Consider the following 72,089-nt stretch of genomic DNA (forward strand, 5'->3'; position numbering starts at 1 on the left):
TTAGAAAAACAAAAAAAAGGCTAAAAATTGTTGCCCGGGTTGACGATTCGACCGCCCAGGTTAGCGGTTCGCTATACAAATAAACGGTTTTTGAAGAAAAAGCGGTTTTGAGGTGAAACGGTGTCCAATTCCCAATTTTTCAAGTCTAACCATCTGGTTTGATCCAGTTTTGAAAACATTGTCCCCGTCAACCCAATATTCAATTTGATGATAGAAATGATCAAAATGATATATTGAGTATTAACCACATGGTAAATTTCTAAGTGTACACTAAATTGTCTTTAATATTAAAAAATCTAACTTTACGAAAATTTTGCAAAATTTATTGTACTTGTGTAATTTTGAAATTTATTTAATTTTTTATTAAATAATGCATTTTCTTTTTATATGGTTTACTTATAGAATTATACTATTTTATCTTATAATTTCTAATATAATCTAACCAATAATTTCCTTTTTCCAATATTATACTAATTTATCATAAAAATTTGTGTAATTATTTGTTCATATTATAGTTTTCCACGTCACATAGTCATTTATCTTTAATAATTTTCAATAATTTGTAATGAAAATTACATAATTTTTTAATGGTTTTCCAAAATCTGTCATATGTAATAAATTTTCCTAAAATTTCCAAAATACTCTAATAAATTTCAATAATTATTTAATGCATTTTAATTAAACTTTCAAATACTTTATATCTTTTAATTTCAAATATGTTAGTTTACGAAAATGTAGTTTTATGAAAATTTTTGAAAAATTTATTACATTTGTGTAACTATAGGGATTTATCAAATTTTTTAAATTGTTATTAAATATATTTTTTATTTGGCAATTTACTAACAAAATTACACTAATTTATCTTTTATTTTTCAATCTAAATTAATGAATAATTTTATTTTCTAACATTATAATATTTTGTTCCCCCATTTGTATTTGGTTATTAATTATACCCACCGGGCTAAGTGATGTGGTTGATTAAGATTGGTGTGTTCATAGACGAATGAACCCACCGGTGCACAAAATGTGGACTCCATTCGCAGTTAAAAATGCTCGTAAGAACACTAAGTTTTTAAACGCAAATAACATTTGCACTAATACTTAAATAACATTTGCTTGCACAAATACCATCATTTCTTTCCCATCTTTATCTTCAATATTCTGTTTTTACAAATGCAATGTACCCCACCAGCATGTGAATTGCATCATCTCAAACGAGTCTTTTAATTACCCAAATAAAGAAGTGAGTTGTTTAGCTGACTATAGAGTAAAAAGTAGGGGGTGCTTATAAAAACCATAAGACTAAAGATTGAAGGTAACTGAACAGACCAAAACATGCAATTAGGTGTTATTTATCAAAATTCATAGATGGGTTTTGATTGGTCAAAACTCTTTGGAGCATGTCTTTTCTACATCATAGATTTTTTTATAAATATAAATATATATGCATTACGTATTTTTGTTCTTTTTATTATTTTTGAACAAAATTTTGATTAATTTTAAATAAATAAAAATAATTACAAAAATTAACATTTTTATTAATTCCACTAATAATTAACAATTATATAGGAATGACAACGGGGAGGGTTCAAGGCAGGGCACTCCATCCCTTTCCCTGCCCCATAGTCAAGACATTCTACCCCATCCCCACCCCATCCCCAGGTAACCACTCTTCAATGTCGGGCGAGTTCAAGGGCAATGCACCCGATTCCTCATCATGGATGGAGAATCCTTGAACTTCCCGACCTCGTTCCTAGTATTGGGCAGGTTCAAGTAGAGGTGTAAATTGGGTCATGCTAGGTCGGCACAACACGACCCTTATGTGGCTTGCACAAAGTGCGAGTCATACTGTGCTGATCCACGAGGCGTCCTGGGCCATGCTTCACTCCTCTAGGATAGTTTCGGGGGTCAGTTCGGCACGGCCCATGACTCAAGCCAGCACGGGCCATGCCGTGCCAAGGGTCGGGCTACTCCATGGGTCGGACCTTGGGCCTGGCCATGCCACACACCAAGCCAAGCTTAAGGAAAGGCACCCACTCCCTATCCAAGGTTTTTAATATTGGACCGGATAGGGAACCGTTTTGGGGTCAAACGGTCTATCTGTTCAGTTTAAATGGATGACCCACTTTGACAAAAAAAATAAAAAATTAGAAAAACAAAAAAAGGCTAAAAATTGTTGTTCGGGTTAACGGTTCGACCGCCCAGGTTAGCGGTTCGCTAAACAAATAAACGGTTTTTGAAGAAAAAGTGGTTTTGAGGTGAAACGGTGTCCAATTCTCAAATTTTCAAGTCTAACCATCTGGTTTGATCCAGTTTTGAAAATATTGTCCCCGTCAACCCAATATTCAATTTGATGATAGAAATGATCAAAATGATATATTGAGTATTAACCACATGGTAAATTTCTAAATTTACACTAAATTGTCTTTAATATTAAAAAATCTAACTTTATGAAAGTTTTGGAAAATTTATTGTACTTGTGTAATTTTGAAATTTATTTAATTTTTTATTAAATAATGTATTTTCTTTTTATATGGTTTACTTATAGAATTATACTAATTTATCATATAACTTCTAATATAAACTAACCAATAATTTCCTTTTTCTAATATTAAACTAATTTATCATAATAATTTGTGTAATTTATTGTTCATATTATAGTTTTCCACGTCACATAGTCATTTATCTTTAATAATTTTCAATAATTTGTAATAAAAATTACATAATTTTTTAAAGGCTTTCCAAAATCTGCCATATGTAATAAATTTTCCTAAAATTTCCAAAATACTCTAATAAATTTCAATAATTATTTTATGCATTTTAATTAAACTTTCAAATACTTTATATCTTTTAATTTCAAATATGTTAGTTTACGAAAATGTAGTTTTATGAAAATTTTTGAAAAATTTATTTTGTGTAACTATGGGGATTTATCGAATTTTTTAAATTGTTATTAAATATATTTTTTATTTGGCAGTTTACTAACCAAAATACACTAATTTATCTTTTATTTTTCAATATAAATTAATGATTAATTTCATTTTCTAACATTATAATATTTTGTTCCCCCATTTGTATTTGGTTATTAATTATAATAATAACAATAACTAAAATTTTGTCATGTTAAATATCTAAATTAGTTAATTTTGTCAAGTTAAATATTTTGTTATTTAAATAATTAAATAATATTTAAAATGTTTAAAAAATTTTGTTATTTGAATTTTATTTATTTTAATGTTATTATGTAATATTAAATATTTTGTTATATTATTTAGCTATTTTTAATATTTTTTATTTGAGATTTTTAGGTATTGAAATATTTAAATAATGTTTTATTTTTTAATGTTAAATTGTTATTATTTGAATAATATTTAAATTGAATAGTTCATAAAATTATTATTTATATTGTTACTACATAATTTCATGGTGAATTTTGTAAAAATATAGAATTATCAATAATATGAATATTATTTAAATAGTTCTGAATTTTTTTAAGTGAAACTTTCTTTAGATAGATATAGATAAACAGTGGGGGAGAGGATAAATCGAAATTAGAGATAGTTTAGGAGAGAACCTCTCTACTAAATTAGAGATAATTTATGAGATAAATAGGAGTTAGAGATAATTTAGGAGATAAATAGGAATTAGAGACAATTTAGGGGGAAGTGGTGCCAGTTAGCTAAACATTAGAAAAACAAATCCCTCTTTCTTTATGGTTATTAGAAATAGTTAAGCATATTTGATTTCCTTATTGGTTTAATGGATAATTATGTGGAACTAAAAAAATAAAAAATTCAAAAAAACATAAAACTAGAAAGGGGGGTTTGAAGCAATGAGAGGGCTCTTGACATGGAAGGACCAATTTATATATATAGATTGTACATATGAACGAGGAATCAGGGGTTTACATGTGGTCTGCCTGGCCATACCACAAATAGGTTGCAGTTCCATGGTTTGGATCCAAAGTCTCTGTATTTGGAGTGGTGTAAAATGATCAGAGAGAGATCTACTTCCTCCGTTTTCTTTTCACATATAACCCCCTAATTCATCTTATTCCTTCTATGCCCCCCTAAAGTTTATTTGCAAATTACACATACCTAGTGAATAATATATTAGGAAAAGAATGCTAATAGTCAACTTTAACCAACTAGAAATCCATTAGCTTGGATGTGCGAATTAATTGCTAAAAGATTATTCTTTTAAGAAACTATTCATATCTCAAATATATCAAGAGTAAAATATGGATCATACAACTAAGTGGTATAAAACACATCTATGGTGAAACAATAAGGACATATGGGTATAGATAAGTAGAGAGAGGACATACAACACAAATGCAATACTCTTTAGAATACAACAACTGAAGTTGAATATCTTTAATATCTATATCTTATTAAAGATGACTACAGGGATGGATTATGCAGTAGTGGTTGCTCATCAACTTGTGTTTTGAAACTGTTCTCCATACTCTTGCATCCTGTTGAAGTTGAACCTGTATCCCAAAGGCCTATTGGTTTATCTATGATGCATTCCACCTCATGAATTTTTCGTTCAACATGAGAATATCCTTCGGACCTCCTCAATCCCTCGAGCTCCAATGCAACTTCTTTCATTGTTGGCCTTTCCTTTCCATTTAAGCTCAAGCATCTTTCTGCAATGTTGGCAACCTTTTGGAGTTCATACTCTCTACCATCTTTTAAGACTTGAGCATCGAGAATTTCAAAAAGATGGTTCTCCATTATTGCAGAAATAAAATAAGTCACAATGTTTCTCCCTTCTAATGGTCTAGTAAAAGAAATTGGCTTCTCCCCTGTTAGGAGCTTCACAAGAACAACCCCAAAGCTATAAACATCACTTTTGTCCGTGAGTTGACTTGATTGAAAATATTCAGGATCCAAATATCCAAAGGTCCCTTGTACCATAGTGGTTAAGTGAGTCTTATCAATTGCAATTGATCTTGAAGTCCGAAAATCAGACACCTTAGCCTTACCTTTGTCATCTAAGAGGATGTTTGAAGATTTTATGTCTCTGTGGTAAATTGGTATTGAAACTGCTGAATGTAAGTAAGCAATTGCTCCTGAAACTTCTGTGGCAATTCTTAAGCGATTGTCCCATGTTAATAAGAAATCCTCATTTTGATAATGAATATTGTAGAAAAGAGTTCCACCAATGATGAATTCATAAACTAATAGAGGAATTTCTGTCTCTAAACAACAACCCAACAATTTAACCACATTCCTATGGTTGATTTGAGAAAGTATGACAACCTCATTGATGAATTGTTCAAGTTGACTTTCATCCTCCATCTTGGATTTCTTGATTGCCACAATTCCTCCATCTGATAGCATACCTTTATAAACTGTACCTTGTCCCCCTTGACCAAGAATTCGATTTTCATTATATTGATCAGTTGCCTTTGCTAATTCATCCGCTGTAAAAACTTTTATTTTCTCAACATTGCCTTCTTTTGATGAAATTTGTTGTTTCAATAGCAAACCACCATTTCTTTTATAAAAATTTTCTTTTCGTTTCTTTATTTGTTTTTTCTTCAAAACATGGTACAACCAATAACTGGATAGAAGTAACACCATACCTAAACATACACCTGCATGATCCATGGAAGATAATTGGTTAAGAATAACATAATAACTAAGAGGAAACCAACAAATAGAAGATTTTAATGCAGCAAATCCCATGTGTTAATTTTGTTTAAGTCTTTGATCAGGCACGCGTCATGTATGTGTGCAGATATAGAGTGGTGAGCTAAGAATCTTGTTTATTAATGCTTAAGTGGTTCTATAATTTATAAAGGCAATATCAAGAGGCAACTTTTTCTTGAAGACCCTTGCTACATAAAGCCTAAAAAGCAAATTTCATTCATAAATGCTTATATTACAATTAGATCATTAAAAAGAACTAGTAAGAAAAGTGCTGATACAACATCATAGATTAGAGTAGTTCTGCTAAGAAAAAGAGGTAATCAAGAGAATTGGGAGAAAACAACTTAAGAATCCTTTGTAAATGGTGCAAAAGTCATAAGATTCCAAAAGGAAGGCATCTACCTCCAACAAAAAGCATTTTAACAAGTGCAACACCCTCATTACACATCAACTATTTAAATAGGGATATTATTCACTAGATCAATCACAGAATATTTGTTGTTTATATTTCTATTGCATGTGGGTAGTTTATACTTTCTTCTTGTTTCATAAGAAAGGCATGTGAAAACAATTAATTATATTCTCTACATCCTAACACTCCTCACATTTAAAATAATAACAGAAAAGTATAGTGTTATCTACCTAGGGCATTTTTGGTTTTACTGACTAAATTTGTTTCCTACCTTTTTGTTGAATGAGATGAAATAAACTCAAAATGACTTTATTTAGCAGAGTGTTTGGAAGGAGGAAGGATTAACTGAATGTGATGGTTGTTCAATGAGCTATTGGTGATAATTTTCCATGCCAATAATAAAATGCATGAGTCCTGCACCTCTCACAGTGGGGCCTATGAATTTATTTATTAGCATATAATGTTATATTTTATGAGAATTAGGTCCTAAGTTACTTTGGAAGGGTGCCTATGTCATTCGCATTCACTTATTGAGATGGTCATTTACTTCACACCCTATAGTTACAATGTGATAGAGAGAATTAGGTCCTCGTAAATGAGGTTTATATCAACTGTAAGCCATTGAATCTTGCTTCCACTATGGTTAGAAAATGTGTTGGCATTACTATTTGGCAGAAATGGTTAGGCCATCCTAGCCATCATATGACATCTTTTGTGCTTTCTAAGAAATAGCTACTAGTTTCAAATAATTTCTCTATTTGTAGTTCAAGCCCTCTTGGCATGAGTCATAGCTTTCCATTCTCTTTTACTTGTCCACTTGGGATATTGTACTTCAATGTTTAGGGACCCTCTTCTTTATGTCAACATTGAAGGTTAGAGATATTACATTCTTTTTGTGGATTTTTTTTACTAAGGTTCAGTTTGGAAGGAGTACAAATACAAATATGTACAGTACAAATATATACAAAATAATTCAAAATACAAGGTTTGCACATATTTGTATTTGTACTCCTTCCAAACTGAGCCTAGGAGTATAAATGCAAATGTATAGAGTGCAAAACCTTATATTTTTATTATTTTTTATGTATTTGCATTGTACAAATATATATAGTACAAATCTATACAAAATAATACAAAATATAAGATTTTGCGCTCTACATATTTGCATTTGTACTCTTTCCAAATCGAGCCCAAGTTCATTTGGATTTTTCCCAATGAAAAGCAAATCTTAAATGCTTAATCTATTTATTCAATTTAAAAAGTCAAGTTGAAAATTTGTTAAACTAATGGTAGTACAAAGCGTCAACCTTTACTTGGGCCCTTTCATTCAGCTAGTATATTACTCATTGTAAATTCTATCTTCATACTAACCAACAAAATGGCTTTGCTGAATGAATTGAAACATTGTTGAGATAGGTTTGGCAATGATGGCTAGAGCATCTATTCTGCAAAACTGCTTGTATGATGCCTTTGAGTCTGTTGTTTTTACCCTCAATTGCTTGCCTAGCTAAACCTATTCTCAACATGAAACCTTCATGGCAACAACTTTTGAGTCACCAGTAGACTATTCTTTTCTTTGTGGGTTTGGTTGTGCATGTTATTTGCACTTATGACCCTGAATCACTCTCATCTTGAGTATTTTTTGTTCTACAAAATGTGTTCATATAGTTTTATTACTTGAAAAGCCATTTCCAAGGAATCAAGCAAACTGCAACGCTAAATAAAATATAAAATGGACCATCTTTTGTAGTGTTAAAGTTATATGCATCAACCTTGAAATTGGAAATTTCAAGTGGATGAGAGAATAGCTCAAATATTACTGCGCCTAGATGCATTTAAAAAGAAAGAAAAAATATACGAGCAATACAGAGGGGTATAGAAGTCCCAATAACCCACAAGGCCACAAACATAAACCAACATCAATAGAATGATTCAATCATTCAAGTGAAGTACGAAACCTCAAGATAGAATTTCTTTTCCTTCCCGACTACTTCCTATACAATAGAATAGATGCCCAAACAATGCAAAAAATGGTGGGTTTTCATTTTTATAGGTAAAATGCAGCTACAGATTAAAAAATGGTGGCTTCCTGTAATCTCCACCATTAAAAAATGGTGGCTTCCTGTACTTTTTATAAAAGTACTTTTATATTTGTAAAAGTACTTTTATAAATTATTTTTGTCAAAGTACTTTGGTAAAAGTACTTTCTGTAAAATATTTTTTGCAAAAATGCTTTCATAAAAATACTTTTATGCTTTCATAAAAGTTTTTCAAAAAAGTACTTCTATAAAAGTGCTTTCGTGTAAAACTATTTTCGTAAAAGTACTTTTATAAAAATGCTTTCATAAGTCTTTTTCATAAAATTGCTTTTGTGAAATTGCTTTTGTATAAAATTGCATGTGAACTCGAAAGTTAATAAAATCTATTTTATTTTATCTTCAATCTCAAAATGAAATGTGGCATAATGGTTTGGAAGTTTAATGAGATGTTGCTACTGTAGGAGGCATGAGTTTGAATCACTACAACTTCTTGTTTTTGAGATTTGGCGAGTATAGTTGACTTTGACCCAACCCATCTTGACCCTAATGGGTACTCTCGACCCAACCCACCCTAACCTTTTTGTACTGGCCCTAATGGGTTACTCGACCCATATTGACCCACCAATAGATTGGGTGGGTTCCAAGGTGGGTGGGTCAAATGGGTTAGGGCCAAGATTGTCAGCCCTAGTCTCACCATCCACTCCCGACCCATTACAGCACAATGTTTTCCTCTCTCTTTCTTACCTCCCTTACTAGTATAAGTTCCTCTCTTGCTCAAGTAAAGCCCAACCAAATCCAATCTTTTTGAAACACCACCACCTAATCTTATATTATTCTTGTTTTCTCTATTTTTCTTAGGATATTAGTGGTATTAATGTGGTGTTTGATCCTTCTCCCTTTTTCTGTGAATGGGCTCCATCTAAAATTGGTTTTTATTTTATTTTTCAATTTATCTATAACGACAGATACATTTCTTTTCTGATGCAGATAATTTGAATAGACTTGTAGAAATTGGACACATTTTTTTTTATATTCTCTTTTCCAAATTAGGTTTCACTTTAAAAATCACATCAGCTAAATAGGTTCAGCGAGGTATATTTGTTTTAGGGGTTCGTGTTTGATTTTACTAAACTATCAACTAATTAAATGCAAGCAATGCCTGGGATTTCGTAAAAATTTGGTTAGGTTCTGATTTTAGGACAGGGGTGATCACTTTTTACTCCAATCGGGATTAGGCTCTGATTTCAAGAATGTGGTATTCAGGGACCATTGAAAATTTATCAAATTCCCAACCCAAGTTGCACCCCTATTTGGGTTTTGTACTTTGACATCGCGTTGAATCTTGGCTAAGGTCTATTTTAGGTTTGGTTTTGTTTTGGCCTTTAACTTAATTCAATCAATCAATTTCAAATCCCTACTTTATTAGAGAAAGCCTAAGGCTCAGTTTGGAAGGAGTATAAATATAAATTTTTAGAGTGTAAATACATACAAAATAAAAAAAAAATATAAGGTTTTACACTCTACAAATTTGTATTTGTACTCCTTCCAAACTGAAAATAAAGGATAAGAGAGTCAAAGAAATTTAATAGAAAATTAGGATAATAGTGAAGGGAAAATGTTACAAGCATTGACTATTGGGGGGGACGAATATATATGTAAATATATAGAGAGAGAGAGTAATAATGGATTTTATTAGAAACAACTATGACATGAAAAGTAATAATGAATTTTATTAGAAACAATTAATGCTTGAGAGGGCTTTATTTGAGTAATGATGGATTTTATTAAGGGATAATTAAAACCTGAGATGGTTTTAATTTGGGTAAAAGATTTAAACATACCCTAAGTTTTCCTAAATTAACTTAAACATAACCCTGTGTTTATTAAATAGACTTAAACAAATATACTTGTGGCTATAAAAAGGGCATTTTTACTCTTCATCATACTTTAAATTTTCAACAAAAAAAAACCAAACAAACCCACATATTATTTCTCGCATTGTCTCTCATTTCTCGTACATAGAGTTTATAAGACTGGCTAGGTGAAGGAAACATGTAGAGTTTATGAATTGTACCACTGCACAATTAATAATAGGAGATTAACAAATGAAACTGAAGGTATTCTAGTGTGGCACTGTGGCGAGGTATTGGATTCTTGATGATTTCTTCTTTTCTCTCTCTATCTCTCTTTCTCCCGCTATTTCTCTCCCCTTCTCTTCTTCTCCTTTTTCCTTTTCCCTCCTTTTGCTTCTCTTTTGTTTACAACCTACAATCCACAACCATCACTTAACTTCATTTTTATTGATACCCTCAAACACCGGTCCCCTATTTTAATCCACCTCCCCCTCTCTACTAGCTTATCCATCCGCTAGCTTATTTTAATCTAAATTTATCCGCCTTTTATTCCCCTGTTACACCATGGATCAATCATTGACAACCAGCCACTTAGATTCAGCTTGAGCATGTTAGGTCCTGTTTGGTTTGTAGGAATAGGAATTTGAATGGACGATTCCGATTACAACTACTTGATTAGACAGAATTGGAATCTTATTCCCATTCCTACTAGAGGAATGCTGATGAAAAATTATTTTATAGTGAATAAGGGATGGAACCAGGAAACCATAGAATGACAAATGTTAGTACAAAGTGGGGCACGCTTTGGATTCCTCGACCTTCCACGCTACTGTTAGTAGAGAAGGCCAATCAATAAACCAACCCATTATCGACCCATCCCTCAGACATAGTGGGATCTTACTGTAAAATTATTCAAAATTGTTATTGGTTATGGAAGCTGAAAGTGAAAGCTTGAAATTGGTGATGAATATGCTCCCTCTCAACTACTAATAAATGGTAGGAGCTTCATAAGCTGAAGCTTCTTCACATTATACAATACTGCTATCAAAGCTTTAGATCTGAGAGCAGAGATTATGGTGGAGGCTCTTGTCAGATTTTGTCTCAATAAGGTCGATTCTCTCCTCAGAGAACAAGTGAAACAACCCAAAGGAGTGAAAGAAGATATTAGAGAACTCAGGAATGAATTAGACATTATACGTGCCTTTCTAAAGGAAGCTGATTCAAGGCAAGAGAGTGACAAAGGAGTGAAGGCCTGGATGGAACAAGTGCGTGACGTAGCTTTTGACATTGAAGACATTCTTGATGAATTTGTGCTTGAAGTAAAATAATCTATGAAAATTCAGGATATATTTAAATAATTTATGAAAACTCAGGGCATGTTTAAGTCTTTACCCTTTTAAATTTTGAAAAATTAAAGGTCTTGTAAGCTCTGTGGTGAGAGGATCCCTCAGCTCTCCTCTTTCCTCTTTGTATCATAGATATATAAAGGTTAGCGTTTGGTTAATTCATATAAAGCACATAAGCATATCACTTGTTCACTGATTATAGATGTGTGTTTGGTTTTTTTCTCATTGTTTGGAAAGGTTTTCTAGGTTTTCTATGTACAATCTGTGTTCAAAGAACAAAAGCCCTATTTGTGAAAGAAAAAGAAGAAGATAGCTGGTTGTCGATCTAAGGGAACCAACATTAAGAGGCAATCTCAGCTAATTTGAGGCCCATTTGGCGCGTTATTTTGGGAAGATCTTCTATTAGCTCTCACATGCAAAAGATGCATTGAGTTTTTGCATGAAGATCTAAGCAGCCCGAAGCACGTTTGGCAGACCTGCATCTTTCTGTGTGTCTTTTCGTGCAAAATTAAAATGCGAAAGATGCGAGAAGCTTCATTTGGAGCTTCCCGAAATCAGTTCAAAATGGGCTTCTCGCTTCTTTTCGGCATCTCATCTTTTGGCGGTTAGATCTTCCGCATGCCAAATGGAAATAGACCAAAAATCAGTCTTCCTGACTTATAAACAACCGAAAGACTGCACGGAAAGACATGCCAAACAGACCCTTGGTCTTCAAGCTTCTTAAACTGACATGGCTAGACGGGATTGGAGGGTCCACACTTGTTGTGGACCAAGGGGTTCATAGGACTCGTGGCAACGGGATTGGGGTTGCAGAGTAGTTGAAAACCTTCTCTATAACAGCAAGAACAGGAGTAGGAGCTGATGAAACAGCAGCATAACCCCAGCTACAACCATTATGGTTAAGTTTCTATACTTCACCGAGGGATGTACCTTTGCCCCTCCTTTACTCGTTTATTCATATTTGTAGCCTCTCTTTTATTCCTTGTTTGGAGTGACGTTAAAAATAAGGAAATGTTTGCATGACTTTGTTGTCTATTATTTATAAAAGTACCAGCGGGGGACCATGGGACCTATGGGATTTATTAAAGCTTAAAAACATACAAAATAATGTAAAATATAAAGTTTTCACTCTGCATATTTGCATTTGTATTCCTTTCAAACTCAGCCTAAGTGAAAGTTAAATAATAGAAGCATGTAAGAATAGATAAATGTTTTATATTTTTTATTTTTTAAATAATTAATAATTATTTATATACAACTTTTAATAATTCTTTTTGAAAAATTTTAAAAAAATTTGACATAATCCTCCCTTCCATCACCTTCCTAGATGGAAATGCACAAATTTTTTCAAATACCCATTCTACCCTTTTATAAACTATTTTACATACAAAATTACTTAAATAACCCTATTTTCACTCAACAAAAACTTTAGAAGATAATCATTAGAGGAGGTTTTGTCAAATTAAAACAGAGTAATTTCAATAACTTTATATATAAAATAATTTTAAATGGTATAATGGGTATTTGGAAAAAATGGTGCATTAGTCTAATGTTTCGTGTTTGGGAAGGTGATGAAAGGGGGCTATTACCAAATTACTCAAAAGTCAAAGGGAGGTATTTATTAAAAAGAAACTATAGGGGAGCTTTTATGATTGTTAGAAACTTTAGGGGAGGTTTTTGTATTTTACCCTTGTTTGTTATACAAACTGTGTTCATATGGGCTATATATAGCATATAATGTTATATTTTATGAGAATTAATGATTTTCCCTCTGCAACTTTTTAGACATCACTCCAACTTTTTAGAACCCCCAGGTCAAATTTTTGAAAACACCTTTATAAAGGCACCTTTACAAAAACATTTTTATAAGATTCAACTGGATAATTTTATAAGTGGTATTTTAAAATTCAACTAGGAACAATTTTGAAAGAAAAAAATTGAGTAAATGGTTATTGTATAAACACCTAAAAAAACTAGAAATTTGGGCTCAAAACATAGACCCTTATTTTTAAATTAAGCACTTATTTTGAACTTATTTCCCAAACACCAATAAATGCTTGATGAAAAGATTCCAACCCAAATAAACACTTAAGTACTCCCAAACATCTCTTAAATTCATTCAAAAAATGTGACGCTTTTGAATTCCAAAAATGCGGCCGACACTTGTATTCTAAAAATACCCCTCACAAATTCTCTTGTCAAGCCATATCGCTTGGGTTTTGACAAATAATGGAACTGACTACGGAGTTTGCGGAGAAATCCTGATGCTGATGAATGAATAAATAGAAATTATATGTTGTCGTGGATTTAAATTATATTACCTATGGAGAGTAGAATTACCCAATATTTTGTCTTTGAAGGTGGAAGAGGGATGCAACCACGCCTATTTCTTCTTCCGTCACTCTCTGTGCCAAGTGGGCAAGAGCAGTTATAACCTCCAGGCATGTTTGTGCAAATCGCCGATGATAAACAGTCATTCATGGTTGAATTCAAGCACTCATTTATATCTGCGAACCATTTATTAGAAATTATTGGACTAGAATCAAAATTTTGTGAAGACTCGGTTTTTTAGGTAGAATTTTGATAGAGGAAAATTTGATGAAGAAGAATGAAATTAAATTATCGATATTATTATGTACCTTGGCATCCATGTTGGAGATAAGGGTTGCCTCGGTAGCCTTTCAAACATTCGCAGAGATACCCGAGACCGTTGGGGGACTTGTAACAGTCCGTGTTGTTGCCACATGCATAAGTAGTGGAGTTTCTCATGGTAATGTTTTCGCAGGAGTGATTCTCTATTGCCCAGTTGAGTATGGTTGGAACCATTCCTCCGTTTCTTCTATAGAAATCAAAGCCCGAGAGATCAGCTACGGAGTTGTACCACTCCTTGTCAGCGATGAAAGAGTATGCGCATGGATTGAAATCCAATGATGACTTTCTAGAATCTCCAACTTCCTTGGAACACTCTTAACACTCTTTAGTTCCCTGGGGATGGTGGTTTGGCAGAAACCCATGCCACTGTAATTCCCACTCAGCGTATTCTCTTTCCCAAAGCAAATCACTTGACAGCCGTATTGGAGGATTGCATACCATCGAATACTTTCAGTTTTGTTGAGATACATAATGTAGGCTTGAGAGTCGCAACCGATAACCGTGAATGAACAGACGTGCAGTTGTTGCAATTGTAGTCGATGAATGAACAGACGTGCAGTTGTTGCAATTGTAGTCGATGAATGAACAGACGTGCAGTTGGCCTTCTAATAATGATATTTCTTTAACTTCCACCACTCTATCAGTCTCATTGTACAAGTCTTGGTTTGTTGCTTCCCAAACGTTTATATCAGATGGGGAAATTAATAATTTGGGAGGGGTGTAAGTGTGGTTGCAGGATAGTCGGAAGCCTTCTCTGTAACAGTTTGGGTTGTCTCCAAAGCCAAATGGGTAGGGAACGGTGATGTTCCCACATTTATCTGGGCAGTTAGGCTTTGCCTCCACCAACTTGGCTGATGATGAAGATGAAGATGTCGCAGTTGCTGTGCAAAAAGAAGACAACAGGAAGAGGAGGAGTAGCACAACCTGCAGAGCCACCATCAAGTCGGCCTGAGATGGAATTTGTAAGTGACGAATTGGGATCTGTTACAGTCACATCCCACGATTGCCACAATGTATTAAAAACGTCTCCTATGACTAATCTGGGTTCAGTTCAATGAGCATTTAATAAAATATTATGATAATTAATCAAAAATTGGTTTTAATTTTTTTCAATGCTGGTTGGATGGGAGTGTAAAAAAAAATTGGAAGTGCTTACTCGGCGTGCTCATCATGTAGGTCTTAAAAAGTTAGGACAGTTAAATCTATCTGGGGCAAGATCCATAAATGATTGATAAGATTGAGCAGGTCATTTTGAGGTTGTTTAGTTCTGTTTAGGTTTATTCAGTAAATTTATTGGCAGTGTCACATAGGTATCATCTTAGCATTTTTTCTATTTTGCTCTTCTGCATGCATAAAAAATGTAAAATAGTGAATTTTGGTTTTTATGTATGTCAGCTATTTGTAGAAGTTATTTTTTAAACCTTCCATAAATGGTCATGTGTTTAGTCACTGTTACGATGATGTGGTGCCTAGTGGCATCTAATGGCACCTATTTGTCATAAGCAATTGCAGTTATTGCATTTCTCGGTTTTACCAAAAAATAAATTACAAACAATTATTCAATAAACATAAATGAAATCAAACACATACTTCCTAAGTTTTTTCAAAATAACCCAGTGCAAATTTTTTTAGGAATAAAAATTTTCTCATAAACCTTTTTCACATACAAGTTTTATATTGAAAATAGGGATGATTTCATTCAGGGTTATTTTGGTGAATATAAAACATACCTTCTAATGTAACGGCAATCTTTACATTTAAAAATGTTCAATCATCAATTGATGATGTATGCAATTTTTGTCAACTAATTAACAGCGACCTAATATTATAAGGGGTGTACTCAGTACTTGTAATAGTATCAAAACCTTCAGCGGAACTAACTTCTGAGTCAAAGTTTTCAGAAACTTTTTGTTTAGTTAAATTTTTGTCAACTTGATTTAAGTAACCAAAAGAAAGTTGCTGTCAGACTTTGGTCCCTGAAACCATGCGATAACTTCTGAGATCGATCACGAAGGTAATTTTTTCTAAGATGTGTTTCGTTTGAAGGAAAAAGTAGTGATAGGAAAACCTTTATAAATTTTTTATACGTTTTCTTACCTCTTGCTAAGGGTGTCAATGGATTGATTTTGGATTTGACCCCATCCAGTCCAAGATCAATTTAGACAGATTGGACAGACCAGCAAGAATTTTTTATACGTTTTCTTACCTCTTGCTAAGGGTGTCAATGGATTGATTTTGGATTTGACCCCATCCAGTCCAAGATCAATTTAGACAGATTGGACAGACCAACAAGATATATTGGATTGGACTAATCTGATCCAAAATATTTATTAAAGATTGGATTGGACCTTGTCCATTCATAACAAATTTATATTGGATTGGGTTGGATTAAGCCAATATTTGATCTATTGATAATTTACTATAAGATAAGAATATATGTGTCAATGAACCAGGTTTGGATTGAAACCAATCTAAATCAAAATGAATTTGAACAGATTGAATGATCTAAATATTGAATTGGACCAATCTAAATTGATCCAAAACAATCATTGGATTGGATTGGACCTAATCCATTTATAATGGACTCACATTGAACTGGATCAGATTGGACCAAATCCAGTCCAATTGACACCCCTACCTCTTGCCCTTCCTTTCCCTACCTTAATTTTTCTTAAAACCAAACAGGTGCCATGCTAACTTGTCAGCTACCTTGAAAACTTAGAAGTCTCCTTTACAATAACGTGGTGAGTGGTGACAGAGTATGATGGCACAGATTTTTTCTAAGGCGAGGAAAATATCAATCCGACATTTTTTTTTTTTTAATGTTCGTGAACTGTAATCCCATGGGCAGAGTGCCTTTGATACCCACCGTTTATAGAGCATTCTCTCCATGTTTAAGGAGGGCAAAGTGGAGTAATATTGGGACCCACCGGAAGTCTAAGCCCAACTCAGACCCCATGCCAAAATATAAGCCTGGGTCCAGGCTTACATGGGCCAGGGTTGGACTGGGCCTGGTTTCAAGCCTACATCAAAGCGTTAGATCGGATCATGATTCTGGTCCAATTTTAATTCAAAACCCAGTTTTTGTTTGAAAATCATTGACTTATTCAACAATTCATTAATTCAGGTAGTTGAACCATTGACTTGCTTTCGGTGGTTGTACTTTATGAGTTTATGAGTTTTGTTTGAAAATCATGATTGAACTTTAGCTTCAATCAGAATGATGTACTTTATGAATTTATTGTAAATGAATAAAAGTGCATATTTGATTCATGTTCCCTTGGTATGTTTCTGTGTAATACCCTTAAATTGGACACTTAATGAGACTCGTGTTAATTTAGAATGTTCACAGCCAGTGGATCGGTCTGGGGAGACCTATCCTGACAAGGCTGACACTGTGGTGCCACCAAGTCGGTTGGGGTGGCCTGTCTCAGCTGCTAGGGTGAGACCCTAGGCACATACAGTGTAGGATTAATTGAATCTATGAACTGGACCAGATTTCCAGTATTGCCCTGGACCTTGGAGATTGATGGGCAAAACTGGAAACTTACACCCGACCCCTTGACTCGATTATGATACTGCACTAGGTGTCGGATTGGGCTGTCTTTGATGTATCAATCAGTGAGATTCTTAGCGGTGGTCAAAACCTGGGTATGTTGGGACAGTCCGAAAATTCATCTGAGTGGGTGATCATAGTGACAGGATCAGCCCCTTTGTCGGACAAAGGTAATGATCGGGGATGCACTCTCACTGATAGAAACCAAGACTGTCGGCAGCCGATTTCAACCGTTGAGATTTGTTTTGCAAAGTATATTTTATATGAGATATAAAAGTATATATATTATGGTTTCTAAAATGTTTGCAAGAAGGTTTTAATTCCTGGGATCCATATAAGTAGAGAGTGCAACACTGTTCCTTGCAGCCAAGGGAGAGGTCTTCTCTTGTCGGGCAATGTATGATCATTATGGGCTAAGAGGTTAAGTGTAAGACCATTGAGGATAATACCTGATGGGCTAATCTTGCATCTGCCCACAGTCCCTGGGTGTTACAAGGTGGCTTGGCCCAGGGACCACTTAGGGTGAGTGTTGGGCCCATAGAGCCCATTTGATGGGTTTCAGGGGGTGCACTGTCCTTAACAGTGTATTCGGCCAGGCCTTTTAACAAAGGCTGGGCCGAACCTATGTGGTTGATGTGTAGATCAATGCTTGGGTCCCACGCCATACAAGGAAGCCCAACTGGGCAGCAGTTCAGAAGGTTAAGTGAGTACATAAGCTTAATGGGCCTAAAGTCCATTTTGAACTGGGCTATTTATTTAGTTAATAATGGGGCGAATTCTGAGATGGATTAGCAGATAGGATAGGGTCTTGACCCTATCCACTCAGAGAGTCCAGATCTGAATGTGATTCAGATGTAGAAACCTCCTAATGAGATTAGGAGAAAGCTAATCTAAATCTGGAGATAGGATAAGGGTTTATCCTTATCACCTAAAGAGAGGGCTGATCCAAATATGATTGGGATAAGCAGTTACTAATGTGATTAGGAGTTGATCCTTTAGGTTAACAAAAGAAGAAAGGGGCGGCAGCCTTTAGATGAATGAGATATTCATATCCTCTTCAGTGCTGAAATCAAGAAGGAAGAATTAAGCATCCCTACAAAATTCTTTTTTGCCGCTTCCCTGTTCTTGCCGCCCTGTTTTGCCAGTTCGATCTCCACTTGTGGGAGAAGTCAATATTTGATCTTGACATCAGTTCTTGGAGGAAGAATTGATAGGAAGCTGTGCTCACGTGCCATCTTGTTGTTTCTTGCGAAGGACAGAGTTCTTGGAGAAGAACACTGCTGATTCTGCTCCATCCTGCACTGCGCCATCTTCAGTGGGAGCAGTCTTTGGATCCTTCCTTGGGCGTGAACACCTTCGTTGGGGGATACCGTTTCTCCGTATCAAGTATAATCCTCTCCTACTCCTTTTGGTTCAGATCTGGTTTAGTTTATGGTTCAAGAATGATCATTGAAAATATGATTTTCTAAATAGGGCATGCGATTCCCAGTTGAAGGGAGAGAAAAATTTTTGAAATTCGCCCCCTTATTCTGCAATCTTTGGGCGTCCATACGATGGATCTCTTATCCCTTCAGTGGTATTAGAGCCATGGTTCAAATCTTGAACCAATTTGTTTCAGATCTGAACCTGCGCAAATGGGCAGAAGGTGTTCTACCCGATTTGCGCAGATATGGGTTTTGGGAAATTTGTTTATGGGCTGTTCTTAATTTTACATAAATCTGATTATTATTTAGAATTGTTCTGTATGATTTTCTTGATTTATGGGCTGTTCGTACAAGAGGAGATCGAATTCTTGGTTTGCGCAGGGAACCTGCGATTTTGCAGTTTTTGAATTATTTTATTACATTTGGTCTGTAAATAATTTTTTTTTTTTCTAGACTCAATGTATAGGTATTCGATTTGATGTAATTATTAATAGAAATAGGATTTCTATTTATTTTATTTTGGATCGAAGATGGCGGCGCAGAAAAGGAGATTTCACAGAGAAGGAGATTTCATAGATGGAAGAACTGCAATTTGCGATTTGTAGTTTCCAAATTTCGCATCTGCACTTTATCTCTCTAGTTCTGATGGTACAGAAACATCAATTATGTTTCCATTGGCAATATCTAACAAAAATTCTGCCGTGTTCATGGCTACAAGTGAGGAGCATCCTATGGACGAGAAATAAACCATTGCTTCTGATGCCTTTCCAAAGTATAGCAGGCTCCCTTTCCCGAGAAGTATTTATCTCTCTAATTAATTTGTACCTTTTAGCTTTTCAGCATTTATATCTTATACACACACAACTCTTTCTAATGCTTGTTAACAGTGTTTATATTTTGTCTGTTGTTCATTATTCAGTCTTGTTAACAGTGAGATCTACTCAGTCAACTCTTTAAACTTCCATCCAGTAAGATGGAAGTTTAATTCATAAAGGGCTCACATGCATCTAATTCTTTCCATTTGCGTTATAAATAAAGAAAAACCAGTTGAAATAAGTAGTAACACAGATTTAATTACTTAATTACTTAATTTATTTCCTTATCCACTTGATGGTTTGAGCAACCCAAAATTTTTCGATCGATCAAAATCTCACTCTTTAATTGTCAATGTTAATTAATTAAGGACTCTCCCTGCAAATGGGTCACGTGATCTTATGATCAATAGAAAATAATGGGGGTTTAGATCCATAAATCAAGGTCAATAGATGGGAAACACACTCGAAAAACCACTCGTATTTGCTATAAAATTTACACGTTGGGGCTGTATCATATCTTTCCATTTCCTTTGTAATACTTCAAGTTTTACTTAAATTCCAGCTTCTAGCTTCACTTTTTTCACATTCTCAGTCTTGATATATTTGTGCTGGTTTAAATGAATTTACATCACAAAGGAACATAACGTTATTAACAAATCAAATCTCATTTTATTTTTTTTATTTTTTGGAAATGAAAAATCTAGCAAATTAAAACATTATATGGCTGCGGATACAGGTCGTATTTTCTCAAATAAAGTAAATTATTTATTTACAAATTAAATCTAATTTAATCATTTAAATAAGATAGAAAACTGAACCTGAATACTTGAAGACACGATTTTCAAACGGTCATTGACCTGTGTGATGGAAGACCATCCAGGCAACTGGTTCCATTTTACTCCTATCTGATCTTTTGCCAAAAGCTGTTGATTTGTCAATGACCAACTGATTCAAGCGATTTACCATTGACCTGTCTGGTCCAAACAATGGTTTTGACCATTTTTGTTTTAATTATTTATTTAAATTGCAACGAACATCATTCATTCAAATCAAACAGTTGAACCACTGATCCAAAAATTAATGATCAAAGTGGTTCCGATTCTAGATCAATTTTTAAAACATTACTTTAGACTACACTGCCTGAATAATGGATCTCCAATACCCTATCAAAATACCTACAGCTGATTACACACTATAATGCTTAAGGGGGCATTCTTTTTTTCAGATTTATGTGGGGACCAGGAAAAATATACCCATTTCTTAGGTAGATAAATAACTTTTTCACCTAGGGGAAAGTTACCAACACTTGAATGAGACAAAAATACCCCTTTTAATAATTGAAATTTCTGACTAAAATGAACATTGCTTTATTTGTATAAAAAATAAAAGAAGATTGATAAATACACTTACCCGAATAAATGCATTTACCCAGATAAATAGCTTACTAAAAGATGATGGGAACCTAAATGTCATTCTCTATAAGGCTGAGATTACTTTTCAACTACGACCCATTAGGATTTGTTCCCATTTAATAAAATCCCAATCCAACCCGTTGCAGCTTCTTCACAGCATCGCCACGCCACTTGTAGAAGTCCACATGGTTGTACTACATATAAATAGCTTGTTTTGCTTGCCATTTATCCTGTGTATTGCTTGTCCAATACCACTTTGAGATATAGACAAAATGTAACTTTAATGCAAAATATTAAAATTTTGCATTTTTCGAGGGTCTTTTATAATAATTTAAGTACCTCGACTGAGGGACGTAAGCCTTGTTTTCTATTTTTTATTATGGATAAGATATGATTTATTAAAACCTTGTTCTCTATTGGTCAGAAGGTCACTTTGACAAGGAGAGTCCTTAATTAACATTGATAAATAGTGAATTAGTGATGTGGGGTGATTCAACCCAGCCAATTTAACGTTAGGGGGCCTACCCCATGAGCACCAGATTAGGGAATGAGATCCGCTATAGCAAGGGTTATCTTGCTCTCATCGTACGGAGCCAACTGTAATGGGTATACATGACCTTACCTAAGCTGCTGTAAACCCTTGTACGACTCTCATCTCAGGCATTTATCACCACCTGCAACTCAAGTATAAATAGGGGTACCCCTCTCCAGGTAAGGGGTGACAAAAAAACTCAAGACCAACAGCTATTGTCATAAAGGGGCTATTGCAATAGCTGCTGCGGTGACTTTATTCTAGAACTACCTACCAGGATCCTTTCCCGGTACTCTTCCTTCGTACCCAGTACTAATTTGACCATCGGAGAATCTGCATTGGGTTCTCACCTGGGGCCTTTGATGAGTTTCTGCCTTGCAGCACTTCAGCCACCTACCCTTAGCTTCTATCGTACTCAGAGTCCACCCCGCCTCGACCTATACACCTTGGCCTCAACAGCGACCTCTCCAAATCCTCAGAGCATTCGGTCCCATCACAAGGACCCGCTTACCAGCGCTGGACCTCGCACTGGGGGTAGAAGATCTGGTCAGACCGTTGGGCGAGCTCCTCCAATGACGTGGGAGCAGAGAACGACCCCATCCACTCCATGTGGGACCCCCTCGAGGCATCACTAGCAGAGCTCCTGGTGTGGGCCACCTTCTACTACGGTTGACCCCCCACGGCCCCCTCGGCCGATCTCTTCCTACCTGCCTCGACCTCGTCGGCAGGTCCTCACAGCACCTCGGCCAGTTGCTGCAATGCCTTCTCGTCACACCCCGACTAGCCCTCCTCAACAGGCTCCTTTCCCTTTGCGGGGATGTTTAGAGTGGCTCCCTTCGGGGGAGCTGTCGAAGAGGTCCATTTGGCAGGGACCTGTGCCTTCATCTCCTTGGCAGGGACCTGGTGGGAAGACCTCCCCTTTGCAAGGGTAGAGACCTTCTTGGCCTTCTCCTTCTACCCATCAGAAGGCCTCTGAGGCGTCTTGTCCCATCTCTTCTGCATGGCATGAGCACGTTCCAAAACAGCCTTGCGGGCATCCATAGGCACCTCTACAAACAAAGTAAAGCCATTAGTAAGGCAGCAAAAAAATAAAAAAAGAGAGAGAGAGAAGAGGAGAAGAGAGAAGAAAAAGGAAGGGGGGAAAAGGACGTGTTAAAAGACTGCAGGGTCTCTCCTACCGAGGGGAGCAGGGCTAAGCCCTACAAAATCTAGTGGGACCTCCTCCTCCACCAAGGGTTGGGCTCGGACTATCCCCAGGTCGAGCAACTGTGCAAGGTTATCGTTCTCCTCACTCGTGAGCGCGGGGAAACTCTTCTCCATAGCCTGGCTAGCTTCTCCCCACCTCGACTTGAAGGACCAACCCTCGGGGCATGATAGAAAGAAGAATTTTTCCTTCTAGTTATGCACGGAAGAAGGGTTGTCTATCGGCTTGGTCTTACGGGGTTGGAGGTAGTACATGTCGTCCTCGGAGGAATGCCTCCTTGGCTCAAACAACGCTTGGAAGAGCCTTAGCGTCAGCTCCACCCCCTGGAATTGAGCCACCACCAGCATGGCCACTATGGTCCTAATGGCATTGGGAACCAGTTGACTGAGAGTAATCCCATATGCCCTCAACAGTTTGGGAATAAACAAATGAAGGGGAAAATGGAGATTGAACTGGAGGAGTGTTGGTAGACACAGATCTCCCCCTCCTTTGGAGTCCACGGCCGTTCGCCTACTTCGGGCAGCCTCATACCATAGGACGAGGGAATGAAGTACTACCTTGCTAGAGCTCTGACCTGGTCCCCATCCAAAGAGTTCTCAAAACCCAAGTGGAGGACATCAGTCTCAGCTATTACTTGGGCAGCCCTCATCCCGGGAAAATGGTCAAGGGTTCCCTCCCCCTCAGTTGGGCAGGCCCCTTCGGCCTCCCTCGGTGTCACAGAAGTGTCACTCTCACAGGGAGGGTCCTCGCCTCAATGGCTGCTTTCGGCACCCTCAGGGTCTACCCTTCCCCAGAGCATCATGACCTCCTGCCAGAGAGGAGCAAGAGTAGAAGAACTCAAGGGGGAAAGGGGAGAAGGGGTACAACAAGAGCTTCCTTCCGACTCATGTGGAAGTTCATAGCACTCAGGTCCAGAATCTGAGAAAGACATTGTTTAAAGTTACTTAAGAAATGTGGAGGAAGAAAGTGAGAGTAGAGTGTTGAAGGTTGGAGAGTCAGGAAGCTGAGTTCACTCAAAGGCAAAGGCAGTTAGAGGCAAACGACTGGAATGCTACTCCTAAGGGCCCTATTTGAAGAGGAACGAATGGCCCAAATTTCTCAAGATCCAACGGCTAAGAAGCCATCACCTCCACTACCCAATTATGGCGCGATGCGTGACGCTCAACCTCAGAAGGTGAAACGATGCTCTAGCAATGGCTCAGATTGTCCCTGATCCAACGGACGTGGAATGCCTCCGCACCTGCAATCTAGCTATGCGACATCCCTAAACCCTCACTCTCGGAAGGCGAAATGATGCTCACCCTCGGAAGGCGAAATGACGCTCACCCTTGGAAGGCAAAACGATGCTCCGGGTGAACTGACATGTCCACCCATTGTGGACCACCGGCCTACGCAACCCGACCGCACGAAGGCGTGCACCGGTCAGACCGGAAAGCTGTCCCATGCACGGGTCCTTGTACTTCACAGGTCTTCGGTCTAAAATAGCCTTCGGATTCACAAGTCTTTGGCCTAAACAGCCTTCGGCTCCATAGGTTTTCGGCCTAAACAGCCTTTGGCCCATTATGTTCTCAGCCCAGATGTCGGTGCTAGAACATCTGCACTGAGCGTGCCTCCTGAATCACTTATTCGAAGCAGTAGTGTTGTAAACCACTCGTAGCCTCGGCTCAACTCATAAGGACAAACCAGGTATAGACATGAAAGAGGACACCACCATAGGGTACACCTCGGCTGCCAGGCCCACTGGCGTTCACCATTATTACTTCCATTAGCCAAAGCTGAATTTTCCTCTTCGGCTTCGGGAGTGGGGGGCAAGTGATGTGGAGTGACCAAACCCAGCCCATTTGAGGTTAGGAGATCCAGCCCACGACCACCAAATAAGAGAACGCGATCCGCTACAGCAGGGGTTATCCTACCCTCATTGTACGGAGCCAACTGCGGTGGGTTCAAATGACCCTACCTAAGCCACTGTGGGCCCTCGTACGGCTCCCATCTCAAGCGTTCATCTCCAACTACCTCCAGGCAGCTCAAGTATAAATAGGGGTACCCCCCTCCAGGTAAGGGGTGACAAAAAAACTCAAGACCAACAGCTATTGTCATAAAAGGGCTATTGCAATAGCTGTTGCAGTGACTTTATTCTGGAACTACCTACCAGGATCCTTTCCTGGTACTCTTCCTTCGTACCCGGTACTAACTTGACCGTAAGACTCTACCTCGAATTCTCACCCGGGGCCTCTGACAAGTTTTTGCCTTGCAGCACTTCGGCCACCTATCCTCGACTTCTACCATACTCTGAGTCCACCCCGCCGGAATAAGTGGACATAGGTTCTCGTGAGCCTTGACAACCCATCCATGTAATTAAGAACCCCATACAGTAATGTTGCTTTTTCTTTTTTTCCCCACGCATAAGGGGCACGTGAAATTGGATTCGAACTCTTATCAAGTCAGCTGATAAGGCCATTTTACTATTGGGTTCAGTGAGCTGATGAGTATATGACAAACTTTTTTTCGAATAGTTAATTCCTTTCAATAAAGACAACTGTTGAACTAACTTGTTAAATGGGGTAAAACTTGTTACTACACTTCCACTAGAAAAACTTGTTAAAGCAGAAACGTTTATTATCAAAGTAGTTGTTTATATCAATGAATAATCTTTCAATTGATCATGTGCTAATGTTTAATGTTTATGTCTAAAACATTGATGGGAAGAGGAACCGCGATTATCATGGTGAATAATAAGAATGCGATTGTTTGAAAGACACTCGGATTTGATTCCTTTCTCTTTCATTTTATCTGGAAAATCATGAACAAGTTTATTAAATAGAATTATCTATTGAACTTATTTAAGGTATAAGTAAATGATTAAACAAGAAAATATTCAAGGGTGTGGTTATTTGTCCAACTTCAAGTTCAGCCATTAAGGATCCGTTCGCTTGTCGGTAAGTTATTTATCCAGCTAAATGCAGTTATTTGGGTAAATTTTTCCTAGGAAACACTTACCTGGGTAAGTGTACTTACCCATGTTCTTTTATTTCTCATGTAAATAAGGCAATGACCATTTTAGCCATAAAAATCCATTATTAAAAGGGCATTTTTGTCCAATTCAAGTATTGACAACTTTCCCCGTAGGTGGGAAAGTTAATTTACCCACCTAAGAAGTGATACCTAAGAAAATAAACTTTCCCTGGTCCCCACATAAATTTGAGCAAAGAACATGGGATTTTTTATCAATGGGAACCAAAATCCCATTGACCAACATTCCCCGCTCTCAAAATCCGAAAAAAGAATGCCCCCTAAGAAACTCATAAGCACCTCCTTCAAAACTTATTCAGTAAAGGACAAATTAATAAGTTTTTCAGTTCCCCCAGGTCAACTGTTATCAAATGTCTCCGATAAACTAACCGTTCAGCTGATTGCTGAATATGCATTTGACACACCCATTGCTTCAGTGGCTAGTGCTCCCTCATGGAACCAATTGAGCCTTACCAGGTGAAATCCCCTAAATTCATGCTGAGGTGGGGTGTAGGGGTGCAAGTCAGGCAAGTTGGGCTGGTTTTATGCTTAACCCAGGCCTAATCCTAAGAATTGGGCCTAAGGCCCGAGCTTGAGGTCAATCCCAAACTGTTCAACCTGGGTCTGACTCAAACTAAAATTTGATGTCCTTGGGTTGGGTTTGAGCCTAGGCTGGGCTCGGGTTGGTCAATCATCCCATACTAAAATTTAATGTGAATGTATGCATATGTGTATGACTTATCAAAAATCAATTGCATATATGTGTTTGTATATGCATATATGTATGTACATAGGTGGTCATGCTTTGGTTAGAATAAGATAGGGTCAAGCTCAAGCTAGGTTTGGGCTACCCAAAAAATAAAAAAGGTTGAACTTTGGGGTCAGGCCCAGCCTAAGGACAAAAAATCCAATCCCAAACTATGTAAAATTGTGGATTGGATCAGTCCAGGCTTGGGTTGGTCCTACTTAAGTTGCACCCCTAGTGGGGTGGCATGTAGTTGGCCTAATGTCTCTTTCCCTCCATTTTTTGGGACTTCGTGTGTGCTGGGGTGTGAACATTGGGAAAATACCTTCACTAGCTCTTCACTCCATGGCTGATGCTATGGAGTCACCACACATTAGAAAATAGCTAACAGGGAGTGATGGGGCTCCCCGATTTGCTTTTAGTAAAAAAAAATCTCAGAATAAATAGTGACTCCATACCACTTTGCTAAGGCAAGGCTCATTTGGGTAAGTTGAGAAGGAGAGAGGGAAGGGGTTAGGCACCCCTCTCTCCTATCAATGTGAAAACTGAAATCCCTTCTTTGTAATTAAAATTTTTATTTGATTTTGCTTCTAAAACAAAGAAATACAACAGGTCAGAAAATTGGGAATCGGTATTTTCTAGAAAATTGGAAGGGTGTTATTGAATCCATTTTTTTGGGTAGTCTGAGGTGATTGGTAAGGTTAGATTGAGCCAATTGGGCCCAGATTGGGTAGATTTGTAATCCGCTCAATCTAGGACCTTGAAATGGAATCTTGGTGCGACGAAGGTATTTTGGGTTGAGATTTCACAGGTGGTTGTTTTGGGAGGTATTGGGTCTGATGGTTGTGTCCAATCCAATGATTGAGGTGAAAGTGGAGGTCAATTGGGGCCATTGAATAGGTATTGGGTAGGTTTAATGGCGGACCTGAGGGATTTCAGGGTGAAAGTTGGGTTTTTAGGGTTTTTGGGTGTTTTAGAGGGATCGAAAGGGTCTGATTTGGTGTTTGGGGTATCTTGGAGGTTCAAGCGGTAGATTGTGCAAAAATTGGGTGCTGACATGGGGACCTAAATGGAGCCATATATGACACAAAGTCTCCATAGCCACTTAATTATTATTCGCTTTACTTCCAATGAACACAATGAAATCGTCTTTTGCTTTAGATAGTGTATGCCCTTAGCTCTGGAAGTTAGCTCCCACACCGATCGTTTTGGAGGCAAATGAATAAGGCATGAAAGCCTAGTCCGTGTGCAAAACAACCTCTGTGGACTTTGGATCAGAAAGTCACGTCCTCCTAGGGATTTTGGACACAGTGCCTGATGCTCATGCCAACTGATGCCTATATAAAGGCGGCCCCATTTTCTAAGAAGGATACATGTGATTTAGCTCTCATAGTTCACTAGCTCTCTAGTTCTCTCACTTTTGACTCTCTCAAAACTCTTCGCTGACTTAAGCATCGGAGTACCCACCCGAGAAAAGTAACCCATACACTTTGAACCTCACTTTCTTGCAACTCGACCAGATGACCTACTCAATCTAGCGTCCGAGTTGTTTGCTAGCAAGGAGCACTAGATTGTGCACCATTAATTGTCGTTATCTATGGGAACACGCTACACAAAAACTAAGTTCTCATTCATTATCTGAGCCTCAAATAACGGCATTCTCAAGCAATAACAACAACACCTAGATCAAAGGAACCCCTACAGGAGGGCAGGATCAGAATGATCAACCCAAAAAAGTTCTTGCCATGATGGCCTACCTATCCAAAGTGAGGAAACTCCTGCCCGGCTTCCACTCTTGGTTCATCCAGAAAGTACCAAGATCGAAGAATGCTAAGGTTGATGCATTGTCAAAGCTGGTCAGCATTAGCGACATCACCATGAGGACGGTGTACATTGAAGACATGCCGCGACCTAGCATCGTGAAGGCGGTAGAAGAGGTCCTTCCCATATTGATAGAAAAACCAAACCAGATCAATCCTCTTGTTGACTATCTACTACACTGGACCCTACCATCAGAGCATAATTGGGCTCGACAGATAGAGCGTCAGTTAGCCCAGTATGTCCTCATTGACAGGCAGCTATATAGGAGATCCTTCACAATCCCCTACTTGTGTTACTTGCGCTACTTGCGACCTTCAGAGGTGAGCCAAGTGCTACATGAGATCCATGAAGTTTCTTTGTGGAAGACACTTGGGGGGTAGGGTTCTTGCCCAAAAAGCACTAAGGCAAGGATACTACTAGCCTACTATGAAATCAGATGCACTGGAGCTCGTCTGGAAGTGTGATAATTTCCAAAGGCACACTAAAATACTTCACCAACCCAAAGTCGACCTGATGTATCTGACCAGATAGTTTCCTTTCACCCAATGGGGGATAGACATCCTAGATCCATTCCCACCTACAATCGAGCAAAGAAGATTCTTGATTGTTCTAGTAGATTACTTTATGAAGTGGGTGGAGGCAAAGCCATTGGTGACTATCACAACCCAGAATGTACAAAGCTTTTTTCTGGAGAAATATAGTGTACAGATTTGGACAACCAAAGGTGCTGATCTTCAACAATGGGAAACAGTTCGAGGACATTAAGTTCCAAAATTGGTGTGCTGAGATGGGGATCCAACAAAACTTCACATCGGTGGTGCATCCACTAGCAAATAGACAGGCTAAGGTGATAAATAGGGTGATTCTCCATGGACTAAAAGCTGGGCTAGCACAAGCAAAGGGTTTGAGGGTTGCCGTGATGCCCAGTGTCCTATGGGCCTACCGGATTACCATCAAGACCGTGACAGATGAGACCCCATTCAATTTGACCTATAGTACAGAGGTCGTCATCCAGCTAAGATTGAAGTACCAACCTTACGACTAGAGAAATAGGATGAGCCAATGATGATGAGTTGTGGACCAACCTTGACCTGATCGAAGAAGTACGTGACCTGGCCTACATTCAGACTGTGGCTTACTAGCAACGAGTAGCTTGGTACTACAACGCCTGAGTCAAGTGATGCCAGTTCCAAGTTGGCAACCTTGTACTTCGGAAAGCTTGGGCCGAACAAGGAGGGTCCCAATAGAGTAAGATAGGTGTTTGGTGAAGGGATGTACGAGCTCAAGACATTGGAAGAGAGGCAAGCGCTCTATGCCTGGAACATCGACAACCTAAGGAGGTATTACTTGTAAGCTCGGGAACCAAGCATCTACCAATTTTCTGAAGTACAAATGACCACCTGCTCAAGCAATGTGATCAGGCCGCACGTTGGCTAAATTATGTAGTGGAGAGTGGACCATGAGTCACTCTAAAAGCCTAAGGGCCATAGTGCCAAGCCGATAATGACCTTGGTGCTAAAGTTGAATAAGACCTACTTGCTTTCTAAGGATATGAGCAGCACGGACAAACCTTACCTATGACTCACTAGTGTATAGGTAGTTCGGGTCATATATCCTACCATGCCTATTCACCTCGGCTCACAGCTACTTTGGGTTACCCCTTACCATGCCTAGTTGTTTTAGAAGCTAGGCACCTCGGAGAACCTACACTTTGAAAATATTTTAACAAAAGTTGATTGAAAGTGATGTGGAGAAGAGAAGAATTCTAATTTGTACATTAGGCAGGAAAAAGAAAGAAAAATCTACTAGACCGAGCTTGGAGGCTCGGCAGATGTTTGTTTGTATAAGGGGTCCAAGAAAAGAAGCAGAAAATTAGTCTTCATGGGGCGCCCCCACCTTCAACATTCTCAAAAGCATCTTTGGCCAGCTCAGTCTCCATGGCTTCTTCCACAGTAGCATCCTCAGTAGGGGCAGCTTCCTCAGTCTCCATGACTTGCTCGGTAGTGGCATTTGGGCTGTCCTTTATGGTCCCCTTGTCAACATTGTCATTACTTTCTTCCTCTGAGTCAGGATCCTTGTCTGCTTCGAGCACCTGCTTTGTAGTGACCAACAATGGTGATGGCTCCGAGGTTGAGCTCGGGGAATCTACACCTAGACAACCAGCGATCGAGCTTAAAGTCCCTCCAGAAAGCTTCTGAAGCAAGGTCCTATTTAAGATGATAAAATTTTGGTGAGTCCTTGTAAGCTTTGATAGCAATGACCTTGGCATCCTTAATCCCCTAAGTAAGCACCGTCTCCTATTGAGCAAAAGCATTCATTACCTCTTTGGCCTCCTTTGTCAACTCTTTAACACGTTCGCGCTCCATAACTACCTCTCCTTCCAATTTTCAGATTGCATCGACGGCCTTCACCAGCTTAGATCGGCACCCCGTAGCCACTGCCTCGATAGCTTGAACCTTGGCATCGGCAGCCTACAACTTCAGGGCTTGTTGCTTAGATTGTTTTGCCGATGAATCATGGAATTTGTATACAAGATAGGCAAACACTCACTAAGTACAAAGGAAAACTCAATTTAAAGCATAGTATCAAGATTGGAGGCATACCACCATGATATGACCCAAGGCTTTTGCGACCAGCTTGGGAGGCTGTAGCTTGGCATACTTGGAGACCTCCTTGGCGAAGACCACCTCATTGCTCTTGTTAAGAGTGTCTAGAAGATCCAAGACACTTCGGAACTCCTTACAGCTAGAACTTGAAGAGCTAGCCGTAGGAAGATTAGAACTGAAGCTCGGAAGTATGGGTCACCTCAGGCTGGTGAGGTGGAGACTTCCTCTCTTGGTCCTCCTTGACCAAATTGATGATGAGGACCTCCTCATCCCTAGAGGGTGCAACAGGCTCCTTGGTAGGCGCAACAGGCCCGGTCTCCGAATTCAGGGAAGAGTCACCTCATGATGCCTTCCTCTTCTTCCTCTTCTTCATATCACTGAACAACTTGATCATCGGGAACTCAAACATGATACCTATGGAGGACGAGCTAAAAGTCAACCGAAGTAATGTAAAAGTACAAAAAGGCAATGCACTTGTGCCCGAAGAGACAATCTACCCGAGGGACTCAGCCTAACCTTAACAATCTTCTCGGCCAAATAATCCTTTAATAGTAGACTAAGCTCCACCATGAAGCACATCTTCTTCTTCATTTTCCTATCCAATGGTTCCTAGGATCATTAATGCCCTTCCTCCAGTGCGTCGGGAAAGGCCACCCCCCATCAATTACAACTATGAAGTATCTTTTCTTCCAGGTCAGGACTTTGGAAGGATACTCATTGAGAAGCTTGTACCCAGGTCAGTAAGATATGTAATAGCTATATTTGTCTACTCCCTTTGGGCCAACAAGATTTTTCTTGATGAAGCAGAGCGAGTAAAAGGTGGCTAAGTCTAAAGGTAAGTCAAAATCGTGGAAAAGAGAGATGGTACCGACTATGGTATGAACCAAGTTCGGATGAAGCTGATCAATGCTGATGTCAAAAAAACTTAAGGACTTCAATAATGAAGGGATAAAGAGGGAAATGGAGCTCGGCGATCAATTGCTCCTCGAAGACCATAATCTCGTCGTGGTTATGCTCCTAGGGAAACCCCTTCAAAGGGCTAAAGACAAAATAGAAGGTCTGAAGTTGTTTGGACCTTTGGACTTACGGGCGTGAGGTGAAGACAACACTTTTTTGCTAGAATCTTTCTGCTCCTGAACCAAGGGGTCCACCTTGGCCAGACTAGAATCTGAGCTTTGAGCCGAAGGGACCATCTTCGTCGAGTTTGACTTTATGTCTTGAGTCAAGGTGCCCTCCTTGGCTCGATCGGACTCACCACTCTCATTGAAAGGACTATCACTACTAGACATGCTGGAATAAAGGAATGAACTGAAGCAAGACAACTTACCTAATAAAGGAGAACATCCTCGAAGATGGGAGAAAGACGACTGATCTGGAAGATAGAATGCAACCTCTAGAATGCAAAAATTCAAAATGGAACAAAAGAAATGGGACACCAAGGTCCCTATTTATAACCGTTGTAGTCAATCATGGATGGCTTAAATCAACTTGATCCGATAGCTCCCGAGAGAGCGGTTGCATTACTCTCAAGCTTGAAATTGGTTAAGCACACATTTTGATGTCCACAATGTTTATAAATCCAAGTGATGTCCACACGTCCCTAACACGTAGCCGAACCCTATGGGAAGGTTGGGCAATTTTTCAAAAATTTCTTTTCTCCCATTCGGGAATTGCATTCCCTAATTTAGAAAATTGCATTTTCATGGTTTGTTCTTGAATACAAAACCAGACCAGATCTTAAACCAAAAGGGAGGAGAGGGATATACCTAATATAAAGTAATAGTAACTCCCAATGAAGGTGTTCATGCCCAAGGAGAAGACCAAAACCCGCGTCCACTGAAGATGACACAGTGTGTGGTGAAGCAGGATCATCAGGATGACTCTTCAATAAGAACCGAAATTATTCATCAAGAATGAAACAAGGGCTAGTGAGCATGACCTCAGATTGTTTATTCAGCCAAGAAATAATATCAAGAACCTTTCTTGATCTGATCCACAAGTGGAGATTGAATTGGGTAGGGATGGCAAGAACATGAGAGATCTCTACAGATTGCTGTGTATAAAACTAAGGAATCCGCCCCCTATTTGTAGTCTATCAGCCTCCTAATCTAATTAGGAGAGAGTTTCTTGATCCAAATTTGATATTTGGATTTAGACACTTAAATGGATAAGACTTGTCTTATCCTTTCAGCTAATACTAATCTGATTATAAATCAGATCTTGCCTCCTTTTAATTAACTATCTTAAGCCCAATTCAAATTGGGCCTCAGGCCCATTAAGCTTTTGTGCTTACTAACTCCTTAACTCCTTAACCTGCTACCCAGTTGGCGTGGGACCCTTACATCGATCTACACATCAGGCACATGGGTTCGGTCCAGCCTTTGTTACAAGGTTTGGCCAAATTCATTGTAGGAGACAGTGAACCCCTGAGTCCATCATCATAGGCTCTTAATGGGCCCAACATTTACACTAAATGGTTCTTGGATCCAGCCACCTTATGAAAACCCAAGAACTGTGGGCAGATTTAAGATTAGCCCATCAGGTATTATCCTCAATTGTTTTACACTTAACCTCTCATCCCATATTGATCAAACACTGCCCGACAAGAGAGGACTTCTCCCTCGGCTGCAAAGTACAGTGCTGCACTCTCTACTCACATGGATCCCGAGAATTAAAACCTTTTGCAAACATTTTGAAATCAATTGTCGGTAGTTTAGGTTTCCAGTAGAGAGTGCATTCCCCGATCTTTCACTTTGTTCGACAAAGGGGTTGATCTTGTCACTATGATCACCCACTTAGGTGAATTCTCAGATTTTCGCAATATACTCAGGTTTTGAGCCCCTCTAAGGATCTCACTGATTGGCGTATCAAAGACAGCTCAATCTGACACCTAGTGCAGTACCATAATCGAGTTTAGGGGTCAGGTGTAACATTCTAGTTTTCTCCATCTATCTCCAAGGTCCAGGGCAATACTGGAATTTGGTCCGATTTAGGGTTTCAAGAAAACGCACACTACATGTACCTCATGTCTCACCCTAGAAATTGAGACAAGCCACTCCAACAAACTTGGCAGCAAATTAGTGTCAGCCTTGGCAGGGTAAATCTCCCCATATCTATCCATAGGCTGTGAAGATTATAAACTAACACGAGTTTCATAAGTGTCTAGTTTAAGGGTATTACACAAAAACACACCACAATGACATGAATCAATTATGTACTTTATTCATTTACAATAAATGTCAAAAGATACATCAATCTGATTGGAGCTAAGGGCATATGTCTAACAGATCCCACTTGCACTTAGGTTCAATTGGGTACAAGTCGAAATCCCATACTTTCCACGTGTTTCTCAAACACTTTCTGTGTAAGTGGCTTAGTCAATGGATCTGCTACATTTTCCACTGGTGCTACTTTTTGAATCAAGACGTCCCCTCTACCAATTATCTCCCACAGTATATGGTACTTCCTCTCGATGTGCTTCGACTTCGAGTGGGTTCATAGCTCCTTAGCCTGAGCTATAGCTCCATTGTTCTCACACAACAGTGGAATGGGTGATGTGCTAGATGGAACTACTCCTAATTCCTGAATGAACTTCTTCATCCAGATGGCTTCTTTAGCAGCTTCACTTGCGGTAATGTATTCGACTTCGGTTATGGAATCTGTGGTGGAACCTTGTTTGCTGCTTTTCCAACTAACTGCATATTCTATCATAAAGATGTACCCAGATGTAGACTTTCTATCATCTGGATCTGACTGGAAATCAGCATCAGTATACCCTTGGATCTATCGTGAACTACTATCGAATACCAGATAAAACTCTTTTGTCCTTCGAAGGTATTTCAGTATGTTCTTCACAGTTGTCTAGTGTTCTTGTCCTGGGTTAGACTGATGTCTTCTTACCACACTCACTACCTGAGCAATGTCAGGACGAGTGCAAAGTGTGGCATACATAATGCTCCCTACGGTTGAGGCATAGGAAATCTCCTTCATGCCCTCAATCTCCTTGGGAGTCTTGGGAGACATACCCTTGGAGATAGTGACTCCATGCCTGAAAGGAACATTTTCTTTTCTTGGAGTTCTCCATACTGTATCTCTTGACAATCTTGTCAATGTAAGTAGACTGGGACAATCTTGTAATATATGGATTGGTTAAGTTTGCATACCATATGTTCTTGACTTGCAGCAACGAATCCTTGTGGTAGCTACATATAGATATCTTTAGTAAGATCTCCATTCAGGAACGTGGTTTTGACATCTATTTTCCAAATTTTATAGTTATGGTATGCTGCTACAGTTAGCAAGATCCTAATAGAATTTAGCATAGCCACTGGTGAAAAGGTCTCCTCATAATTGATTCAGTCTTTCTGAGTGTACCCTTTTGCCACAAGACAAGCTTTATAGGTCTCAATGTTACCATCTGGGCCCTTCTTCCTCTTGTAAATCCACTTGCAACCAATTGCTTTCACCCTAGAGGGTGGGTCTACAAGAGTCCAAACCTTCTTGGTCTCCATTGAGTCTATGCCAACTTTTATTGCATCTACCCTATTTAGGGAATATATGTCCAGCATAACTTCTGCATAAGTCGTGGGATCCTCCTCACTTGTCATGGCTTCCACCAAATAACTTTCTTGGTTATAGCCATAACGAAATGAAGGCCTGGATACCCGAGTAGACCTTCTAGGTTGAGCATCTGGAGCTTGTGGGACATCTCCCACTACTCCTGAGCTTTTCTCATCAAGAACAACTTCTTGTTGAAGATTCTCTAGGATGTAATATTCTTCTAAGAAACAAGAATTTCGACTGTAAAACACCTTTTGTTCTTTCGGATCATAGAATAGGTATCCTATAGTGCCTTTTGGGTAACCTACAAACAGGCAAATGCTGGTCTTAGATTCCAATTTGTCTGCACTTGTTCTTTTAACGTGTGTAGGACAATCCCAAATCATCAAGTGTCTCACACTTGGTTTCTTACCAGTCCAAAGCTCATAGGGAGTTTTCGGAACGGATTTGGTTGGAACCTGGTCCAGCACGTAAGTTGTAGTCTCCAATGCGTATCCCCAAAATGATGTAGGTAATTCTGAGTGGATGAGAAGTGATCAGACCATATCCAATAGGGTCCGGTTCCTCCTCTCCGATACATCATTTAATCATGGTGTAGCGAGAGGGGCTAATTATGATACTATCCCATTGTCCTTTAAGTTGTCCCTGAATTCGTTAGAGAGATACTCACCACCTCGATCTGATCGAAGGGCTTTAATTTCTCTCCCTAACTATTTCTCAACTTCTTATCTAAACTCCTTGAACTTTTCAGAGGATTCATACTTATGTCTCATTAGGTACACGTAACCATACTAAGAAAAATCATCGGTAAATGTTATAAAATAAACATGTTGTTTACGTGTCCTAACATTTATGAAACTATATACATTAATATGTATAAGGTCAAGTGTGCTTGTAGATCTTTTAGGCTTTCCCCTAAATGGTCGCTTTATCATCTTACCCTGAAGGAAAAGTTCACAAATTGGAAGATCTTCTATAGTTAGACAATCAAAAGGATCATCTTTTACCAACCTTGTGATATGATCTATATTAATGTGGTCAAATCAGCAATGCCATAGACATGTAGGATTAATTATATCACAAATCCTCTTTTTGGGGATTATTTTTTATGTAGTTTTGGTAATGTTGGTTTTTAGAGAAGGATGGATAACATAAATACCGTTCTCAAGTTCTCCGTATGTGAGGAATTTGTTATTCCGTTTGATAGTAATCACATTACTAAATAAGATAGAATAACCATCCAACATAACTTTGAAACAAAAATCAAAATTTTTCTTAAATTAGGTACGAAAAGACAATCTTTAAGTACAATTGTTCATTCTCTGAAAACTAGTTCTACATTTTCTATGGTTGTAGCTGCAACTATTGCAGAAGTCCCCATGTAAAGCGTTACTTCTTTGTCACTCAGTCTTATGTGGCCAGTTTGTTTGTAAAAGTAGAAGTAACTAGCAAATTGGTCTCTATGATAAAAGATTCAAAATTACCTTGCTTCTTAGTCTTCAGATATTGAGGACAATTCCTCTTCTAGTGGCCGGTTTGTTTGTAAAAGTGATAAGCATCTGATGTTTTGTCCTTCTTCTATTTTTTTGGCTTGCTAGTATTTTTCTAAGGCTTTTTCTTTGACCTCCTCTTCTTCTTACCCAAATTGCTACCTTGAACAAGCATGACTATTGGTTTATCCTTCTTAATCAGCTCTTCAGCCCTTTGCAACATATTGCTGAGTTCCTGAAGGCTAACATTTATCTTAGTCATGTTATAATTCATGATAAATTGATTGAAAGAGGGAGGCAAGGAATTTAGGATGGCATCAACTTGGATGATATGATCTAGCCTTGAACCGAGTGCCTCTACTTCATTAATGTAATCCATCATCTTGAGACGATGATCATGAACCATCTGGCTCTCGATCATTTTTGCGGTCATGAACAGCTGCAAGACCTTCTAACGAGTAGAACGGTTCTACTCTTCATGCATGGTCCTCAGACTATCTAGGATATCATTGGACACTTCGATCTGATCGAATTGTCTCTGTATCGGATTGTTGAAGGAGGCTATGATGTAGCATTGGGCAAGAGAGTTCTTTTCTTCCCATTCTTGATACTCTCTCCTATATGCCTGAGAAGACTTATCACTTGGACGATTCGGAGCAGGGTTCTTAGCAACCTTGTCCAAATTCTCGGATGTTAACACCCGCATAAGGTTACGAAACCAGTTAGTATAATTTGGGCCCTTAAGCTTATTATCATCCAACAACTTTGTGAATTTCTGTTTGCCATTTCTAGTAAAACCAAAGCAGATTTATAAATCCACAATCTATTTGATTCATGTCATCACATAGAAAGGACTTTTAATCTATGTTCCATTTCCATTTTGGGCATCTCTAGGATTCACTCCAATATCAGTGACGGAGATAGTTGTGTCTCTGGAAATGTGGAAAATCACATGGGGTGCATGGAGCCAACTATTTTAGCTGCAAAACCCCACCACCTTCTGTGAAGGATCTCATCTACACATCTTTTGAGATTTTCCTTTGACCTCTGTCAGAAAAGGTTCATAGCCATTTTAGGTTAAACCTTTCTGTCCAGTAAGTGCTCACCCATCATGTTCATGAACGCCAAAGTACCATGAGAGAGTCTTCCATTTTAGGATAGGCCCATCCCACATTGGTCTATGATGCCCCTATCATCTTATGAAGCAATCTAGCTAACTGCAATAGCAAATGGATAGCCCAATTTTATGTTGCATCTCCACCCACCAATACAGCCAACCTTCATACTAATGATGGAAGGCCTTTAGAGAATTCATTATATGAAATTCCCTATCACCTGCACTTATATTTACTGGAGGGAATGGAAAAGATAACCCCCTAGATCTAATTTAGGTCAAACCAAAGTGGCTCCCACTAACTTTCTCAAAGTCAGATTCAAAGTGGGCCCAAAACAGCTAGGGTTATGGGGTGTTCATCTTGGGGAAAAGCTAAAATGGGCCCCACTGAGAAGGGAGATCAGCCTCCTAATCTAATTAGGAGAGAATTTTTTGATCCAAATCTGATATTTGGATCTAGACTCTTAAATGGATAGGAATTATCTTCAACTAATCCTAATCAGATTATAAATCAGATCTTGCCTCCTTTTAATTAACTAACTTAAACCCAGTTCGAATTGGGCCTCAAGCTCATTAAGCATATGTGCTCACTTACTCCTTAACTTGCTGCCTAGTTGGCTCTCTTTGTTTGGCATGGGACCCTTACATCAATCTACACATCAGCCACATGGGTTCAGCCTAGCCTTTGTTATAAGGCCTGGCCGAATTCACTGTAGGAGACAGTGAACCCCTGAGTCCATCATCATGGGCTCTTAAAGGGCCCAACATTTACACTAAATGGTTCTTGAATCCAGTCACCTTATGAAAACACAAGAACTATGGGCAGATGCAAGATTATCCCATCAGGTATTACCCTCAATTGTTTTACACTTAACCTCTCAGCTAATAATGATCAAACACTACTCGACAAGAGATGATCTCTCCCTCGACTGTAAGATAAAGTGCTGCACTCTCTACTCACATGGATCCCGAGAATTAAAACTTTTTGCAAACATTTTGAAACCATAATATATATATATATATATATATATATAAATATATTTTGCAAAAACAAATTTCAACGTTTGAAATCAACTACCGGCAGTTTAGGTTTCCATCAGAGAGAGTGCATTCCCCGATCATTCACTTTGTCCAATAAAGGGGTTGATCTTATCACTATGACCACCCACTCAGGTGAATTCTCACACTGTCCCAACATACCCAGGTTTTGACCCCTTCTAAAGATTTCATGGATTGGCATATCAAAGACAACCCAATCTGACACCTACTGCAGTAACATAATCGAGTCTAGGGGTCAGGTGTAGCATTCCAGTTTTGCTCATCTATCTCCCAGGTCCAGGGTAATATCGGAATTTGGTCCGATTTAGGGTTTCAAGAAAAACCACACTGCATGTATCTCTGGTTTCACCCTAGCAGTTGAGACAAACCACCCCAACCAACTTGGCGGCACATTAGTGTCAGCCTTGGCAGGATTAATCTCCCTAGATCTATCCAATGGTTGTGAAGATTCTAAACTAACACGAATCTCATAAGTGTCCAGTTTAAGGGTATTACACAGAAATACACCACAATGACATGAATCAATTATGTACTTTATGCATTTACAATAAATGTCAAAAGATATATGAATCTGATTGAAGCTAAGGGAATAACTATCTAACAGTAGCCAACTTCTAGAAGCAAGCCAATTGTCTTCAACTTCTTTGGGATCATGTCGCACATCTGCCAGCCTTATCCTCATCCCGTCCAGATCGGATGGACTCGATAAGCCTTTTTAGGTAGCATGAAGTTCACCTCTTGGAGCAGAATGGATTCCTGGTAGTGTGGGCCAAAGATCTTAGAGATGTTTTGTAAGACCTACGTTATCTCATTTATATATGGATACCAACCCCAACGTTTTAAGGTACGTGCGATTTATTGCCACTAGCCTAGTAGCATACAAGCTTTTAGATCGCACACTAGAGAACTAACTTAAGCATCGGAGCATCCACACCGGATAAGCCACTCTGGGTTCTCTGAGCCTTCCTCATTTGCAGTTCGGCCGGCCAACAAAGCAGACTAACGTCCGAATTGCCCTCTAGATAAGAGCATCCAGATCGCGCACCATAAGGGGCCATCCATATAAATTTCTCTCTTTTTCTTTTAGACTTGGGTTAGTGGTACCACTATAAGTGAATTTTATATTTGAGAAAATTCATAACCACCATGGTTTTGTAGTGCAAACAGTAAACTTGAAGCCTTGCATCATATATTTTTACTCACCATTCTCTGGTAGGTATATGAGGTTATAAATAGGCATTATAACATGGTTATTGGAGGATGTATAAACATATTTCATAGTTAATTATATGAATAAAAGACATTTTGTTAATTTTATTAATGTTTTTAAAATAGGAAATCTCACGTCTTTTATGGCATGGTTTGGTGTTGGTTTTTTGACTTCCATATGAACACATATGTTTACCTTATAATTCTAGAGATTTTTTCTTGAATTCTATTAATAAGTGGATTATCAAGTTTGATCCCACCCTAGTTACCAACTTAAATAAGGAAAAAAATAGTTTTGAGCAATCGATGTGAACAGTATGGTTGGATTGATGCAAGTTCAAGTGGTTTTTGTACTTACAAAGAAGGTTGCTAAGGTGATGCAGAATGAAGTTACAATATTTCACTTTAATTTAAACTTTTATTATTTGTTCTGGTTTCTTTGATTTTAGTTTCATAGGGGTTTTGGTTTGGTAGTTAGAACAGTAATGTTAGATTTAAGAGTAGTTAAGAGTCCAACTTATAACAAGTGTATGGATTTTGTTCTCAACCTGAAGGTGAGGTCCAAGTTGTTTCTTTTTCTACTTCTAATTTGTATATTTTAGGTTTCTCAATTGGCATCCTTTCCATTGAGAAAGCACTAGATAAAACCTGTAAAAAAATAACAGGTCTTAAACCTCCCTGGTGAGATGGCATGTACTTTCAGTAGCTTAATGAAAAAGCATTAGTAAATGCAGAAATTTAATTCTATTTACAAATTGTTTTTATTTATAAATCAGGTTGTTTTTTAGAGAACAAGTAATATCTTGAAATGGTTTTCACATTAAGGCTCGTTCTTGGTTTGGCAAGGTTTCACCTTTATCCTCTATAAAATAATTGATGGATATTTGTATTATGTTTTGGTTATTTTTCCTTATAGGGACTAGTGCATAAAATACTGTTCATAAAATGGGTTGAGACCTTAGTAAATATCAAATTTAATAAACGCTAATAAAAATAAGAAATTTAAATATAAAAATATTAATTGATAGTTTTAATAATATTATTACATAACCTTGTATTAATGCATTTCTAATTAATTAATAATTTTTATGAGTTGTGACTATTATTATGCATATTGAACTCATTAAAAATGATAAAAATTAATGAAAATTTAAAATGCAGAACCTGTTTTATTAACAATATTGTAATTTCAAAAGGTACTCATATGCAAAAATTATTGAATAATAGTGAAAAATACCAACAATTAATTAAAAATCCAAAAAATTCTGAAAACCTTAAACATAATTAAAATACTAAAAATAATTAAAAATATTGAAAATTAACGATATTTCATATTAAAAAGGGTAGGTTGTATTAACAAATTTTGATTATTAATTTAATATTAATTAATAGTAAATAAAATTATTAAATCTTTCAGATTTTCCCGTGCATCACTCGGGTCCCCGCTAGTAGTTGTGCTTAAGATTCATCAACAAACCCAATTCTGGCCCAATCCTTAGCCCAAACCCAATATCGACCTTGGACTTGGTCCAAACGGGCCAGCCTGAGTTAGTATTAAACCAAACCCAACCCATTAGACTTGCAGCCCTACCGAGCTCAAACAAACCGATTGGGCTAGGTCAGTAGTAACTGCCTAGAAACTTAAAGCATAGTATGGGCTCATGAGTTGTGGCTTGCAATTAGAAGCAAGAAACTGGTTTGAATATGAAACAAGTGAGATCTGGATTGGCTCCGTCTGGTACATTACATTAGCTAAAATTTTCACATCAAGGCGATCATGGATAATTTAGATATTGCAATGCTACATGGCTATAGAGAAGTCAATAGGCCAACTGAAGCTTTGGCTAATATTGGCATTGATAGAGGTAATATGACTCGTTTCAGAGATCTTTCTCTGACTAGCATAATGTTAAAACTCTCATTCTTGATTTTTTTTTTTGTTTCTTTTATTTTATTTTTGTATGTGTGGTGGCGGGGGTTTGTGAGAGAATTAATTGTATTGTGGTTGGGCAAGGTGGTTTATGACTTCTCTTGTAATTGGTTTGTTTCTCTTTGGTAATGGTTAATAAAATTTTAACATGAGTGAAGTTTGGGATTATATATTTGATATGAGTTTCTCTGAATATGTTGTTGAAATTCATCTTGACTTAGCTTTAAGAATGCACATATAAAAATGCATTAATTACAAAATGTTTATTATTTAATATTGATATAGCATAAAAGTTACTTGCGCCTTCAAAGTGCAAAATGATTTTAGGCTGAGTTTTATCAGAGTCGCATAGACTTCTACATTAGAAGTTAATATACACAAAATTAAGATGCCATGCAACAATGTTCTTGTAACAGTATTCTTACTAATACTTTGCACCTATGCTCTTACTTTCTAACTTATGAATTTAGATGTTTCTAATGACACAAAAATCTATATAGAATAGAGTAAATCTCTTAAGAAAAAGAAAATTCATGTAGTATCAAATGACAAAGTAAGAATTTCACATCTAAATTATTACAAATCATATATATAATTAACAAGAAAAAACCACACAATAATCCAAAGACTTCTTTTTATATAGTCATCGCCCACAGTCTAATGATATTACAACTTGATTTCCCAAACTATCATAATTAGTAGTGTTGAAGTTTTGAGAATTTGGTGGATCCCCAAGCAAGCATTCTACTTCTTCATGAGGTTCATCCCATAGATGTTTGCTAGACCTACGCAATCCCTCCAGTTCCATCGCTACTTCCTTCATTGTGGGTCTTTCTTCTCCCTTCACGCTTAGACACCTCTCTACAAGTTTAGCGACTTCACGGAGTTGATCCTCATTAGCTTCATAGAGCACTCTATCCTCCAAAATATCCAAAATATTTTCTTCTTTCATGGAACTAATAAAGTGGAGAGCTAAGCTTTTCTCTTTTTCAGGTCTATCAAATTCAAGTGCTTTTCTACCAGTTAATAGTTCTGCAAGAACTATGCCAAAACTATAAACATCACTCTTTTCTGTCAATCGACTTGTGTGAAAATATTCTGGGTCCAAATACCCCATTGTGCCCTGTACTAATGTGGTAAATTGAGTTTGGTCTAATGGAACTAATCTTGAAGCTCCAAAATCTGACACCTTTGCTGTATAATTATCATCCAAAAGAATATTGGTAGATTTAATATCTCTGTGAAAGATTGGGGGAGAGGCTGCAAAATGCATATATGCAAGTGCTGATGCAGTTTCTGCAGCTATCCTTAGACGGTTGTCCCATGAAAGTGAAGATCTGTGTCCTTCATCATGAATATGATGGAACAAAGTCCCACTAGTAATGAATTCATATACTAACAATGGAACTTCAGACTCTAAGCAACAACCTAAAAACTTCACTACATTTATATGGTTAATTTGGGAAAGAATAACCACCTCATTGATGAATTGTTCAACTTGGCTTTCATCAATTATTTTGGACTTCTTAATGGCAACTATCTTATTATTAGGCAAAATTCCTTTATATACTGTACCATAGCCACCACAACCTAGGATTAGATTCTCATCATAATTATTAGTTGCCCTTTTGAGCTCTTCTTCTGTAAATATCTTTGCAATGTCCACACTTACATCATATGATGAAAGTTGTTGTCTGAGTAGGAGCCCTCCATTTTGTTGAAAGCATTTTTCCTTGCGTATGTTCATCCTTCTAATTTTTATTCTCCAATATAGCAAAGAGCTAACAGATAGTACAAATAAGATGCCAATGGCAATACCTGCATGGAGATGAGGGTTTTAGAAAATGGGTGGACATAAAAAAGAGGGTGTAAGATCAATTTGACCGTGTTAGCCAAAAAAAAAATAAAAAAAAAAGACAAATTTGACTGCAATTGTTGATTTCCATTGATCTTATTATACTTCTCATATCTTTCATTAGAGGTGCATGGTGGTATCCATTAATCTAGGTTCTATAGGTGAGATCCAAAATCAATTTGTTTTTAATTGGATTCAACATAGATCTATGCTATTTATCACATATAATATTAGTCCATTTGATTTAAATCCATCAGCTTTTTTATACTTAAAATTTCTATTATTCTATCTATTAGTAAAATTGGTTTGACAGTACTTATGTCTTTACAGGAGAGTCAACATTGGTTCATGTTTTATAAACTTTATTTTTCAATACATCGTTTAGGTAAAAATAAAGTTTGTAAAACATAAAATAGAGTTTAAGATCAAAGAAGCCACAAAAAGCCACTGAAAAAATAGACCAACTCGATCGATATTCATTCTTAATGATATAGCAAAGCAGGAACCGGCCCCAACCCAACCAAAAGGATAGACCACCAAACTCCAAAAAGGACGCCATTACCTCTCTACCCATATATCAACTACTTCTAAAGATCTTCATCTAAGGAAATATGGTTGAATTGTTTACTTGTCACATAGACAGAAAAAGGTTTTGCTTTTGGGTCATTTTTTTAAATATGAGTTTTATATTATTAAAAATATTGGATATAGATCTAATTAGAAGAGTTTATTTATTAGAAAAAATACCTTAATTCAAAAGAGAAAGAACGAGATTTAATATCTCATATGACAAGCTTGAAATGACACTGCTTTTAAAAATATTAAAAGAAATGCCCATTGGGTTCTTAGAAAAATTAATGGAATGATGAATATATAGAATCCTAATATTAATTCCAACAGTGATATAGTTATGTATAACATGTTAAATCTTCCATCTTTGTCTTATCATAGTGTTTTTATATTACTCGAGAATGACCCCATACTAAGTAAGGGGTAACTAAATGTGTGTATAATTTAGTTTGAAGTTTACTACTTAGTTAACAAAAATTAAATTAAAAAAACTAATATGGGTCTTGTATCTTTGCAATTGACAATCTATTTTGACCTATTTTATTTCAAAACCATTATTAATTAATGTTTTTTTAATTTGATTTAAGATATTAAATGTGATCTTATTCGTAAACAATAACCCACTTTATTTGGTATTTAATATTTATCTAATAAATCTATTTTGAGTTATTTATTTTTAAAAGTAAAATTAGGTTGCTTCCTAAAAGTTAATCCAAGTTTGTAACTAATAAAGTATTTTCTTTTTGAAAAAAATCATTTAAAAAAACGTGGGTTTATGATAATCTTTTAATGTGTCCCACCATTTGTACTTAATAGACTATGGATAAACATGTGTTAAGCTAATAAATAATTGTCTATTGGGAATGCTTAGGATTGAAACTATCCACTTTTTAAATCCTATTTTTCAACTAATAGGATGCTATGTGTCTGAATGAAGATAGTGGGGTGTGGGCTTTAGCAGCAACTTCTAAGAAAATGTCATTTGTCTAGTTTTCTAGAAAAATGAGAAGGCTACATGTCTAAATGGTGAGGAGTTGTAGCTTCATAGTGGGCGGTGGGCTTTAGCAAGAATTTCTTAGAAATTGCCACGTGTTTAGCTTTCTAAAAAATGAGAAGGCCACTTGTTTGAATGGTGGGTGGCTGTAACCTGAAGAACTTGCTTTAATATATATATATATATATATATATATATATATATATATATATATTAAAATTGGTCATGCCATGTTAGCAGCCTTCTCCTATACTGCCATGTTAGAAATTTATCATGTGGTTGATACTCAATATATCTTTTTGATCATTTCTATCATCAAATTGAATATTGGGTTGATGGGAAAGTGTTTTCAAAATTGGATCAAACCAGATGGTTAGACCGGAAAAATTGGGAATCAGACACCATTTCACCTAAAAACCGCTTTTTGTCCAAAAAACCATTTATTTGGTTAGCAAACCATTGACTTGGGCGGTCAAACCATCAACCTGGATAATAGTTTTCTGCCTTTTTTATTTTTTATTTTTTTACTTTTTTTTTTTTGTTAAAGCAGGTCATCAGTTCAGACCGAACAGTCAAATTGTTCAACCCCAGAACGGTTCCCTATCCGATCCAATTTTAAAAACCTTGGATGGGGAGTGGGTGCCTTACCTTGAGCTTGGCTTGGTGTGCAGCATGGCCTGGCCCAAGGCTCGGCCCATGGACCAGCCCGACCCATGGTACGACATGGGCCCGTGTGGGCTCGAGCTGTAGGCCGTGCTGAACCGACACCTAAATTATCCTAGAGGGAGGCATGGCCCGGAATGTCTCGTGGGCCAACACAGGACGACTCGCACTTTGTGTGGGCCACATGCAGGTCATGTCGTGTCGACCCAGGACGACCCAATTTACACCTCTACTTGAACTCGCCCAATTTTAGGGATGGAGTAGGGAAATTTGAGGATTCCCCATCCTTGACGAGGAGTGGGGTGCCTTGCCCCTAAACTCGCCCAACATTGAGGAGTGATTACCTTGCCCTGAACCCGCGTGACACTAGGGATGGGGTAGGGATAGGGTAGAGTGTCTTGACTATAGGGCAGGGAAAGGGATGGGATGCCCTGCCCTGAACCCACCCTACTGTCATTCCTATATAATTTTAAATTATTAGTGGAATTAATAAAATTGTTAGCTTTTATAATTATTGTTATTTATTTAAAATTAATCAAATTTTCATTTAAAAATTATTAAAATTACTATAATTTATTAATAAAAATAAATTTATTAAAAAATATTTGTTCATATTCAATTAACAATAATTAATTTTGTAAATAAAAATTAAATGAAAAATAAAATTATTAAATCTTTCAGATATGCACGGGTCCCTACTAGTATAGGTATTTATACCAATATTAAAAAGAGGAAAGAGGGGAGGAGAAGGGCCCTCTTCCACAAAGCGTAGATAGACTTCCTCCTCTCATTGCTCACACGTGGTTAATTGGTTTTAAATCAAGTTATCAAAATATAAGAAGTCAAAATAAAAACCTTTCTAAGTCTTAATTGCTTGATTATTTCTAATTAGATTGATATATGGAGTCCATCAAATTTTTCAGTTTTGTAATACTTTATTATTATTATTGTTGTTGTTTTATTATCTTAACATTACTTTATAATTATATAATTATGAATATATTATTATATTTTTATATTTTTTTTAATATTGTGTTGTTATTGTTTTATTATTTCTTTAATAAAATTTTATTAATAGGTTAGTAATAGCTTTCTATTTTATTATTACTTTATTTATATTTTGTTACTATTATCATCATATTATTATTATCATGTTATTACTATTTTAATAACATTTCATTAATGTTAAGGCTTCAGGTTTTATTTGTCAAGAGTTTATTTTTTGATAAACTTTAGAATGGGATCCCATTCCCCACTAGGATTGGCCATTCACTCTTTTGGCGGAATACCATTTCATCAAGAATGGGAATTAGAATCTCATTCTAACTAAATAAACAGTTGTTATCAAAATAGACCATTTCAATTCTGCTTCCAAGCACCTATTCTACATAACCAAATGGACCCTAATTTTGAATTCAAAAGAACCACCCATGAATTCCCACAAGATGGCTAGACAACGAGTGGAAATCAGTGCTACCTATCCATCCATGCCTTCTTGTAAATAGCAACGAGGTGGGGCAGAGTCAAGTTTTATATATGCTATTTATTTATTTATAAATATGTTATTTTTATTGCATTTTGTAATTTTTTATTTTTATAAAAAAACATGTATATATATGATGAAAATAGTTGAAAAATACTTATACTTTTTGTTTTTATTTATTTAAACTATTATAATTAATTTTATTTTAATAATTTATTGTTTTTTAAAATTAAATTGGATCGGATCAGATTTGAATATCTGACATCCTTAATGGATTTGAATTTGAATCAATATCTCTGAGATCCGGTTGGATCTTCGAATTGGATTGGATTCGGATATACCCTAATTTGAATCAGATCCAATGCATTTGCATTCTTATATTTTGTGATGGACTTGAACTTGTCCTTGACCAAGTTGATTTACTTTTCTTAATTTTTCAATTCTTCTAAAATTTTTAATATCTTTATGCTTTAATTTTAAAGGGTATATCAACCATTAGGATGAGCTAATTGGATTATGACGTCCCTATCTAGTCCTTGGTCAAAATAGTTGCAAATTTCCCCAACTCACGTGGCCCCATGGGGGTTCGGATGTCCTACATTGGGAATATCTTTCACGTATTCTCTACATGAGAGATGTTCCAATGTAAAGTTGTGTCTCAAGGGTAGGATTCTCCTTTTTTTTTAATTAATTAATTTATTTTTTAATTCAATGTCTTTTTTGAAACAACCAAAGGAATGTTCTCCTTCCCATAAAAAAAAATTATCTAAAATCTCTCTCTCTCTCCACACACACACACATTCCCAAAGTCTGGATTTCCTGCCCACATCTACCCCCATGTAGAACATTTTCATCCTCCTACGTAGTATTATGCAAGGGGTGAGGTTCCCAATTCATGGGGGTAGTAAGTTGTAGATAGATGTGGGCAGAGTTCTCATGGACAAGAGATCCGGAGTCATTCCTAATAACCTAAACAATCTCCTTTCCTAAAATTTCTCATAAACTATCTCCCCCACTTTCTCCTAAATTAACTCAAATTCCTATTTATCTCCTAAATTATCTCTAATTTAGTAGAGAGTTTCTCTCCTAAATTATACCTATCTTCTCCCCCACTTTTTATCCATATGTATCTAAAAAAAGCTTGAATTAAAAAATTTAAGAATTATTTAAATATTCTAGTAAAATTATATACTGACTTTAAAATATTTATTAAAAGCAGAAAAATAATTATAATATATTTAATAATATTCATATTATTAATAATTTTATATTTTTATATAATTCATCACGAAATTATGTACTAACAATAGTTTAATAACTAAATATCTTAAATAATAAAATATTAAAAATAGCTAAATAATTATATAACAGAGTATATAACCCGACTCTATTACAGAGGTTCTTGGTCTGAACACTGAGTCCTGATTATAAATAGGGTCGAATTTGGGCCTTCATTTTAAGCTTTGATTATAATAGTTTCATGAGTCAAATAAATCCCAAAGGAAATGTTATTCAGAATTTAGGCTCCATACATTCCTTCCAAGGAAGATAATACTGTAGAAGACATAATGAACTAAAGGTGTGACAGATAAAAGCCAAAAGATTTCTAAAGGTTATGTCTTGTTGTAATATTAAGTAGTGATAAAGAGGAGGGGTTTGATGATAAATGGCAGTCAATTCATTGATTTTTATCATTTCTTCCTATAACTGTGAATGGGTCAGGTCTGGCCTAGAATAGGGTGAAACCAGTTCAGAACCAAACTCTATTAGTTCTGTAAAATCAGACACAACCAAATGAATTATTAATCTCAATAATTGTGTCCATGTGGCTCGATTAGACCCCCTATAATTTTTTAGATTTAATATTTATCGCATTGTCTCTCATTTCTCGTAGATAGAGTTTATAAGACTATGGCTAGGTGAAGGAAACATGTAGGGTGTATGAATTGTACCACTGTACAATTAATAATAGGAGATTAACAAATGAAACTAAAGGTATTCTAGTGTGGCACTATGTCCAGGTATTGGATTCTTGATGATTTCCTCTTTTCTCTCTCTATCTCTCCCCTTCTCTTCATCTCCTTTTTCCTTTTCCCTCCTTTTGCTTCTCTTTTCTTTACAACCTACAATCCACAACCATCACTTAACTTCATTTTTATTGATACCCTCAAACACCGGTCCCCTATTTTAATCCACCTCCTCCTCTCTATTAGCTTATCCATCCGCTAGCTTATTTTAATCTAAATTTATCCGCCTTTTATTCTCCTGTTACACCATGGATCAATCATTCACAACCAACCACTTAGATTCAGCTTGAGCATGTTAGGTCCTGTTTGGTTTGCAGGAATAGGAATTTGAATGGGCTATTCCAATTCACAACCAACCACTTTGGATTCCTCCACCTTCCACACTACTGTTAGTAGAGAAGGCCAATCAAAAAACCAACCCATGATCGACCCATCCGTCAGACATAGTGGGATCTTACTGTAAAATTATTCAAAATTGTTATTGGCTATGGAAGCTGAAAGTGAAAGCTTGAAATTGGTAATGAATATGCAATACATTCTCCCTCTCAACTACTGATAAATGATAGGAGCTTCATAAGCTGAAGCTTCTTCACATTATATAATACTGCTATCAAAGCTTTAGATCTGAGAGCAGAGACTATGGTGGAGGCTGTTGTCAGATTTTGTCTCAATAAGGTTGATTCTCTCCTCAGAGAATAAGTGAAACAACTCAAAGGAGTGAAAGAAGATATTAGAGAACTCAGGAATGAATTAGACAGTATACGTGCCTTTCTAAAGGAAGCCGATTCAAGGTAAGAGAGTGACAAAGGTGTGAAGGCCTGGATGGAACAAGTGCGTGACGTAGCTTTTGAACACATAATGGAATTGACAACCGAATTTGGAGAACTGGTGCATCCGCTATTCCCGAGTTGAAAGACAATATTTGTTAACTATGTGAAGATTTTAAATCAAGTATTAAGCTATTACCTATGGAGACTTGAATCACCCGAAGTTTTGTCTGTGAAGGTGGTGGAGGAGGAATAGGGATGCAACCAGTCCCATTTCGTCTTCCGTCGCCCTCTGTACCAGATGGGCAAGAGCAATTGTAACTCCCAGCCGTATTTTTGCAAATCAGAGATGGTAAGCAGTCATTCATGGTTGAATCCGAACATTCATTGATATCTGAAACCCGTTTATTACAAAAATCTTGTGTTGGATTCAACAATAACAATCAAAATTGTAGAAATAGTCATGGTAAAGAGGTAGTTGAGTTGACTTCAATATATTACATACCTTGACATCCGTCTTGAAGATAAGGGTTGCCTTGGTAGCCTTCCAAACATTCGCAGAGATATCCAAGACCGTTGTGAGAGTCATGACATCTGCTGTTCTTGCCACACGCGTAAGTGGTGGTGTTTCTCATTGTAATGTTTTTGCACGAATCGTTCTCTATTGCCCAGTCTAATATTGTTGGAACCATGCCTCTGTTTTTTGTGTAGAAACCAAAGTCAGAGAGGTGGTCTGTGGAAAAGTTGTACCACTTGTAGTCGGCCACGAAAGAGTATGCGCAGGGACTGAAATTTTTATAAAACTGGTATTCGCCATTCAGAATCCCATAAAAATACTTTAGCCCCTTAGTGTTGTTGGTCTGGCAGTGACCCATCCCTGGATAAGTCCCATTGAGCGTCTCGTTTTTATCTTTACATTGACTGTAGCATCCGTATCGAAACCGTAAGTATTGATACGGCACGGTAGTGTTGTTGGCATTTGAGGAAGCAACGTCGGCTAGAATTCCACAACCGATGCCCGTTAATATGTTGCCGGTATCGGAAAGAGCAAAGGGCGTATCCCTCATATCCATATAGATCAAAGACGTGTTAAGGGCCTTATGGCTAACACGAAACGAATCGTCGTAACAACGATAATTCATGAAGGAATAGACCCGCAACTGGCCTTGTAATGATATTTCTTCAACTTCCACTACTTTATCAGTTGAGTAATACCGTTCAACTCCTTCTGTGTCTTCAAAAATGCCAGCATTTGGCAAAACCAATTTGGGAGGGGTGAAGGTGTGGTTGCAGAGTAGTTGAAAACCTTCTCTATAACAGCTTGGATCCGTCCCCAATCCGAATGGGTAGGGAACGGGGATGTTGCCACATTTGTCTGGGCAGTCGGGCTTTGGCATGATTGGTGATGAGGTCGCAGTTGCCATGAAGAGACTCAAGAATAACAGCAAGAACAGGAGTAGGAGCTGATGAAACAGCAGCATAACCCCAGCTACAGCCATTATGGTTAAGTTTCTATACTTCACCGAGGGATGTACCTTTGCCCCTCCTTCACTCGTTTATTCGTATTTGTAGCTTCTCTTTTTTTCCTTGTTTGGAGTGACGTTAAAAAAAAAAAAAAGGAAAAAGTTTGCATGACTTTGTTGTCTATTATTTATAAAAGTACCAGCGGGACCATGGGACCCATTGGATTTATTAAAGCTTAAATACATACAAAATAATGCAAAATATAAAGTTTTCACTCTGCATATTTGCATTTGTATTCCTTCCAAACTCAGCCTAAGTGAAAGTTAAAGTTAATTAATAGAACCATGTAAGAATAGATAATTGTTTTATATTTTTTATTTTTTAAATAATTAATAATTATTGATATACTACTTTTAGTAATTTTTTTTTACCATACAAGAATAACAATTAGTTTCAGCTATAATTGTTTATCAAACTAATGAAACCGTTTACAATATAATGTGAAAATATTAAATTATTATTAGTTTCAATATTATGTTATAATTATTTTCCTACTTTTGAGATTTTTTAATTTTATTACATAATTTCTTTATTTCAACTATTCAAAATCTAGTTATGTTAAATGTTTTGTTATTTAAAATATTTAGTTATTTAAATACTTAAATAATAGAAACTATTTAAAATTTAAAATATTAATTATTTATTGAATTTAATTATCCATAAAATCATAATTTATACTATTATTACATAATTTCATATTAATTTTGTAATATATTAAATTATTATTAATTTCAATATTATGTTATAACTATTTTTCTACTTTGAAGAATTTTTTTTAAATTTATTACGTAATTCTGTTATTTTAACTATTTAAAATCTAGTTATGATAAATATTTAAAGCTATTACATATTATTAAATATTTGAAAAACATTTAAATTGATAACCTAGAAAAATATAATTCAAATTGTTAGTACATAATTTCGTGATATATTTTGTAAAAATATAAAATTAATTTTTGTGTTTTTAATAAATATTTTAATTTTATTCTATAATTTTGTTAGAATATTTAAATAATTCTAATATTTTTTAATCCAAACTTTATTTAGATAGATATAAATAAAAAGTAGGGGAGAGAATAATTAGGAATTAGTGATAATTTTGAAGAATGTGGGGGAGGTAGTTTAGGACAAATTTTAAGAGAAAAGATTATTTAGGTTTTTGGAAAGTGCATTTCATTGGTTGTTTAATCTAATCAAGATAAGGAATGATTACTGTTTTATATTTTTAAAATAAAAGAAAATAAAAGAATATAAAAAATGATAAAAATAGATAAATAACTTTTCTCAAAGGAGAGATATACTGACATGGATGGACCAGTTTTAATATATATATATATATATATATATATATATATATATATATAGATAGATAGATAGATAGATAGATATTCACTATGTTTAAAAAAAACAAAAGAGCAAAAATCAGTATTTAGTATTTACACTCTCGAAGGGATGGTAAAGGATAGGGTTTAAACCAACCAAATAGAATCAAATATGCCTGACCCAAACCAAAATCTGAATGGACGAAAATAGAAATGAGAAGCTAAACCCAATCTGGTTGTCTCAGAATTAGTAAATTTATACCAATTAAGAATATATGTGCAAATACTTCGACCCTACAATTTCATTGTATCAAATTTGCTTCAACCCATAACCACCCACCGGGACCTAATGGGATTGGATTAATGTGAAACTAGTCACAATCTATTTGATGCGTGAGCCTTGTTAAGCAAAATTAAAGTTAGAAAAACCTTATGACATTTCTAAATGAGCCAAGTAAATTCAATCCAACTTAAGTATTATATTTGTGAGATATGTTTAGTTGTTCTAACCACTTTGAAACAAAAACCCTAGTGAGAGTGTTTAATCTTGTATAAGATGCCAATGAGTCAAGTTAAATAGTAAATTGGACTTGATTCACCCCTGCATTGTCAGGTTAGGGTTAGGCCTAATAGGGTGTAGGTTCATATTAGAGTTTTGATTATTTAATCCAAATTCGGTGCACATTTAGTTAACTTGGCCCATCAATCATAATGTCCTTATCCATATAAAGGGTATTCTTGTAATTTGGTTTAACTTCTATGCCCTAACCTTAATGTTTGTTTTTAACCCAAACCGGGTGTAGGGTGGGTTAGGTTTTGATTATTTAACCCAAACCGCATTAAATTTTGGGTAAACCAGCCCATCGGGTCATAATACCCCTACACATATAAAGGATATTCTTGTAATTTGATCTAACTACTTCTAACCCCTAACCTTAAGGTATATGATTTTTTTCACTATTTGTTTTTGTTTCTTTCTTTTACTTAGAGAAGTGATACCTTGGAATTTGTTTGATGAAGGTATTTCCGAAGATAAAGGTATTTTTCCAAGTAATTGAATCCCTTAGAATCAGCACTATTAATCTCCTTCAACCTCTTCACACGGCGAATTAGTGGTGGAAATTTGGTTTCTCCTCGGTACAATCTCTTCTCTCATTCTTTCTTTCTTTCTCTCTCTCACTCTCTCTTTCTCTTCTTCCCTTCTTCCCTTTCTTCACCTTCCCAGTACCTCCTCTATTTTTCCTGATCACCGGTGCAACTCTTAAAGCGGCGATCTACTCTCTCCTCCATCCCTTTCTCTTCTCCTTTCTTTCTTTCTCTTCTCTATTTTCCTCTTCCTCTCATCCTCTCTTTCTCACTCGTCTAAACTAATGAGGGGTGATTTGGCTCGACCTACCCATAAGCGGACATGTGGATGCTATCTTCTAATTGGATATCTACTTGGCACTTTGTGCCACCTCAGTAGGCCAGGTCACCTCGGGCACCTCGGCCAAGACTGAGGACCGAGCAGCTCGTGGTAACCCGACTTTCCGAGGTGACACGTAACCTACTTCTAGAAGCTACCTAACTATCACCGAACTTCATGGGATCACGTCGCGTGTCTTTGGGCCTTATCCACATACCTCCCGGATCAGATGGACTCGATAAGCCTCATCGGCTAGCATGATGTCCACCTCCTAGTGTGAAACGGACTCTTAACAGAGTGGGCCAAAGATCTTGGAGGTGTTTGAGCCACCCTGGGTTCTCTGAGCTATCCTGTCTTGTAGTTCGATCGGTTAATTAAACGACTAGTGTTGAAGCTGCCATCTAGCTAGGTGCAACCAGATCGTGGACCATCAATTGGTGTCGTCTGTTGGAACGCGACGAAAATCTAAGTCTCCATTTTAATCGCTTTCCTTGCATATTTTTCTAATGGCCTCTTCAAGCAACACTGAAAAAAGCATCTAGATGAACATCACTGGGGGGTAGGACCCACCTGAATTTAACCTGGAGACCCCTCAGTGACTATTGGCTAGTTCACCATCCCCCTCCCCATTCTAGGGGTATCAACGGTTCAGAGCCAGACGTTTGCTACCCAGTCAGTTAATGCACCCTTGCCTCATGTGAGCGCTGCCATCCCAGTTGTAGAACCATCCGTGGTTCCTCTTGGGGTCGGAGCACAACAGTTCCATGAGCTCATGCTCCGGGTCATGCAACTTCAGATGTAGTAGATCCACTAGTTCCAGAAGTACCAACAATACTACTACTACTACTACCGGGAGTTCCCTCCACTTCATCAAAACAATCCATACTAGAATTAGACTCAAAACCAGTAGAGCTTCTGCCAGTCTCCCCCTGGGGTGCAGGGCCTTCTCGGGTCCCAACTCCTCCTCGTGGCCAGACCATACCTCGGGACCCAACAGTAGGTCTATGCACACCACCACCTCAGCAAGAGGTAGATTAGAGAAATCAGCCCCAACGCAACCGGCAAAGCAAGACCGATCAGTAGTAGCTAGCGGTCGCATCACAAGAACTAGGAACCTTAGGTCAGTAACCAATAGCGGGTAAGAGGCAAGGACCCAGTTCAGGACCCCTCTATCCCCCATAACAACTAGGATCCAGTCCGTGTTCACGAGAACATCAGTAATAGAGACTCACTCCCTCCTTCATTCATCATCAGTTCAAGCATGGTTTCCAAAACTGGACCGGACCATATGGTCGGACTGGAAAATTGGTAACCGTTCAACCCTCGGGCCTAGTTATACTGTAAATCGTTATTTATTAAATAACCATTGAAAAGGTCAAAAAATCATTGATCCGAGCGGTCAAACCACTAAAGCATTTGACTAGACAGCAGTTTGTAGGTAGCGTAATTCATTTTCGTTCGATTTAAAAAAACAAAAAAAAAATGCCATTCATGTCCCTCGATTCCAGCCATACGAGTTAGGGTTAGAATGAAAGTTCATTTTCGTTCTAACCCTTCCAAGTTCCAGCCTTCCTTCCGCTCACACCTCATACTCCGACAGCGCGACCGTCATTTATTAATTGATGACGCATAGATTCACGCATAGATCAATACTAATTACTTGTAGTTTGTGTTGCTACAATTCATTTTTCTCTATTTATACTACAAATACAAATGTAAATTAAGAGCAATTAGGGGTGTAATCAAGTCAAGTCAAGCCGAGTATTAGGTTGTTCGCTTGAGTTCAAATTTGAGCTCAACTCAAAAGTACAGTTCGAAACTCAACTCGAGTTTTATGTATTTAGCTTGAATTTGATTTGAGTTGATACTCACGGACTACTTGAGATTAACTCGGCTTGAGATGATTATAAATAATTTAATATTAAAAATTATAAATAAATCAATATTAATGAAATTAAAAATATTAAAAATAAAAATATGTTAAACAATTATAGATAAATTAATATTAAAAAAATATAAATAAAAATATATTATAAAAATCATTTATAAATGTATTTATTTATATTATTTTAATGTGTATTTGTATTTATAAAACAGTATTTTATTATGAGCTCCATTATTCTCGCGAGCCACTTGAGTCTGGTATTGCCATTGCCAAACTCAAACTTGAATTGACCAACTACTCAACTCAAACTGAATTACTGTAAGCTGACTTTGAGAAATTAGCAATCCAAACACAAATAGCTCTCTTTCAAAATAAAAATTAAAATAAAATAAATATTTTATGAAAAAAACTAAAAACAAATGAAAGCTCTGCTCTCGCTTCTATTGACCGCGTCAACGCCATACTCCTTGGGGCACTGTATCGTATATGATCGAGATCGAATTAAATGAAATAATTATAAAAATTCATCGACAATTAATTTTTATTTGACATTATTTAATCTCATAACATGTGCAGGAAAAATGATCACTGATTGGACCCATGTGCTATACATATTGAATGGGTTTAAATTCAGATATGAGCTTAATTCTATTTTATGGTTCTGTCATCAGTGTAGAGATAAGCTTTTAAAAGGGTTAAAACGAGGAATAAATTGGCAATTTGGCAAGTCCATCAGCTATGAAGAAATCCATACAACAATGGTGAAGTTTGTCCCTACGTACATGTTGAATCCTATTTATATTCATTATTATTGTTATTCTATATATGAAAGAAGATTTATTTTAACCCATGTGGTTGTTTTTGATTTCTGTGTAGGGTCATATGAAATTATATTATTAAGTCAACTAATAAGCCCATTTTTCTTGGGTTGGGGTACATGCATGAGTATGTGATAAACTTTTCTCGAATAATTCCTTTATATAGCTGTTGAGCTAACTTGTTAAATGGTTGACCTATAGGGTAAAACGAGACGTCCCACAGTGTCTATAGAATAGTTAATAAAAGATACATATGAGCTCAGATTACTATCTATGGTAAGGGGTTGTCATGAATCAAGTTTTTTACGAGTTATTCGAATTTGGTTTATGAAAAGTTTGGTTTAAATTGGTTTTAATTGAGCTTCGAGCCTAGTTCAAGCCTAATAAAGTTCAATTCATGAGGTTTGTAAATCGAGATTGAATAGTTATATACATATAATAATAATAATAATAATAATAAAATTATAGAAAATAATATATATAAAATAAAAAATATTATATTATTTTTATATATAATAATAGCTAATTATTTAATTCCTAATTTTTAAATATCAAATAATTTTTTTTTATTTTTATAAAACATTTTTCTCAAGTCGAACTTGAGCTGAACCAAGCTCGAGCTTCTGAGCTTTTGGCTCGACCTCAAAGTTCTAGTTCGAACCGATATCAACTCAAACTCAAACCTCATGCTGCCTTGGCAAGTCGAGCTCGAATATCTAACTATTCAGCTTGACTCTGTTCAAACCCACCCCTATCCATGGCCATGAAAGGCAGAGAAATAAGGAGAGACCAATAGGAGAAAAGGGGGAAGAAAGCGAGAGGGGGGGGGAAGGGGGGAGGGACGGTGGGGCCCAAATTTCAGGAAAAAGTTTTATAATTAGGAATTAATTAGGACCTGTTAGAAGTTAATATAATATTATATTAATCTATTGCTGGGATAGATGGGTCTCTAAGCGAACTTGGTCCTAGTTAAATTAAAGTATTAGTTTTTGAGTTATGTCTAATGCTCAGAAAGTGGTTTTAGTAGGCTTCCCGTTCCAAGGTCACCATAACTTGATACTTATTGAAAAAAGGAAGAGATAGATGGGAAATGCAAACATTACATTACAGAAATATACAATTTCAAACCCCAAACATAAACAACTTGTAGCATAAATTGGTTTTAATTTTAGTTTCGTTATTTTAAAAACAAATTTATTAATAAAATTATTTTTTATATTTTTATTGATTTTATTAGTTAAATAAAATTTTATTCATTTTACTAATTTTATTAAACTTCTATGCCCTAACCTTAATGTTTGTTTTTAACCCAACCGGGTACAGGGTGGGTTAGGTTTTGATTATTTAACCCAAACCGCATTAAGTTTTGGGTAAACCAGCCCATCGGGTCATAATACCCTTAGACATATAAAGGATATTCTTGTAATTTGATCTAATTACTTCTAACCCCTAACCTTAAGGTATATGATTTATTTCACTATTTTTTTTTGTTTCTTTATTTTACTTAGAGAAGTGATACCTTGGAACTCATCTGATGAAGGTATTTCCTAAGATAAAGGTATTTTTCCAAGTAATTGAATCCCTTAGAATCAGCACTATTAATCTCCTTCAACCTCTTCACACAGCAAATCAGTGGTGAAAATTTGGTTTCTCCTCGGTACAATCTCTTCTCCCATTCTTTCTTTCTTTCTCTCTCTCACTCTCTCTTTCTCTTCTTCCCCTTCTTCCCTTTCCTCACCTTCCTGGTACCTCCTCCTCTATTTTTCTTGATCACCGGTGCAACTCTTAAAGCGGCGATCTACTCTCTCCTCCATCCCTTTCTCTTCTCCTTTCTTTATTTCTCTTCTCTATTTTCCTCTTCCTCTCATCCTCTCTTTCTCACTCGTCTAAACTAATGAGGGGTGATTTGGCTCAACCTGCCCATAAGCGGACATGTGGATGCTATCTTCTAATTGGATATCTACTTCGCACTTTGTGCCACCTCAGTAGGCCAAGTCACCTCGGCCAAGATTGAGGACCGAGTAGCTCATGGTAGCCCGACTTGCCGAGGTGACACGTAACCTACTTCTAGAAGCTACCTAACTATCATCGACCTTCACAGGATCATGTCGCGTGTCTTTGGGCCTTATCCACATACCTCCCAGATCAGACGGACTCGATAAGCTTTATCGGCTAGCATGAAGTTCACCTCCTAGTGTGAAACGGACTCTTAACGGAGTGGGCCAAAGATCTTGGAGGTGTTTCGTAAGACCTACAACGACTCGCCTATATAAAGGTATCTACCCCATTAACACAAGGTAGGCGTAATTTACTACTAACTAACACTATTGCATTCAAGATTACTAGCTCACACAACTAGATACTAACTTAAGCAACGAAGCGACCTTGCCTGGTGAGCCACCCTGGGTTCTCTGAGCTATCCTGTCTTGTAGTTCGATTGGTTAATTAAACAACCAATATTCAATCTGCCATCTAGCTAGGTGCAACCAAATCGCACACCATCAATTGGTGTCGTCTGTGGGAACGCGACGAAAAGCTAAGTCTCCATTTTATTCGCTTTCCTTGCATATTTTACTAATGGCCTCTTCAAGCAACACTGAAAAAAGCATCTAGATGAACATCATTGGGGGGTAGGACCCACCTGAATTTAACCCGGAGACCCCTCAGTGACTACTGGCCAGTTCACCATCCCCCTCCCCATGCCAGGGGTATCAACGGTTCAGAGCTAGACGTTTACTACCCAGTCAGTTAATGCACCCTTGCCTCATGTGAGATGTGCCATCCCAGTTGCAGAACCATCTGTGGTTCCTCTTGGGGTCGAAGCACAACTGTTCCATGAGCTCATGCTCCGGGTCATGCAACTTCAGATATAGTAGATCCACTAGTTCCAGTAGTACCAACAATACTACTACTACTACTACCGGGAGTTCCCTCCACTCCATCAAAACAATCCAAACCAGAATTAGACTCAAAACCAGTAGAGCTTCTGCCAGTCTCTCCCCGAGGTCCAGGGCCTTCTCGGGTCCCAACTCCTCGTGGCCAGACCATACCTCGGGACCCAACAGTAGGTTTGTGCACACCACCACCTCAGCAAGAGGTAGATTAGAGAAATCAGCCCATATGCAACCGGCAAAGCAAGACTAATCAGCAGTAGCTAGCGATTGCATCACAAGAACTAGGAACCTTAGGTCAGTAACCAATGGCAGGTAAGAGGCAAGGACCCAGATCAGGACCCCTCTATCCCTCATAACATCCAAGATCCAGTCCGTGTTCACGAGAACATCAGTAATAGAGACCCACTCCCTCTTTCATTCATCTTCAGTTCAAGCATGGTTTCCAAAACTAGACCGGACCATATGGTTAGACTGGAAAACTGATAACTGTTCAACCCTCGGGTCCAGTTATACTATAAATTATTATTTATTAAATAACCATTGAAAAGGTCAAAAAATCATTGATCCGGACGGTCGAACCACTAAACCATTTGACCAGGTAGCAGTTTGTGGGTACCGTAATTCATTTTCATTCGATTTAAAAAAACAAAACAAAAAAATGCCATTCATGTCCCTCGATTCCAGCCATACGAGTTAGGGTTAGAATGAAAGTTCATTTTTGTTCTAACCCTTCCAAGTTCCAGCCTTCCTTCTGCTCAAACCTCATACTCCGACATTGCGACCGATGACTTGCGGCAGCCATGACCGACGAAGAATCATGATAACCGACGACTACGATGGATTTCCTTCCTCTAAAGAGCTTCATCTATGACAGTGAGCAAAAAGGAGCAGCGGCAGATTTCCTTCGTCTTGTAATCAGTAGCAACAAGGAGCAATAAGGAGCAACGACAGTCAACGATTTTGCAGCAGTGGCCGACGATTTTGCAGCAGCGGGTTTCCTTCCTCTTGTAATCAGCAGCAACAAGGAGCTATAGCGGTCGGCGATTTTGTAGCGGCGATCGATAGTGACCTTTGAATTTTTTTGCTTAATTTTTATTAGAAAACTTAATATGATAAAAATTTTCATATGCCAATTATCATATTGGTTTTCATATGATAAACCAAAACCATATTGATTTCCATATGCAAATTATCATGATTCATGAAAATTGCTTAATATTTTGCTTAATTTTTATTGGAAAAAATATGATAAAACAACACCGTCATGATTGATTTTCATATGCAGACCCACTCCCTGTTTCATTCATCTTCAGTTTAAGCAAGGTTTCCAAAACTGGACCGGACCATATGGTTGGACTGGAAAACTGGTAACCTTTCAACCCTTGGGTCCAGTTATACTGTAAATCATTATTTATTAAATAACAATTGAAAAGGTCAAAAAATCATTGATCTGAGCCAACAAACCACTAAACCATTTGACCAGGCAGCAGTTTGTGTGTAGCGGGTAGCGTAATTCATTTTCGTTTGATTTAAAAAAACAAAACAAAAAATGCCATTCATGTCCCTCGATTCCAGCCATACGAGTTAGGGTTAGAATGAAAGTTCATTTTCGTTCTAACCCTTCCAAGTTCCAGCCTTCCTTCCGCTCAAACCTCATACTCCGACAACGCAACCAATGACTTGCAGCAGCCACGACCGATGGTGAATCACGATAACCAATGACTACGATGGATTTCCTTCCTCAAAAGAGCTTCATCGACGACAGTGCGCAACAAGGAGCAGCAGCAGATTTCCTTCTTCTTGTAATCAGCAGCAACAACGAGCAACAAGGAGCAATGGCAGTCGACGATTTTGCAGCAGTGGCCGACGATTTTGCAGCGGCGGGTTTCCTTCCTCTTGTAATCAGCAACAACAAGGAGCAGCAGTGGTTGGCGATCGACAGTGAGCTTTGAATTTTTTGCTTAATTTTTATTAACAAACTCAATATGATAAAAATTTTCATATGCAAATTATCATGTTGGTTTTCATATGATAAAGCAACATCATATTGATTTCTATATACACATTATCATGATTCATGAAAATTGCTAAATTTTTTGCTTAATTTTTATTGGAAAACTTAATATGATAAAACAACACCATCATGATTGATTTTCATATGCAGACCCACTCCCTCTTTCATTCATCTTCAATTCAAGCATGGTTTCCAAAACTAGACCGGACCATATGGTTGGACTGGAAAACTGGTAACCATTCAAACCTCGAGTCCAATTATACTGTAAATCATTATTTATTAAATAACCATTGAAAAGGTCAAAAAATCATTGATCTGAGCGGTCGAACCACTAAACCATTTGACCAGGCAGCAGTTTGTGGGTAGCGTAATTCATTTTCGTTCGATTTAAAAAACAAAACAAAAAAATACCATTCATGTCCCTCGATTCTAGCCATACGAGTTAGTGTTAGAATGAAAGTTCATTTTCGTTCTAACCCTTCCAAGTTCCAGCCTTCCTTCCGCTCAAACCTCATACTCCGACAACGCGACTGACGACTTGCGGCAGCCACGATTGATAGTGAATCACGATAACCGATGACTACGACAGATATCCTTCCTCAAAAGAGCTTCATCTACGACAGTGAGCAACAAGGAGCAGCGGCAGATTTCCTTCATCTTGTAATCAGCAACAACAAGGAGCAACGACAGTCGACGATTTTGCAGCAGTGGCCGATGATTTTGCAGTAGTGGCCGACGATTTTGCAGCGGCGGGTTTCCTTCCTCTTGTAATCAGTAGCAACAAGGAGCAGCGGTGGTCGGCGATTTGGCAGCGACGATCGACAGTAATAAAAATTTTCATATGCAAATTATCATATTGGTTTTCATATGATAAACCAACACCATATTGATTTCCATATGCAGATTATCATGATTCATGAAAATTGCTTAGTTTTTTACTTAATTTTTATTGGAAAACTCAATATGATAAAACAACACCATCATGATTGATTTTCATATGCAGACTATCATGATTCATGAAAATTGCTTAAATTTTTTTGGAAAGCTCAATACAATAAAAATTTTCATATGTAGATTATCATATTGGTTTTCATACATTAAACCATCAACATATTGGTTTTCATATGCTGCACTTGGTTTGTAATCTTTTTATTACTTGTGATTGTGATCTTTTTATTTTTACCGGTCAATGTATGCATGAAGACTTGCTCCGCACTTCTGCCTGATTGACATAAGAGATATGACGGTTTTTTGGCACCAGTAGCTGCTAATAAAGTGGAAGAGGAAGAGATTGGCGAACTAGTCCTAGAAGTTGATGGACTAAGGGGGGAGCGTGGAGAACCATCTGTGCGCAACTCCCTTGAAGGTGGTTTGGAAGGCTCAGCACATCAGGGCATCAGAATACCCATAGAAGAGCATGAGTGCCCTGAAGCTCTCCAAGTGGTCGTCTAGATCAATGCTCCCATCGTAAGTCTCCAAAGTGGGAGCATTGAAGTGAGGCAGGAGCTAGTTTAAGGTAATGAAGTCGGTGAAGGTGTCCATTCGAGTGGATGAGGGGTTTTGACTAGTAGAGACATCACCTTGACCCTCCTTCACCTACCGGATTTGATCTTGGATGGCGCCTATCTACACCAAGAGGTTACCGAGGCATCAGTCGATAGTCGTCTGGACCTCGTTCATGTTCTTTCTCACGCAGAATGGGTTGGCCCTATTTTTGGAGTGCTTGGATGCCGACACATCCCGAGCCTTACGAGCTCAATGATCCTTAAGGAGATTGCGAAGATATGACACTAGTGGGGGAGAGGCATAGCATTGGCCTCTAGCCCTTAGTAGAGGATTGTAGTGGCTAGAGTGTCCTTCATCGTTCCAATTGCTCTCTACATGGTGGTGGTGGTGGCAGTTGTGGTCTTGGAAATTGTCATGGAACCTTACTAGATTACCCCTTCGACTAGGGAGCTAAGAGGTCTTCGGCGGGGGCTTGCTGGCCCGTCGGCTACTGTTGTTAGACGTTGAGGGGTCGACCTTTCCGGGGTCGATCGAGTGCTGGACCAGTGGTGCATGAGTGGAGCATCCACTATACTGCCCTTGGCTCCCAATAGGGTGGCCTCTTCTTAGATGCCCCATCTCATCAACTCTTTGGGCTAGGTTGTCTAGCCTATCGAGGACCAACTTGAATTGGTCCATAGTGACCAAGTTTTGAGCATTGTGTGTGTGGTCTTGTTTATCGGCCATATCAGATGCTTAGTTAATTAAATTAAATTCTTTCTATAGAGGGAAGTCTTAAAAAATGTTTTCCACAAACGGCACCAATTGTTGCTGCCAAGGGCAACAAGGGGATTTTGTTGGTGCCCGAGGCCGATGGGTCTGATCTGTGAGCAAGAGAAGAATAAACGTCAAAGGCCACGGGTGTTATCCTAGGGGTTAAGACTCCAACAATCAAGTTATCCAAGTGACAAAGAGAGGTTGGACCAGGCTTGAGACAAGGGATTAGAACTTAGTCCTTAATAGCTAAGGAAAGTTCTTTTGAGATTCTGAATCAAGAGAGCAAGTGAGAGCAAAATCCTTTTACCTTGAGATGAGTACCCCCTTTTATAATTGACCTTGCCATGGAGTGGTTGGAGGTAGTTAGAGATGTGAGACCAGGATCCCATTTGGCTGATGCCACGAGCCACAATCAAGGCCTGCCAAGTACACCTATATCATGAGTATTTCTTTAGTCTCTAGCTAGCACGCTAGCACACGTTGTATACTTGTATTCACTTGGCTACTACCCCTGACCAGGAACAACGTATATCCAATCAGAAGTTCAGACAATTCTTTTATTTGATTGATCATTGATGTACGAAAACCCGGACCAATCACAATCAGCCTAACCTAGGCCGGTTGGAGGATTATGATCCTATGATCTGGGTGAAGTCTCCTACCCCCAAAATTTCATTTGGGAGTTGAGGTTAATCAACTTCGAGACGAAGTAGTAGCAAACAATAAAAGAAATGTCCTGTACTTTTTTAACATCCCCATATTTTCATATAATATTGTTAAAACCTACCCTCTAATTTCTATATCATTAAAACACCCTTACAATATGCAACTTAGTTAATTGAACTTTTGTTAGGAACTATTTATGTTTTTGTCTAGGAATGATCACATGAATATTTAAAAAAGAAAAACACTCCTACTTAGGGGTGAGTGAATGAAAAAGTTCTATCCGGTATTTAATGGACCAACCTCTAACCACTCTTGAACTCAATTGGTTGGTTCAATTAAAACTAAGGACCTAATCGACTATTTGGTTTGACCATTTTCTCCGATAGAATTGAAATGATCATAACTGAATCCAGTTTGTTTTGGCTCGTTTGGACCCTGATTCCACATTAATGTAAACATTCAACAATTAATGAATATTTAATAATTAACAAGTGTTATTAATTAAAAATCAAAATGGCCTCAAAGTCTAATAGTTGTAATTAATTAACTATTATTAATTAAAAGTTAGAATAGGCCCAAAGCCTAATGCCAATGGGGAATTGCCAAATTGGTTGTTATTGACAAATAATTAATAATTACTCCAGGTTTTAATTAACTATTATTAATTAAACGTTAGAATGGGCCTAAAGCCCAATTGGGAATTGCCAAATTGGTCATTGGGAAAGATAATAATTAATAAGCATTAAACATTAAATGGAACATTAAATATTTAGTGTACTTTATCAAATAAAAGCACTAGTTCGGTTTGGTTGAAAATCTCAGCAAAACCCAACAAAAACCAATAGCGATTTTTTTAAAAATATAAAAATCGAACAGAACCAATACTCGAATTAACCGAAGCAAACAAACTTATTCGTTTGGTTCAGTTCGGTTTTTAGTTTACCATCTGAATTTGAACACCCCTACTTGAACCAACCCTACCTAATCTCTTATCGGGTAGGGTTTGGATCCAAATTCTTAGAACCTACCCCCACCCTGGTCTAAGGGTTTATCCTACCCAAACCAACCTGAAGAATCAATATTGAAATTGGAATTACCTTGAAATAAATTCCAAAAATATTTTAAGAATTTGACGATTTGAACTTAAGCACTTGACCATTGAGTCAACTAAGTGATTTGATCATTTTTCTTCAATTTAATATTTGATTGTGTGTGATATGAGAGTTTGTTAGATGTATTTTTGGAATAAAAAACCTAGATCCATACCGTTTCACATTTTCTACTCATTTGAAGAGGTCACATGCCCATATCCACATACAAAATACAAACAATTCCTAATGATATGTCAATTAAGTATAATTGCATATTATAAGGGTGTCTTAGTAATATGCAAACTAGAAAGTAGGTTTTAATAAATACATGAAATTATAGGATGGACATAATTATATGGTCAATCTAATGAATGTGAAATGAGGGAGTTGCACTTGCTCAATTGCTCTTTACTGGAGGTAGATGCCCATCTTTTGGTATCTTATGACTTTTGCCTTTTGCACCACTAGTAAATGTTCACACGCATTGAATATGGAAATATGATAAAATTTAAATTTTCTTATTAGAGATTATATAAAAATGATAAATAATTAATCGAAGCATAATGTAATTGATATCATAAAAGTGATACCAATTAGGTCGTTATCATCATCATCTAAGAGCCTTGTCCAAACTATATGGGATTAGATACATGAATCCTCTTTCACCATTCAATTCTCTTAAATGCTATACCTGTTGTTAAATGTATGGGAACTTATATTATTTTTTAGGACTTCCAAATAGGTCATTCTCAATTCCCTCGACTCTTCTAGCCCCCATAACATTAAATTCATCACCTTCTTAAATAGATGTTATGTATGGTTTTGCATGTAAATGATCAAACTTTAGGGGTAAGCATGGGTCGATTCAATTTAGTTCCATGGAAGAACCTTGAACCTACTCTATAGAGGTCAATTCTAGGTTTTTGAAACTGGAACCTACCCTGTGAAGGTTGGTTCTAGGGTCGGCTCTAGCCTTGGCTGTTTCGAGGTTAGTGCCAAGGTTTACCCATGGAACCTGTTCTTTCTTTACTCTCCCCATTAAAAAAAAAAATTAAACATGTCCTTTAAAAACTTGGTTTTTAATAATCATAATATATAATTTAAAATTTATATTATCTTTATTGATCAAATCGAGTAATTTAATATGTAAATTACCATAATGTATTAATATATGGTTCAAAATTTGTCATTATAATTTAAATTTTGTAAATATTACCTTTTACATTATTTATTATATGCATTCAAATATTAAAATGAAAACAAATGATCAAATCACTTAAGTAACATGATGGTCAAGTGAGACCATGGATTTTGTAACCATGAGTGCATGGATTCAAATATTCACATCCTTAAAAATATTTTGGGGTTTATTTCAAGGCAAGTTCGGTTCCAAGGTCAGTTCAACCAAGGCTAGTTCACCAGGTCAGTTCAGGTAGGATAAACCCCTATACCCTAGAACTAACCTAAGTGGGGGCCGATTCCAAGAATTTGATATCTGACCCTACCCTATAACAGAATGGGTAGGGCCAGTTTAAGACTGGTTCAAGATCGGTTTGATTCGGTTCTAGGTAGAACCTACCCATTTGTTCATACCTAATTAAACCATCTTAATCTACTTTCTATCATTTTCCCCTTTTGGAGCTAATCTTAGGTTCCTTCATATGCTATCAATCAAGTGGTATTCATTAAAATTCATTGGGGGTATGATCGGTTAAAACTCTTTTGGTATCATACCTTTTATAATATTGGTTTTATCCCATGGTCAAATCAACTATTTAATTTGGTTAACCCATCACTTGACAATGATTTTGGTTCCATTTACCACCAAACCACTTACTTCCTTGCAAAAGACCTTTATTTGATTAGCAACATGGTGATTTAATTGAACCATTTGACATAGTTAGTGGGATAACCAATTAGACATCAAATTTTCTAATTTTTGTATTCCACTTCTATCATTAATAAAAACAATTCGTATTTTCTACACTTCATTTTTAATATGCCATATATATAATGTTAGACATGTGCCCAAAATTGTTCTATTATATTTTTTGTATTTTTTATAACTTTTTGTATTTCTTTATTTTAAAAAATTTATTTTTTAATTATGACACCATGGGTTAACCAATTTGATCCAAATGGTTGAACCACAAACCTACCACCTAAATAGAAAATGGTTTCATTTTTTATTGATTTTAAATTTTATATTCTATTTCCATATTTATTTTAACAATTTGATTTTAAATTTCATATTTATCATATTTATTTTTTGAGTTGCCATTGTATGACCTAGGTTTTTGCCTACTCGATTTGGGCATTTCTATTAAAAATACTTCCTTTCTTCTATTTTAATAAAGTTTTAATTTATAAAAATGTATCATATTTATGTTTAATATGATGATATATAATAATAGTGGTGCCCCAAAATTTTGTACAGATTTTCTTTATTTTTTTATGTTGTTTGTATATTTATTTATTTTTAAGTTTTATTATTTAATTATGGCATCATGGGTTGACCCATTTGACCTAGATGGTTGAACTACTTACCCACCACCTAGATGGAAAAAAGGGTTTAATTTCTAGGGTGATTTTAAAAATATAGGTTTTTATAACATGAAAATAATTGTTTATATACTTAAGTAATAGAATGTAATGATAAAAAATACCTTAAATATATGATTCAGAAAATAGGAGTTAATGCCTTAAATATAGAATTTAATGAGAGAGAATTGAATGAACTGAGTAGTAGTATTGAAAATATATTTTTTGCCCCCAAAATAAAGAATGTCCAAATCCAAAATGAGTGTTATTTTTGTCTAGAGAGTTCTAAAAATAAATAGGAGTTATTACCTTAAATATTAGATTTAATGAGAGTGAATTGAATGAACTGAATAATGGTATTAAAGTTGCATTTTTGTCCCCAAAATAAAAGGTGTCCAAATTCAAAACGAGGGATATTTTAGTCACAAAAAATTTCAGAAATCTCAGGCCTCATTCGTGCTTTTTATAGTAGTATAGATATAGATAGATATAGATCTATAGAGGATGCTCAAGTCATTGTCTCTGAGTGTTCTTGATTACCCCTTTTGCTTAGGTCTGATTTTATGGTGTTGTATTTTTCACGTTTCTTACTATTTATTTTTCATGATTTGATTGTAATATGAGCATTTATGAATGACTCTAACTAGGGCCTTTATACATGATTTGATTGCTTAGGTTGCTTCTTGATATTTCTTTTATACATCATACAACCACTCTAAACTTTTATGGCATGCATGCCATGCCATTATGCACATTTTTTGTTCAAAGATGTATGTGTGATCAGAGATTTTTAAACAAAGTTCATACATAGGCTTTGTTGCATTAAAATCTTCTATTTGTTAGCTTCCTCTTACTTATGTTATCCATAACTACTTAATTTCCATGGATCATGCAGGTATAGGTTTAGGTATGATGCTACTTCTAGCTAGTTATTGGTTATACAATGTTTTGAAGAAAAGACAAATAAAGAAATGCAAAGGAATTTTCTATAAAAGAAATGGTGGCATGCTATTAGAACAACAAATTTCATCGAAAGAAGGCAATGTTGAGAAAATAAAAGTTTTTATGGTAGATTAATTAGCAAAGGCAACTGATCAATATAATGAAAATCGAATTCTTGGTCAAGGGGGACAGGGTACAATTTATAAAGGTATGCTATCAGATGGAAGAATTGTAGCTATCAAGAAATCCAAGATAGTAGACGAGAGTCAACTTGAGCAATTCATCAATGAGGTTGTCATACTTTTTCAAATCAATCATAGGAATGTGGTTAAATTGTTGGGTTGTTGTTTAGAGACAGAAGTTCATCTACTGGTTTATGAATTCATCTCTGGTGGAACACTTTTCTACAATATCCATTATCAAAGTGAAGGTTTCTTGTTAACACGGGACAATCGCTTAAGAATTGCCACAGAAGTTGCAGGAACAATTGCTTATTTACACTCAACAACTTCTATACCAATTTACCACAGAGACATAAAGTCTTCAACCATCCTCTTGAATGACAAAGGTAGGGCTAAGGTGTCTGATTTTGGGACTTCAAGATCAATTGCAATTGATAAAACCCACTTAACCACCATGGTACAAGGGACCTTTGGATATTTGGATCCTGAGTATTTTCAATCAAGTCAACTCACAGAAAAGAATGATGTTTATAGCTTTGGGGTTGTTCTTGTGGAGCTCCTAACCGGGGAGGAACCATTTTCATTCACTAGACCATTAGAAGGGAGAAGCATAGTCACACATTTCATTTCTGCAATAATGGAGAATCGTCTCTTTGAAATTCTTGATGCTCAAGTCTTGAAAGATGGTAGAGAACATGAACTCCAAAAGGTTGCCAACATTGCAAAGATATGCTTGAGTTTAAATGGAAAGGAAAGGCCAACAATGAAAGAAGTTGCATTGGAACTCGAGGGATTGAGGAGGTCCGAAGGATATTCTCATGTTGAATGGAACATTCAAGAGGTGGAATGCATCATAGATAAACCTATGGGCCTTTGGGATACAGGTTCAACTTCAACAGGATGCAAAAGTATGGAAACAACAAGTTGATGAACAACCATTACTGCAGAATCCATCCCTCTAGTCATATTTACTAAGATATAGATATTAGAAACTTTAGTTGTTGCATTCTAACGAGTATTGCATTTGTGTTGTGTGTCCTCTCTCATGTTTATCAATACCCATATGTCCTTGCTGTTTCACCATAAGTGTGTTTTATACATTTTAGTTATTAATTCACAAATCCAGCTAAATAACTAATGGATTTCTACTTGGTTGAAGGAAAATAAAAAAGTTGACTATTAGCATAATTAAGTTGACAAATAAAGTTTAGGGGGCATGAAGGAATAAGATGAATTATGAGGGTTTTATAATAGATCCCTCTTTGATCATTCTGCATCAATCCAAATACAGAGACTTTGGATCCAAACCATGGAAATGCGAGCTATTTGTAGTATGGCCACAAGACCACATGTAAACCTTGCTCTGCTCTGATCTATTTCAACCCCTGTTGATTCTCCATTCATTTTGTACTATGTAATACTAAAATGGAAAAAGGATAAAAAACCCAAGCCTCAAATTTAGTGGGCCACGCACGGAAAACGTTGTCAGATTTGCTAGTGTCTTAGGTATCTGTTTATCTTAACTTGAATTCTAGTTTAATCTTATTGAAAGTGATTCACTATGGATTCACCCCATATACTTGACTTATTTATACTATTCATCATCGAAACACAATCCAAATTTTGATTAAAATCTGATATATCAATAGAGATAAGATCCAACTTATATTCAAATACAGGCGAATCTAATGTGTAATCTACCCATATTCGATTCTACTAGATGTTTTTATAGCCCT

General features: G+C 36.9%; 1 protein-coding gene and 2 pseudogenes across 1 annotated transcript; 1 reads left to right on the plus strand and 2 right to left on the minus strand.

Moving 5' to 3' along the window:
• Window positions 1–4,403: 4,403 nt before the first annotated feature.
• Window positions 4,404–14,901, minus strand: LOC148872173 (wall-associated receptor kinase 5-like). The gene is made up of 5 exons (XM_088970096.1): window positions 14,463–14,901; window positions 14,283–14,353; window positions 13,950–14,244; window positions 13,632–13,817; window positions 4,404–5,605 (listed from the first exon to the last, which is right to left on the minus strand). The coding sequence occupies exons 1-5, from the start codon at window positions 14,899–14,901 to the stop codon at window positions 4,404–4,406; spliced, it is 2,193 nt and encodes a 730-aa protein (XP_088826222.1).
• A 28,190-nt stretch (window positions 14,902–43,091) lies between these two features.
• On the minus strand, window positions 43,092–52,306 carry LOC148872174 (wall-associated receptor kinase 5 pseudogene; annotated as a pseudogene).
• An 18,075-nt stretch (window positions 52,307–70,381) lies between these two features.
• LOC148872175 (wall-associated receptor kinase-like 22 pseudogene) lies at window positions 70,382–71,281 on the plus strand (annotated as a pseudogene).
• The last annotated feature ends 808 nt before the right edge of the window (window positions 71,282–72,089 follow it).

This window comes from Nelumbo lutea, chromosome 2 (assembly GCF_056320005.1).
Source record: "Nelumbo lutea isolate HS-2025 chromosome 2, American lotus-T2T, whole genome shotgun sequence".
NCBI classification, from domain to species: Eukaryota; Viridiplantae; Streptophyta; class Magnoliopsida; order Proteales; family Nelumbonaceae; genus Nelumbo; species Nelumbo lutea.

What these genes read in the sequence shown, in the direction of transcription:
- LOC148872173 (XM_088970096.1), bottom strand. Translation starts at nt 14,901, where the DNA reads ATGGTGGCTCTGCAGGTTGTGCTACTCCTCCTCTTCCTGTTGTCTTCT. An exon ending in TCCCCAGGGAACTAAAGAGT is followed by an intron (nt 14,245 to 14,282) that starts GTTAAGAGTGTT and finishes GATTCTAGAAAG; the next exon opens with TCATCATTGGATTTCAATCC. An exon ending in TCTCCAACATGGATGCCAAG is followed by an intron (nt 13,818 to 13,949) that starts GTACATAATAAT and finishes AATGGTTCGCAG; the next exon opens with ATATAAATGAGTGCTTGAAT.